At 44.2% G+C, this 72,089-nt stretch overlaps 3 protein-coding genes across 3 annotated transcripts in view; all 3 read right to left on the bottom strand.

Moving 5' to 3' along the window:
* Positions 1–36,101: 36,101 nt before the first annotated feature.
* LOC307170998 (trace amine-associated receptor 13c-like) lies at positions 36,102–37,133 on the bottom strand (the record flags this gene model as incomplete). The annotated part of the gene is made up of 1 exon (XM_079892334.1): positions 36,102–37,133. The coding sequence occupies exon 1, from the start codon at positions 37,101–37,103 to the stop codon at positions 36,102–36,104; it is 1,002 nt and encodes a 333-aa protein (XP_079748460.1). The 5' UTR covers positions 37,104–37,133.
* A 7,764-nt stretch (positions 37,134–44,897) lies between these two features.
* Positions 44,898–45,929, bottom strand: LOC307167533 (trace amine-associated receptor 13c-like; the record flags this gene model as incomplete). The annotated part of the gene is made up of 1 exon (XM_079886700.1): positions 44,898–45,929. The coding sequence occupies exon 1, from the start codon at positions 45,897–45,899 to the stop codon at positions 44,898–44,900; it is 1,002 nt and encodes a 333-aa protein (XP_079742826.1). The 5' UTR covers positions 45,900–45,929.
* A 25,921-nt stretch (positions 45,930–71,850) lies between these two features.
* LOC307166451 (uncharacterized protein) overlaps positions 71,851–72,089 on the bottom strand; it is a gene marked incomplete at both ends in the record, with an annotated part of 13,137 nt that continues 12,898 nt past the window's right edge. The window contains one exon of the mRNA XM_079884817.1: positions 71,851–72,045. Coding sequence (XP_079740943.1) covers positions 71,851–72,045 — 195 coding nt within the window. The remainder of the gene's footprint in view (positions 72,046–72,089) is intronic.

The raw sequence follows: 72,089 nt of genomic DNA, 5'->3' as shown, positions 1-72,089 counted from the left end.
AAGGCGCTGAGAAACGCGAAGAGAACGCTGAAGAGAATGCGGAAGCTGTGAATTATGTCCATTCCTCTCTCTGTCTGAAGGTGCTGAGAAACGCGAAGAGAACGCTGAAGAGAATGCGGAAGCTGTGGATTATGTCCATTCCTCTCTCTGTCTGAAGGTGCTGAGAAACGCGAAGAGAACGCTGAAGAAGAGAATGCGGAAGCTGTGGATTATGTTCATTCCTCTCTCTGTCTGAAGGTGCTGAGAAACGCGAAGAGAACGCTGAAGAGAATGCGGAAGCTGTGGATTATGTTCATTCCTCTCTCTGTCTGAAGGTGCTGAGAAACGCGAAGAGAACGCTGAAGAAGAGATGCGGAAGCTGTGGATTATGTTCATTCCTCTCTCTGTCTGAAGGCGCTGAGAAACGCGAAGAGAACGCTGAAGAGAATGCGGAAGCTGTGAATTATGTCCATTCCTCTCTCTGTCTGAAGGTGCTGAGAAACGCGAAGAGAACGCTGAAGAGAATGCGGAAGCTGTGGATTATGTCCATTCCTCTCTCTGTCTGAAGGTGCTGAGAAACGCGAAGAGAACGCTGAAGAGAATGCGGAAGCTGTGATTATGTTCATTCCTCTCTCTGTCTGAAGGTGCTGAGAAACGCGAAGAGAACGCTGAAGAGAATGCGGAAGCTGTGGATTATGTTCATTCCTCTCTCTGTCTGAAGGTGCTGAGAAACGCGAAGAGAACGCTGAAGAGAGAATGCGGAAGCTGTGGATTATGTTCATTCCTCTCTCTGTCTGAAGGTGCTGAGAAACGCGAAGAGAACGCTGAAGAGAATGCGGAAGCTGTGATTATGTCCATTCCTCTCTCTGTCTGAAGGTGCTGAGAAACGCGAAGAGAACGCTGAGAGAGAATGCGGAAGCTGTGGATTGTGTTCATTCCTCTCTCTGTCTGAAGGTGCTGAGAAACGCGAAGAGAACGCTGAAGAGAATGCGGAAGCTGTGATTATGTTCATTCCTCTCTCTGTCTGAAGGTGCTGAGAAACGCGAAGAGAACGCTGAAGAGAATGCGGAAGCTGTGAATTATGTTCATTCCTCTCTCTGTCTGAAGGTGCTGAGAAACGCGAAGAGAACGCTGAAGAGAATGCGGAAGCTGTGAATTATGTCCATTCCTCTCTCTGTCTGAAGGTGCTGAGAAACGCGAAGAGAACGCTGAAGAGAATGCGGAAGCTGTGATTATGTTCATTCCTCTCTCTGTCTGAAGGTGCTGAGAAACGCGAAGAGAACGCTGAAGAGAATGCGGAAGCTGTGAATTATGTCCATTCCTCTCTCTGTCTGAAGGTGCTGAGAAACGCGAAGAGAACGCTGAAGAGAATGCGGAAGCTGTGAATTATGTCCATTCCTCTCTCTGTCTGAAGGTGCTGAGAAACGCGAAGAGAACGCTGAAGAGAATGCGGAAGCTGTGAATTATGTTCATTCCTCTCTCTGTCTGAAGGTGCTGAGAAACGCGAAGAGAACGCTGAAGAGAATGCGGAAGCTGTGGATTATGTTCATTCCTCTGTCTGTCTGAAGGTGCTGAGAAACGCGAAGAGAACGCTGAAGAGAATGCGGAAGCTGTGAATTATGTCCATTCCTCTCTCTGTCTGAAGGTGCTGAGAAACGCGAAGAGAACGCTGAAGAGAATGCGGAAGCTGTGGATTATGTTCATTCCTCTCTCTGTCTGAAGGTGCTGAGAAACGCGAAGAGAACGCTGAGAAGAGAATGCGGAAGCTGTGAATTATGTTCATTCCTCTCTCTGTCTGAAGGTGCTGAGAAACGCGAAGAGAACGCTGAAGAGAATGCGGAAGCTGTGGATTATGTTCATTCCTCTCTCTGTCTGAAGGTGCTGAGAAACGCGAAGAGAACGCTGAAGAGAATGCGGAAGCTGTGAATTATGTTCATTCCTCTCTCTGTCTGAAGGTGCTGAGAAACGCGAAGAGAACGCTGAAGAGAATGCGGAAGCTGTGATTATGTTCATTCCTCTCTCTGTCCGAAGGTGCTGAGAAACGCGAAGAGAACGCTGAAGAGAATGCGGAAGCTGTGAATTATGTTCATTCCTCTCTCTGTCTGAAGGTGCTGAGAAACGCGAAGAGAACGCTGAAGAGAATGCGGAAGCTGTGGATTATGTCATTCCTCTCTCTGTCTGAAGGTGCTGAGAAACGCGAAGAGAACGCTGAAGAGAATGCGGAAGCTGTGAATTATGTCCATTCCTCTCTCTGTCTGAAGGCGCTGAGAAACGCGAAGAGAACGCTGAAGAGAATGCGGAAGCTGTGATTATGTCATTCCTCTCTCTGTCTGAAGGTGCTGAGAAACGCGAAGAGAACGCTGAAGAGAATGCGGAAGCTGTGAATTATGTCATTCCTCTCTCTGTCTGAAGGCGCTGAGAAACGCGAAGAGAACGCTGAAGAGAATGCGGAAGCTGTGAATTATGTTCATTCCTCTCTCTGTCTGAAGGCGCTGAGAAACGCGAAGAGAACGCTGAGAAGAGAATGCGGAGGCTGTGGATTATGTTCATTCCTCTCTCTGTCTGAAGGCGCTGAGAAACGCGAAGAGAACGCTGAAGAGAATGCGGAAGCTGTGGATTATGTCCATTCCTCTCTCTGTCTGAAGGTGCTGAGATACGCGAAGAGCTCGCTGAAGAGAATGCGGAAGCTGTGGATTATGTCCATTCCTCTCTCTGTCTGAAGGCGCTGAGAAACGCGAAGAGAACGCTGAAGAGAATGCGGAAGCTGTGGATTGTGTTCATTCCTCTCTCTGTCTGAAGGTGCTGAGAAACGCGAAGAGAACGCTGAAGAAGAGAATGCGGAAGCTGTGAATTATGTTCATTCCTCTCTCTGTCTGAAGGTGCTGAGAAACGCGAAGAGAACGCTGAAGAGAATGCGGAAGCTGTGGATTGTGTTCATTCCTCTCTCTGTCTGAAGGTGCTGAGAAACGCGAAGAGAACGCTGAAGAAGAGAATGCGGAAGCTGTGGATTATGTCCATTCCTCTCTCTGTCTGAAGGTGCTGAGATACGCGAAGAGCTCGCTGAAGAGAATGCGGAAGCTGTGGATTATGTCCATTCCTCTCTCTGTCTGAAGGCGCTGAGAAACGCGAAGAGAACGCTGAAGAGAATGCGGAAGCTGTGGATTGTGTTCATTCCTCTCTCTGTCTGAAGGTGCTGAGAAACGCGAAGAGAACGCTGAAGAAGAGAATGCGGAAGCTGTGAATTATGTTCATTCCTCTCTCTGTCTGAAGGTGCTGAGAAACGCGAAGAGAACGCTGAAGAGAATGCGGAAGCTGTGGATTGTGTTCATTCCTCTCTCTGTCTGAAGGCGCTGAGAAACGCGAGGAGAACGCTGAAGAAGAGAATGCGGAAGCTGTGAATTATGTTCATTCCTCTCTCTGTCTGAAGGTGCTGAGAAACGCGAAGAGAACGCTGAAGAGAATGCGGAAGCTGTGGATTGTGTTCATTCCTCTCTCTGTCTGAAGGTGCTGAGAAACGCGAAGAGAACGCTGAAGAGAATGCGGAAGCTGTGAATTATGTTCATTCCTCTCTCTGTCTGAAGGTGCTGAGAAACGCGAAGAGAACGCTGAAGAAGAGAATGCGGAAGCTGTGAATTATGTTCATTCCTCTCTCTGTCTGAAGGCGCTGAGAAACGCGAAGAGAACGCTGAAGAGAATGCGGAAGCTGTGAATTATGTTCATTCCTCTCTCTGTCTGAAGGTGCTGAGAAACGCGAAGAGAACGCTGAAGAGAATGCGGAAGCTGTGGATTATGTCCATTCCTCTCTCTGTCTGAAGGTGCTGAGAAACGCGAAGAGAACGCTGAAGAGAATGCGGAAGCTGTGGATTATGTTCATTCCTCTCTCTGTCTGAAGGTGCTGAGAAACGCGAAGAGAACGCTGAAGAGAATGCGGAAGCTGTGAATTATGTTCATTCCTCTCTCTGTCTGAAGGTGCTGAGAAACGCGAAGAGAACGCTGAAGAAGAGAATGCGGAAGCTGTGGATTATGTTCATTCCTCTCTCTGTCTGAAGGCGCTGAGAAACGCGAAGAGAACGCTGAAGAGAATGCGGAAGCTGTGAATTATGTTCATTCCTCTCTCTGTCTGAAGGTGCTGAGAAACGCGAAGAGAACGCTGAAGAGAATGCGGAAGCTGTGGATTATGTCCATTCCTCTCTCTGTCTGAAGGTGCTGAGAAACGCGAAGAGAACGCTGAAGAGAATGCGGAAGCTGTGGATTATGTTCATTCCTCTCTCTGTCTGAAGGTGCTGAGAAACGCGAAGAGAACGCTGAAGAAGAGAATGCGGAAGCTGTGAATTATGTTCATTCCTCTCTCTGTCTGAAGGCGCTGAGAAACGCGAAGAGAACGCTGAAGAGAATGCGGAAGCTGTGAATTATGTTCATTCCTCTCTCTGTCTGAAGGTGCTGAGAAACGCGAAGAGAACGCTGAAGAGAATGCGGAAGCTGTGGATTATGTTCATTCCTCTCTCTGTCTGAAGGTGCTGAGAAACGCGAAGAGAACGCTGAAGAGAATGCGGAAGCTGTGGATTGTGTTCATTCCTCTCTCTGTCTGAAGGTGCTGAGAAACGCGAAGAGAACGCTGAAGAGAATGCGGAAGCTGTGAATTATGTTCATTCCTCTCTCTGTCTGAAGGTGCTGAGAAACGCGAAGAGAACGCTGAAGAGAATGCGGAAGCTGTGGATTATGTCCATTCCTCTCTCTGTCTGAAGGTGCTGAGAAACGCGAAGAGAACGCTGAAGAGAATGCGGAAGCTGTGGATTATGTTCATTCCTCTCTCTGTCTGAAGGTGCTGAGAAACGCGAAGAGAACGCTGAAGAGAATGCGGAAGCTGTGAATTATGTCCATTCCTCTCTCTGTCTGAAGGTGCTGAGAAACGCGAAGAGAACGCTGAAGAGAATGCGGAAGCTGTGGATTGTGTTCATTCCTCTCTCTGTCTGAAGGTGCTGAGAAACGCGAAGAGAACGCTGAAGAGAATGCGGAAGCTGTGAATTATGTTCATTCCTATCTCTGTCTGAAGGTGCTGAGAAACGCGAAGAGAACGCTGAAGAGAATGCGGAAGCTGTGAATTATGTCCATTCCTCTCTCTGTCTGAAGGCGCTGAGAAACGCGAAGAGAACGCTGAAGAGAATGCGGAAGCTGTGAATTATGTTCATTCCTCTCTCTGTCTGAAGGCGCTGAGAAACGCGAAGAGAACGCTGAAGAAGAGAATGCGGAAGCTGTGAATTATGTTCATTCCTCTCTCTGTCTGAAGGCGCTGAGAAACGCGAAGAGAACGCTGAAGAGAATGCGGAAGCTGTGAATTATGTCCATTCCTCTCTCTGTCTGAAGGTGCTGAGAAACGCGAAGAGAACGCTGAAGAGAATGCGGAAGCTGTGGATTATGTCCATTCCTCTCTCTGTCTGAAGGTGCTGAGAAACGCGAAGAGAACGCTGAAGAAGAGAATGCGGAAGCTGTGAATTATGTTCATTCCTCTCTCTGTCTGAAGGTGCTGAGAAACGCGAAGAGAACGCTGAAGAAGAGAACGCTGAAGCTGTGAATTATGTTCATTCCTCTCTCTGTCTGAAGGCGCTGAGAAACGCGAAGAGAACGCTGAAGAGAATGCGGAAGCTGTGAATTATGTCCATTCCTCTCTCTGTCTGAAGGTGCTGAGAAACGCGAAGAGAACGCTGAAGAGAATGCGGAAGCTGTGGATTATGTTCATTCCTCTCTCTGTCTGAAGGTGCTGAGAAACGCGAAGAGAACGCTGAAGAAGAGAATGCGGAAGCTGTGAATTATGTTCATTCCTCTCTCTGTCTGAAGGTGCTGAGAAACGCGAAGAGAACGCTGAAGAAGAGAACGCTGAAGCTGTGAATTATGTTCATTCCTCTCTCTGTCTGAAGGCGCTGAGAAACGCGAAGAGAACGCTGAAGAGAATGCGGAAGCTGTGAATTATGTCCATTCCTCTCTCTGTCTGAAGGTGCTGAGAAACGCGAAGAGAACGCTGAAGAAGAGAACGTGGAAGCTGTGAATCATGTTCATTCCTCTCTCTGTCTGAAGGCGCTGAGAAACGCGAAGAGAACGCTGAAGAAGAGAACGCGGAAGCTGTGAATTATGTCCATTCCTCTCTCTGTCTGAAGGTGCTGAGAAACGCGAAGAGAACGCTGAAGAGAATGCGGAAGCTGTGGATTATGTCCATTCCTCTCTCTGTCTGAAGGCGCTGAGAAACGTGAAGAGAACGCTGAAGAGAATGCGGAAGCTGTGAATTATGTTCATTCCTCTCTCTGTCTGAAGGCGCTGAGAAACGCGAAGAGAACGCTGAAGAGAATGCGGAAGCTGTGAATTATGTCCATTCCTCTCTCTGTCTGAAGGTGCTGAGAAACGCGAAGAGAACGCTGAAGAAGAGAACGTGGAAGCTGTGAATCATGTTCATTCCTCTCTCTGTCTGAAGGCGCTGAGAAACGCGAAGAGAACGCTGAAGAAGAGAACGCGGAAGCTGTGAATTATGTCCATTCCTCTCTCTGTCTGAAGGTGCTGAGAAACGCGAAGAGAACGCTGAAGAGAATGCGGAAGCTGTGGATTATGTCCATTCCTCTCTCTGTCTGAAGGTGCTGAGAAACGCGAAGAGAACGCTGAAGAGAATGCGGAAGCTGTGGATTGTGTTCATTCCTCTCTCTGTCTGAAGGTGCTGAGAAACGCGAAGAGAACGCTGAAGAGAATGCGGAAGCTGTGGATTATGTCCATTCCTCTCTCTGTCTGAAGGTGCTGAGAAACGCGAAGAGAACGCTGAAGAGAATGCGGAAGCTGTGGATTATGTTCATTCCTCTCTCTGTCTGAAGGTGCTGAGAAACGCGAAGAGAACGCTGAAGAGAATGCGGAAGCTGTGAATTATGTCCATTCCTCTCTCTGTCTGAAGGCGCTGAGAAACGCGAAGAGAACGCTGAAGAAGAGAATGTGGAAGCTGTGAATCATGTTCATTCCTCTCTCTGTCTGAAGGTGCTGAGAAACGCGAAGAGAACGCTGAAGAGAATGCGGAAGCTGTGGATTATGTTCATTCCTCTCTCTGTCTGAAGGTGCTGAGAAACGCGAAGAGAACGCTGAAGAAGAGAACGTGGAAGCTGTGAATCATGTTCATTCCTCTCTCTGTCTGAAGGTGCTGAGAAACGCGAAGAGAACGCTGAAGAGAATGCGGAAGCTGTGGATTATGTTCATTCCTCTCTCTGTCTGAAGGTGCTGAGAAACGCGAAGAGAACGCTGAAGAAGAGAATGTGGAAGCTGTGGATTATGTTCATTCCTCTCTCTGTCTGAAGGTGCTGAGAAACGCGAAGAGAACGCTGAAGAGAATGCGGAAGCTGTGGATTATGTTCATTCCTCTCTCTGTCTGAAGGTGCTGAGAAACGCGAAGAGAACGCTGAAGAGAATGCGGAAGCTGTGAATTATGTTCATTCCTCTCTCTGTCCGAAGGTGCTGAGAAACGCGAAGAGAACGCTGAAGAAGAGAATGCGGAAGCTGTGGATTATGTTCATTCCTCTCTCTGTCTGAAGGTGCTGAGAAACGCGAAGAGAACGCTGAAGAAGAGAACGTGGAAGCTGTGAATCATGTTCATTCCTCTCTCTGTCTGAAGGTGCTGAGAAACGCGAAGAGAACGCTGAAGAGAATGCGGAAGCTGTGGATTATGTTCATTCCTCTCTCTGTCTGAAGGTGCTGAGAAACGCGAAGAGAACGCTGAAGAGAATGCGGAAGCTGTGAATTATGTTCATTCCTCTCTCTGTCCGAAGGTGCTGAGAAACGCGAAGAGAACGCTGAAGAAGAGAATGCGGAAGCTGTGAATTATGTCCATTCCTCTCTCTGTCTGAAGGCGCTGAGAAACGCGAAGAGAACGCTGAAGAAGAGAACGTGGAAGCTGTGAATCATGTTCATTCCTCTCTCTGTCTGAAGGTGCTGAGAAACGCGAAGAGAACGCTGAAGAGAATGCGGAAGCTGTGGATTATGTTCATTCCTCTCTCTGTCTGAAGGTGCTGAGAAACGCGAAGAGAACGCTGAAGAGAATGCGGAAGCTGTGGATTATGTTCATTCCTCTCTCTGTCTGAAGGTGCTGAGAAACGCGAAGAGAACGCTGAAGAGAATGCGGAAGCTGTGAATTATGTCCATTCCTCTCTCTGTCTGAAGGCGCTGAGAAACGCGAAGAGAACGCTGAAGAGAATGCGGAAGCTGTGAATTATGTTCATTCCTCTCTCTGTCTGAAGGCGCTGAGAAACGCGAAGAGAACGCTGAAGAAGAGAATGCGGAAGCTGTGGATTATGTTCATTCCTCTCTCTGTCTGAAGGTGCTGAGAAACGCGAAGAGAACGCTGAAGAAGAGAATGCGGAAGCTGTGGATTATGTCCATTCCTCTCTCTGTCTGAAGGTGCTGAGAAACGCGAAGAGAACGCTGAAGAGAATGCGGAAGCTGTGAATTATGTTCATTCCTCTCTCTGTCTGAAGGCGCTGAGAAACGCGAAGAGAACGCTGAAGAGAATGCGGAAGCTGTGGATTATGTTCATTCCTCTCTCTGTCTGAAGGTGCTGAGAAACGCGAAGAGAACGCTGAAGAGAATGCGGAAGCTGTGAATTATGTTCATTCCTCTCTCTGTCTGAAGGCGCTGAGAAACGCGAAGAGAACGCTGAAGAGAATGCGGAAGCTGTGAATTATGTTCATTCCTCTCTCTGTCTGAAGGCGCTGAGAAACGCGAAGAGAACGCTGAAGAAGAGAATGCGGAAGCTGTGGATTATGTTCATTCCTCTCTCTGTCTGAAGGCGCTGAGAAACGCGAAGAGAACGCTGAGGAGAATGCGGAAGCTGTGAATTATGTTCATTCCTCTCTCTGTCTGAAGGTGCTGAGAAACGCGAAGAGAACGCTGAAGAGAATGCGGAAGCTGTGAATTATGTTCATTCCTCTCTCTGTCTGAAGGTGCTGAGAAACGCGAAGAGAACGCTGAAGAAGAGAATGCGGAAGCTGTGAATTATGTCCATTCCTCTCTCTGTCTGAAGGTGCTGAGAAACGCGAAGAGAACGCTGAAGAGAATGCGGAAGCTGTGAATTATGTCCATTCCTCTCTCTGTCTGAAGGTGCTGAGAAACGCGAAGAGAACGCTGAAGAGAATGCGGAAGCTGTGAATTATGTTCATTCCTCTCTCTGTCTGAAGGTGCTGAGAAACGCGAAGAGAACGCTGAAGAGAATGCGGAAGCTGTGGATTATGTCCATTCCTCTCTCTGTCCGAAGGTGCTGAGAAACGCGAAGAGAACGCTGAAGAAGAGAATGCGGAAGCTGTGGATTATGTCCATTCCTCTCTCTGTCTGAAGGCGCTGAGAAACGCGAAGAGAACGCTGAAGAGAATGCGGAAGCTGTGGATTATGTCCATTCCTCTCTCTGTCTGAAGGTGCTGAGAAATGCGAAGAGAACGCTGAAGAGAATGCGGAAGCTGTGGATTATGTCCATTCCTCTCTCTGTCTGAAGGTGCTGAGATACACGAAGAGAACGCTGAAGAAGAGAATGCGGAAGCTGTGGATTGTGTTCATTCCTCTCTCTGTCTGAAGGCGCTGAGAAACGCGAAGAGAACGCTGAAGAAGAGAATGCGGAAGCTGTGGATTGTGTTCATTCCTCTCTCTGTCTGAAGGTGCTGAGAAACGCGAAGAGCTCGCTGAAGAAGAGAATGCGGAAGCTGTGGATTGTGTTCATTCCTCTCTCTGTCTGAAGGCGCTGAGAAACGCGAAGAGAACGCTGAAGAAGAGAATGCGGAAGCTGTGGATTATGTTCATTCCTCTCTCTGTCTGAAGGTGCTGAGAAACGCGAAGAGAACGCTGAAGAAGAGAATGCGGAAGCTGTGGATTATGTCCATTCCTCTCTCTGTCTGAAGGCGCTGAGAAACGCGAAGAGAACGCTGAAGAGAATGCGGAAGCTGTGGATTATGTCCATTCCTCTCTCTGTCTGAAGGTGCTGAGATACACGAAGAGAACGCTGAAGAAGAGAATGCGGAAGCTGTGGATTGTGTTCATTCCTCTCTCTGTCTGAAGGCGCTGAGAAACGCGAAGAGAACGCTGAAGAAGAGAATGCGGAAGCTGTGGATTATGTCCATTCCTCTCTCTGTCTGAAGGCGCTGAGAAACGCGAAGAGCTCGCTGAAGAAGAGAATGCGGAAGCTGTGGATTGTGTTCATTCCTCTCTCTGTCTGAAGGCGCTGAGAAACGCGAAGAGAACGCTGAAGAGAATGCGGAAGCTGTGGATTATGTCCATTCCTCTCTCTGTCTGAAGGTGCTGAGAAACGCGAAGAGCTCGCTGAAGAAGAGAATGCGGAAGCTGTGGATTGTGTTCATTCCTCTCTCTGTCTGAAGGTGCTGAGAAACGCGAAGAGAACGCTGAAGAAGAGAATGCGGAAGCTGTGGATTATGTCCATTCCTCTCTCTGTCTGAAGGCGCTGAGAAACGCGAAGAGAACGCTGAAGAGAATGCGGAAGCTGTGGATTATGTCCATTCCTCTCTCTGTCCGAAGGTGCTGAGAAACGCGAAGAGAACGCTGAAGAAGAGAATGCGGAAGCTGTGGATTATGTCCATTCCTCTCTCTGTCTGAAGGCGCTGAGAAACGCGAAGAGAACGCTGAAGAAGAGAACGCGGAAGCTGTGGATTATGTCCATTCCTCTCTCTGTCTGAAGGTGCTGAGAAACGCGAAGAGAACGCTGAAGAGAATGCGGAAGCTGTGAATTATGTTCATTCCTCTCTCTGTCTGAAGGTGCTGAGAAACGCGAAGAGAACGCTGAAGAAGAGAATGTGGAAGCTGTGGATTATGTTCATTCCTCTCTCTGTCTGAAGGTGCTGAGAAACGCGAAGAGAACGCTGAAGAGAATGCGGAAGCTGTGGATTATGTTCATTCCTCTCTCTGTCTGAAGGTGCTGAGAAACGCGAAGAGAACGCTGAAGAAGAGAATGCGGAAGCTGTGAATTATGTTCATTCCTCTCTCTGTCTGAAGGTGCTGAGAAACGCGAAGAGAACGCTGAAGAGAATGCGGAAGCTGTGAATTATGTCCATTCCTCTCTCTGTCTGAAGGCGCTGAGAAACGCGAAGAGAACGCTGAAGAAGAGAACGCGGAAGCTGTGGATTATGTCCATTCCTCTCTCTGTCTGAAGGCGCTGAGAAACGCGAAGAGAACGCTGAAGAGAATGCGGAAGCTGTGGATTATGTCCATTCCTCTCTCTGTCTGAAGGTGCTGAGAAACGCGAAGAGAACGCTGAAGAGAATGCGGAAGCTGTGGATTATGTTCATTCCTCTCTCTGTCTGAAGGTGCTGAGAAACGCGAAGAGAACGCTGAAGAGAATGCGGAAGCTGTGGATTATGTTCATTCCTCTCTCTGTCTGAAGGTGCTGAGAAACGCGAAGAGAACGCTGAAGAGAATGCGGAAGCTGTGAATTATGTCCATTCCTCTCTCTGTCTGAAGGTGCTGAGAAACGCGAAGAGCTCGCTGAAGAAGAGAATGCGGAAGCTGTGGATTGTGTTCATTCCTCTCTCTGTCTGAAGGCGCTGAGAAACGCGAAGAGAACGCTGAAGAGAATGCGGAAGCTGTGGATTATGTCCATTCCTCTCTCTGTCCGAAGGTGCTGAGAAACGCGAAGAGAACGCTGAAGAAGAGAATGCGGAAGCTGTGGATTATGTCCATTCCTCTCTCTGTCTGAAGGCGCTGAGAAACGCGAAGAGAACGCTGAAGAAGAGAACGCGGAAGCTGTGGATTATGTCCATTCCTCTCTCTGTCTGAAGGTGCTGAGAAACGCGAAGAGAACGCTGAAGAGAATGCGGAAGCTGTGAATTATGTTCATTCCTCTCTCTGTCTGAAGGTGCTGAGAAACGCGAAGAGAACGCTGAAGAAGAGAATGTGGAAGCTGTGGATTATGTTCATTCCTCTCTCTGTCTGAAGGTGCTGAGAAACGCGAAGAGAACGCTGAAGAGAATGCGGAAGCTGTGGATTATGTTCATTCCTCTCTCTGTCTGAAGGTGCTGAGAAACGCGAAGAGAACGCTGAAGAAGAGAATGCGGAAGCTGTGAATTATGTTCATTCCTCTCTCTGTCTGAAGGTGCTGAGAAACGCGAAGAGAACGCTGAAGAGAATGCGGAAGCTGTGAATTATGTCCATTCCTCTCTCTGTCTGAAGGCGCTGAGAAACGCGAAGAGAACGCTGAAGAAGAGAACGCGGAAGCTGTGGATTATGTCCATTCCTCTCTCTGTCTGAAGGTGCTGAGAAACGAGAAGAGAACGCTGAAGAGAATGCGGAAGCTGTGAATTATGTTCATTCCTCTCTCTGTCTGAAGGTGCTGAGAAACGAGAAGAGAACGCTGAAGAGAATGCGGAAGCTGTGAATTATGTTCATTCCTCTCTCTGTCTGAAGGTGCTGAGAAACGCGAAGAGAACGCTGAAGAGAATGCGGAAGCTGTGAATTATGTTCATTCCTCTCTCTGTCTGAAGGTGCTGAGAAACGAGAAGAGAACGCTGAAGAGAATGCGGAAGCTGTGAATTATGTTCATTCCTCTCTCTGTCTGAAGGCGCTGAGAAACGAGAAGAGAACGCTGAAGAGAATGCGGAAGCTGTGAATTATGTTCATTCCTCTCTCTGTCTGAAGGCGCTGAGAAACGAGAAGAGAACGCTGAAGAGAATGCGGAAGCTGTGAATTATGTTCATTCCTCTCTCTGTCTGAAGGTGCTGAGAAACGCGAAGAGAACGCTGAAGAGAATGCGGAAGCTGTGAATTATGTTCATTCCTCTCTCTGTCTGAAGGTGCTGAGAAACGCGAAGAGAACGCTGAAGAAGAGAATGTGGAAGCTGTGGATTATGTTCATTCCTCTCTCTGTCTGAAGGTGCTGAGAAACGCGAAGAGAACGCTGAAGAAGAGAATGCGGAAGCTGTGGATTATGTCCATTCCTCTCTCTGTCTGAAGGTGCTGAGAAACGCGAAGAGAACGCTGAAGAGAATGCGGAAGCTGTGAATTATGTTCATTCCTCTCTCTGTCTGAAGGTGCTGAGAAACGCGAAGAGAACGCTGAAGAAGAGAATGCGGAAGCTGTGGATTATGTCCATTCCTCTCTCTGTCTGAAGGTGCTGAGAAACGCGAAGAGAACGCTGAAGAGAATGCGGAAGCTGTGGATTATGTTCATTCCTCTCTCTGTCTGAAGGCGCTGAGAAACGCGAAGAGAACGCTGAAGAGAATGCGGAAGCTGTGAATTATGTTCATTCCTCTCTCTGTCTGAAGGTGCTGAGAAACGCGAAGAGAACGCTGAAGAGAATGCGGAAGCTGTGAATTATGTTCATTCCTCTCTCTGTCTGAAGGTGCTGAGAAACGCGAAGAGAACGCTGAAGAAGAGAATGTGGAAGCTGTGGATTATGTTCATTCCTCTCTCTGTCTGAAGGTGCTGAGAAACGCGAAGAGAACGCTGAAGAAGAGAATGCGGAAGCTGTGGATTATGTCCATTCCTCTCTCTGTCTGAAGGCGCTGAGAAACGCGAAGAGAACGCTGAAGAGAATGCGGAAGCTGTGAATTATGTTCATTCCTCTCTCTGTCTGAAGGCGCTGAGAAACGCGAAGAGAACGCTGAAGAAGAGAATGCGGAAGCTGTGGATTATGTCCATTCCTCTCTCTGTCTGAAGGTGCTGAGAAACGCGAAGAGAACGCTGAAGAGAATGCGGAAGCTGTGGATTATGTTCATTCCTCTCTCTGTCTGAAGGTGCTGAGAAACGCGAAGAGAACGCTGAAGAGAATGCGGAAGCTGTGAATTATGTTCATTCCTCTCTCTGTCTGAAGGTGCTGAGAAACGCGAAGAGAACGCTGAAGAGAATGCGGAAGCTGTGGATTATGTCCATTCCTCTCTCTGTCTGAAGGTGCTGAGAAACGCGAAGAGCTCGCTGAAGAAGAGAATGCGGAAGCTGTGGATTATGTTCATTCCTCTCTCTGTCTGAAGGCGCTGAGAAACGCGAAGAGAACGCTGAAGAGAATGCGGAAGCTGTGAATTATGTTCATTCCTCTCTCTGTCTGAAGGCGCTGAGAAACGCGAAGAGAACGCTGAAGAGAATGCGGAAGCTGTGAATTATGTTCATTCCTCTCTCTGTCTGAAGGCGCTGAGAAACGCGAAGAGAACGCTGAAGAGAATGCGGAAGCTGTGGATTATGTCCATTCCTCTCTCTGTCTGAAGGTGCTGAGAAATGCGAGGAGAACGCTGAAGAAGAGAATGCGGAAGCTGTGGATTATGTCCATTCCTCTCTCTGTCTGAAGGTGCTGAGATACATGAAGAGAACTTGAACTGAAGAGACTTTTAACATTGCTTTTATTATTTAATAAAGAGTATATTTATTTTGAATTCTGTGTCCGCCATGTCCTTCGTGTCCACGGCCGGCTCCTCAGGGGCGGCACGCAAGCGAAGGGGTGGGCGGCACGCAAGCGAAGGGGTGGGCGGCCCGCTGGCGCTCCACCCCGACCTGTGACATTAACATTGTGTGCCCAGTTTTTCTATAATTTAGAAAGGCTATTTCAATAGGTTACTTGTCATTTACTTCGTGTTATTTTAATGTGTTTGTAGATTTATTAACTGAAACATAACAGTGAAATAAATTAAAATAATTTACCGTAAAATTAAAACATTTTCAGGACTTGCAGTTACTAACCGATGTTAGTCGGTTTAAGCATTCTTTGTTATATTCAGAATTAAATAGGCTTACATGTTGTTATGATTATCAATTGAATTCTTTAATAAATAATCAACCACAATGCCTATTACTGCCGCAGCAAAAATAAACCAGTCGAATTTCAAAGTCGTTCGCGAAATGACTAGGCTATACCGGGTGGCGCACGTGACAGGGCGAAACAGCAGCAACTGTGGCATTTTAAAAGGTAAGTTTCCTATCTGTTTATTTAAAAAAAACAAAAAAAACGGCGCAAGATCTTGTAAAAAAAAATGTTTTTCATTATTTGAACAAAAATGAGACTGATTGAATATGTAAAAATATAAACAAACAAAGCAGAGAATAAAACAAACTTTTAGGGAAAAAATTTAGGTCTATTATGCTACAACAGAATTGGTTAACATTAACGAAAGCAAAATATGTAAAAATACATTTCAAACAAAATAAAACAAAACAAATTCGTGGCCGAGTGGTAGGCTATAACTTACGTTTCAATAATTCAGATGACACGGGTTCTAATCCCGAACAAACATGGGCTACTTTTTTATTATTAATGCAGAGAGATTTGATAGTTCTAAAATATTGCTACACCATATTTTTTTTTCTCCTATAGCCTATATTAAATATTTTATATTTATAAAATAAAATTACCATTCATTTCCATTTTACATTAGGGACAATTTTTATCCAACAGATTAAACTAAACAAACTCATTTCGAGACAGTAAATTGCCAATGTTAAAAAAATAAACAAATAAAAAAAGAATATAACAAACTTTTAAAACAGAGAAAATAGTAGACCTAGGCTATACAGACTATAGCTCTGTGGTCAATGCATTAACAATAGCCTCTCGGAGCTTCAAACGATCTGAGATCGAATCTCAGTGTAGCCGACAGTGTTTATGTTTTTCCGTTCTTGATGCTTAAATATGCATCTGTTTATTAAAGTCAATCATCTTGTTTAATTATCAATTGTACATTACAACATAAATTTGCTACATTCCAGTTGAGCCGCTGCAAAGACGACACATCTGATGAAGGAAGACTGTCAGCCGATTGCACCAGAAAATGAAGATGATGAAGCTCGTCTTGAATCTGCTAAATTATTTTTTTTGTGTGTGTGTGAATCATTCACGAGATTGAGATGACTGACAGTGATACCCGGCCATAGCAACGGAAGACATTTTTCAAAACAGATCGAACAAATCAGAAAAATACTTTACAGCAAAAATCACAACTTGTGCTTGCTGCGAACGCAAGTTATTTAAGGTGTCTCAACTGTACACAGTCTACCCTACAGTGTAAATTCGTTACAAGGTTTCATTTAATTAAATTAATGTGCAGCAATTTGTACAAATAGAGTCTATAGGCCTACTATACTGTTGTAGCCATTAAATAATCTCATTTAGTATCATATTTGTTAAAATATTATAATGTTATTTTTTTCCATCTATGTTGAATATGAAAAGTGAACAGCATGAGTAAGATAGGATGCATTATATCGAGAGATGATATGGAGTGGGTCAGACATGATTTTGACCACTTCATTAAGTTTTGTTTAGTAGAAAACCTTTCTTTAAAGTGAATTTCGTTTTCTATAAATTGTATCTTAATGTGGCAATACGAGGATGGGATGGCCGTGTTGAGGCCACGCCCTCCAATACAGGGCTACAATGAATCACGACTACGCCACCCCAGCATTAATCCAGCTGGGGAAATACCCATAAAAAGGGCACACAAGTTCGTTTCTCCCTCCCACAATTACAAGACACCAAGACGTGAATACGTACAGAAAAATAGAATTCTTTATTTGATGGTCATATATAATTTAAAAGACTACTAGAGTCCGTAAAACAATGGTACTGGATGGCAAGACCACTAGTTTGTATATGAGCATTGAAGTTCAGTCAATAACCGGACATGTAGATTCTCGTGACGGAGCTGGGGTGCACCATTAGCTGGACAGGCTGAGCAGTAGGCTCGAATCAGCCCGCAAAGAGTACACCGTGCCCAAAACTTCCAAAGCACACACACACTGGTGAAATCCACTACAAGAAAACCTATACCACACATTTAAGGAGGATTGCTGTACACCAGGCACCGGATGGCTAGCCTGCCCGCCTTTGGGTCACCCCTGCTCCTGGAAGAGAAAGAAGAAAGTAACTTAACAAAAGAACATAAAGATGGAAAACAGCATTAATTACTAATGTTACCAGCAATAGGCAATTAACGCCAGATAAACACACAAAAACAGTTGCTTACCAACAGTGAAGACAACGGGCACAAAAACAAAGAATCAATTATATCGGAATCTAAGCATGAGCCAAATATTAAAATGAGAAAAAGAAAACCAAAAACAAGCAGCTGTACTCAAGACAGTTGCACGCAAAACAGTTGTCCGAAACAGTATCAGTAAAACAGATAGAAACAAATCAAAATAAACAAAACAATTAATGAAAAGAAAACTAAAAGCAAAACAAATAGAAACAAAACAGCAGCGTTGAGGCTAGACAGCATCGCGATCAAACGCCATCTTTAACGGCCTAAAATACACAAGAAACAGAATTAAAACCACACTTTGCTTCAAAGTGGACAGAAATGGGTTTACATACCGATCAGCAGAACTTCCGTTCAAATATCCGGCAGACCATTCCCTCATCCTATTTACTACACAGAGGAATTCACGTGTCATACATTTGTAAAATACATACAGTCCCACGCCTGCATATACACAATACAATGGACCTACCGCGCCGAAGAGCAGCAGTCATTCACAGCACGCCGTGTTATACGTGCGATCGGATCTCTTTTCTACACTGGAACTACAGCAGCAATGCAGAGGGAGAAAAACCCTCAAGCAGTACGCTCCATACCTCCACACAGACATCAGCTGCGTGGAAAAGTCAGCTCACAGAGCAAGCGGGCACCAGCAACCATCACACCCAGAAAAACGAAAGGATGACGCCATGTCCTACCACTCTGGGAATGCCCTTTATATAGTCCAAATAAGGCCCGCTACATGATCATGGGGCGGAGTCATGCTTAAAGGGGCACTTCACCACAATCTACCACCACATTATGAATCGTCGCCCCGACGATTAGGCCCCAGACCCAAGAGACTCACCTCTGCTATGGGACCTAGCGAACACTAAAGGGGACCCTTATTACATGTCTTGCCATGACGGCTATACGACGAGGAACAAGTGATACACAAGTTCTCAGCTATGACAGCTACACAAGAAACACAAATGAGATACTTGTTACAAGTACTCTGCCATGACGGCTATACGACGAGGAACAAGTGATACACAAGTTCTCAGCTATGACAGCTACACAAGAAACACGAATGAGATACTTGTTACAAGTACTCTGCCATGACGGCTATACGACGAGGAACAAGTGATACACAAGTTCTCAGCTATGACAGCTACACAATAAGAAACACAAACGAGATACTTGTTACAAGTACTCTGCCATAATGGCTATATGACGAGGAACAAGTGATACACAAGTTCTCTGGGATGATGGCGACGACTACACAAGAAACGCTCAAACGATGTGCCGGTTTCTACAAGTTGAAGTGTACCTACAGGTAGCCCAGGTATCCTCGGGGGGGGGGGGGGGGGGGGGTCACTGCTAGGAACGGGCGAACTGGGCAGGGCTTGATCTTGACGCAACTTCAAATTGTCAGCTCTGAATTTAGCTACTAACTCTCTTGTTTCCTGCGGTTCATCTTCCATTGTTAATTCACACAATAGAAGGGAACTTACCACAAGTTTGAATAGAGAATCACGCATTACGATGGAATTCAGCTTCCTACAAAAAGCACACTCCCAGCCCAAATGAACACTGCTGTTTTGTTTCTAAAGAAGAAGGAAAATAATTAACAAACAACGAATCAACCACACCAATGCAAATACAAATATCCACGTCTTAGGTCAGTATGTGGAGAAGGAGAATCCTGCCGACTACGCCAGATGTGGCAATACGAGGATGGGATGGCCGTGTTGAGGCCACGCCCTCCAATACAGGGCTACAATGAATCACGACTACGCCACCCCAGCATTAATCCAGCTGGGGAAATACCCATAAAAAGGGCACACAAGTTCGTTTCTCCCTCCCACAATTACAAGACACCAAGACGTGAATACGTACAGAAAAATAGAATTCTTTATTTGATGGTCATATATAATTTAAAAGACTACTAGAGTCCGTAAAACAATGGTACTGGATGGCAAGACCACTAGTTTGTATATGAGCATTGAAGTTCAGTCAATAACCGGACATGTAGATTCTCGTGACGGAGCTGGGGTGCACCATTAGCTGGACAGGCTGAGCAGTAGGCTCGAATCAGCCCGCAAAGAGTACACCGTGCCCAAAACTTCCAAAGCACACACACACTGGTGAAATCCACTACAAGAAAACCTATACCACACATTTAAGGAGGATTGCTGTACACCAGGCACCGGATGGCTAGCCTGCCCGCCTTTGGGTCACCCCTGCTCCTGGAAGAGAAAGAAGAAAGTAACTTAACAAAAGAACATAAAGATGGAAAACAGCATTAATTACTAATGTTACCAGCAATAGGCAAATAACGCCAGATAAACACACAAAAACAGTTGCTTACCAACAGTGAAGACAACGGGCACAAAAACAAAGAATCAATTATATCGGAATCTAAGCATGAGCCAAATATTAAAATGAGAAAAAGAAAACCAAAAACAAGCAGCTGTACTCAAGACAGTTGCACGCAAAACAGTTGTCCGAAACAGTATCAGTAAAACAGATAGAAACAAATCAAAATAAACAAAACAATTAATGAAAAGAAAACTAAAAGCAAAACAAATAGAAACAAAACAGCAGCGTTGAGGCTAGACAGCATCGCGATCAAACGCCATCTTTAACGGCCGATCAGCAGAACTTCCGTTCAAATATCCGGCAGACCATTCCCTCATCCTATTTACGCACCGAAGAGCAGCAGTCATTCACAGCACGCCGTGTTATACGTGCGATCGGATCTCTTTTCTACACTGGAACTACAGCAGCAATGCAGAGGGAGAAAAACCCTCAAGCAGTACGCTCCACACCTCCACACAGACATCAGCTGCGTGGAAAAGTCAGCTCACAGAGCAAGCGGGCACCAGCAACCATGACACCCAGAAAAACGAAAGGATGACGCCATGTCCTACCACTCTGGGAATGCCCTTTATATAGTCCAAATAAGGCCCGCTACATAATCATGGGGCGGAGTCATGCTTAAAGGGGCACTTCACCACATTAATTTTAATCAATTTTTCATCAACCAATTGCCTGTATTTAATAAGTAAGAGAAGCAAATATAACAGACACTAATCATGGAGGCGCCCGCGCGGTCACTTGCATTGCACGTCAGCTGGAGCGCATCTCATCCTCCTAACTTAACGAAACTCAGCGTATGCCTCACACAGACATGAGAAATACATCAAATACACAAAGCTTGAAATGTCTTCAAACGAAATAATTCAAAACGAAAAGAAAAAGGCTACTCTCTGATTATGTCTTTATGTGCATTTCTCTCTAGGTGCGTTCACTACAAATATGGCGATCGTCAACTTCATCTTTGCAGTCAACACTGTCAGAAAACACTAGTTTATTGATAAAAATCAAGCACGCATCACCGGATTTACAAATACACATCTTACTTGTTGCACGCACACATATTATGTCGAAAAAACGAAATATTATGTTGAAATAACATTATTATTAATAATACATCTTTTATAATATTTGATTAAATGCTAATTGTTGCGCTTGTTCAATTTAATAAAATTAAAACTTTAATTGTGATAATTAAAATAATTTAAAATTAAATATTTAGTGGCCAAGTTTTGCTAATTTATTATATAGGCTATTATATGCCTATTGCCTATATTAAGTAGGCCATATTAAGACAAGGCATATATTAAGTTATTTTAGCTGTTATGAGAAAAATAAATCGAAATCTAACGAAATCTAAAAACTAAATCTAATAAATCTAAAAAAAAATTCTAACACCAATTCAACATGCCAGAATAAAACCTGATTTTTGAACAATGCGTAACGCCACTCGGCCTGGTGTGCCAAAACACTACATTTTAAACTTCAATGTTTAATTCAAAACAATCTCAAAACGCGTTGTGACATTTTTTTAAAGCAGTAGCCTAGCCTATATACATTAAGGGCATTGAAACCAGGATCTTAACTAAAATGCGTTCCGCGTAATCTCTCAAAAATTCTGCCACACTACTCCATGTAATTTTTTTTTTTTTAAGGACTGCTTTTGAAATCACTATAAATTACTATGCAATTGTATCGCTCACGAGAGCTCTTCATTTATCTAATTCCTCAATAGAATAGTAAAAATATTCAGCGTCATTGCTCCTAATATCGTCTCTATTTTTAACTTTTGATTCTATTTTTTCAGTTCTAAAATTGATTCTATCTTTGGTTCTATTCTGTTGTAGCCTAATAGGCCTATTTATATATATGAAAAATATGCCTATTAGGCTTAGGGTTTTATATTTAACCCACTTACATTTTAAAATACGGCAATTGCTGCTGTTTTGCGCCACCTGGCGGTCATTTCGGGAACGACTTTGAAATACGGCTGGTTTGAAATCACCGCGGCGGCTGGCGCGGCGGTAATAGGCATTCTGGTTGTCCACCATCTGTACATTCATTCTACCACCAAACATGTAAACTTGTATAATATTTCTAAAAACACCTCCAATAACATCTTACTGTTGACATTGACAGCGCGAGCTGTCTCGCCTATGTCTGTATGCTGCCGCAACGCGTTTTACATTAATACAAAATTAAGGATAATTTTTGGCTTCAATATCTCGCGGAAAAGGATTTTTCTCCTAGCGTAAGATACCTTACGCAGTACGAGTTACCTCTCGTAAGAGAACAAAGACAGAGAAAACACAAACCAGAAACATGACAAAACACACCGTTACAATAGCAGCCTATAAATCGTTAAAAAGGAGCACTTCAGTAACAACTACGCTAGAGAAAAATAAATTGATTTTACTTTAAATGTTTCCTTTCGTTATGATGTTATGAAATGAGACGGGAGTAAAAACATGAAGCCTATTGTTTTTTGTGCGTTTTGCTTTTCAAACGCACAAAGCCTTTTGAATATGAAACATGGTTACCATATTATACATATCTACGTTTGAGCAGATATCCACAAACACAGTAACACTAAACACGGGTCTAAACATTATAATATTCAGCATATATCTAGTTACAGTTCAACTGCAATGTGAAGTTTGTGCAACAATAACATTAACTAATATAAATTCAGAATAAATTTCTTACCTTACTTATCTTTCTTGTCTTCAAATTGCGTTCTTCTTCTTCTGAGGTAAATCCAATGTAAGCTCACGGTGTGTCTTTCAAACTCGACGAAAAGCAGAGACTTTGGTGAAGTTTGATGCTTTGTTTTTGAGGTAACGAGCGTGTTCGTGTGAGGTGTGGATGATTTGCATGCAGTGTTGTGTGTAACGCGTTACAAAGTAAGTACAAAGTAACGCGTTACAGTAACGTAACTACTTTTTCGGGTAAAAAGTAGTGTAACGCGCTACTACTAAAAATTTTGTAACGAAACGTAGTTCCTTTTTCAATTCGGTGCAACGTTACTTTTCCCATGGATATATTTGACAGCGACACTGCCTCAGCTGCGCGCTTTAGAGAACTGTTGAGAACTGAAGAGAACGATTTAGTTTCATATTTATGTTTAAATTAAATTAAAAAAAAATTTGCGCAATATAAGGAGACAAAGTGAGTGGGCAGACATGATTTTGACCACTTTATTAAGTTTGTTTTTGTAGAAAGCATTTCTTTAAAGTGAATTTCGTTTTGTATTAATTTTATCTTAATTTTAATCAATGTTTTACCAACCAATTGCCTGAATTTAATAAATAAGTAAATACAGCATGCAAAATAATCATGACATGGAGGCACCAGCGCGCGAACTGAAGCTCGTCTCCATACTGTAAATGAACCGAAACTCAGTTAAGCTACTTGTCTCACAGACCTGAGAAATATATAGAAAGCTTGAATGTGTACTTTTAAACAAAATATATTTTTTTCTCTCAAAATCTCTTTTTTTTCTCCTACTCCCTTGATAGAGTGAGTCGTATGTCTGAAAACTAAGCTTATGTCTTCTATATCATTTTGTCCTACGCTATCAAGACGCGATTCGCACTGGTGTTGGAGAGCAGGGAAGCTTTATTGGCTGTTGCCGAAATGTAAAGTTCGGTGGATAGAGGGAGCGGAGCGGAGAGAAGTGGCGCGGGCGCACGCGCTGCTCATCGCGGAGTGTCGCACTCTACCCCATGATGCAGAGCCAGCTGAGAATAAAAACAGAGAAGTTGCCGCACACAGCAGCGCCAATGAGAAGGACTTTTTTCTTTTGAAATTGATACTATTTTTTATAATAAAAGAGCACAAAAGAAATACCTGTTATGTCCTCCATAGTATAACTTTATGTCTACATGTAGGTTTACAGATATTGTCTACAGATATTGGGTTCTGCCCAAAGTCAAGCAACATAAAAGTAACGTAAAAGTAACGAGTAACGTAAAAAGTTACTTTCCAAAGGGGGTAACTAAGTAAAGTAACGGTTTACTTTTAAAAAAAGTATGTCCTCCATAGTATAACTTTATGGGCCCTATCTTGCACCCAGCGCAATTGACTTTGTACACCGACGTATGTTTCATTCCTACTTTGCACCCGCAAAGTGAACCGTGAACCGCTCCTCGCGTGCGTCTGGCAAATCTGCCGTTATAATAGGAATCCGCTTTAGAAAAAGCACGCCTCCTCTTAAAGGGAATGTGAGATGACGCTCTGATTGGTTTATTTCATGTTACGCCCAAACCACACCTATGAATAATGAAGCTACTTCAGACCAACCTCTTTTAGATTTGCGCCGGGCGCAAGAGTCATTTATCCCGCCGAGAAAATAGCAACAGCGCCGAGACCCGCCCACAAAGTTACTTGTGCTTTGCGCTTTGACACTTGCGTTTCAGATCGTAAAATAGGGCCCTATGTCTACATATGTAATAATAATAATAATAATAATTCATTATATTTATAGCGCTTTTCTCAGCACTCAAAGCGCTTTACATAGAAGGGGGAGGGGGGTCTCCTCAACCACCACCAATGTGCAGCATCCACCTGGATGATGCGACGGCAGCCATATTGCGCCAGAACGCCCACCACACACCAGCTTACTGGTGGAGATCAGTATATGGGGATGATTAGGAGGCCATGATGGACAGAGGCCACTGGGCAAATTTGGCCAGGATGCCGGGGTTACACCCCTACTCTTTCGAAAGGCATCCTGGGATTTTTAATGACCACAGAGAGTCAGGACCTCGGTTTAACGTCTCATCCAAAGGAAGGTGAGCACCCCCTGCTGGCCTCACTAACGCCTCTTCCAGCAGCAACCTGGTTTTCCCAGGAGGTCTCCCATCCAGGTACTGACCAGGCTCAGCCCTGCTTAGCTTCTGTGGGCAACCAGTCTTGGGCTACAGGGTGATATGGGTGCTGGCTGAAGGATGTAGGATACAGATATTGTCTACAGATATTGGGTTCTGCCCAAAGTCAAGCAACATAAAAGTAACGTAAAAGTAACGAGTAACGTAAAAAGTTACTTTCCAAAGGGGGTAACTAAGTAAAGTAACGGATTACTTTAAAAAAAAGTAACGAGTAACGAGCAAACACTACTTTTTAAAAGTAACTTCCCCAACACTGTTTGCATGTCAATCTCTTTTATGCGTGTGGGCGTGGTCAAATTATAAATAATGAGCAAGGTTTTGAGAAACTGGACATCTTGTTGGTTTTATACAAATTACTTAAACAGAGAATATTTGTTTTCAGTTTGAATCCGATCATTTAAAAGTACACACTTAAATGTTTATAAAGGTATATGGCTCATAAATGTGTGACAAGTATTCGCTGAGTTTTGTTTCAGTTTATAGACGTGCTCAAGAAAAAAAAGTTCACCGAGACGGAAAGGCAGAACGCACACCCTGTTTATTCTCTTTAATTTACAAAAGCACAATGTTTTGATTTGATTGTAAGTGGACACATACAATAGTAGAAATATCACAGATTCTTTTTTCATATTTCTTTTTTATATATGACCATAAATGACGGAGAAATTTAAGTCTATTGTGCTACTATGTGAAGAAAATCCAGAAAAATGCACCGCCACGTTTGTCAACCTCAGAGGGTTAAAAGCATCACCTCACATTTTGTATTGTGGGCTTTGGCATCCATCAGGTTGCAACAACCCCTTTTTTCTTTAGGTGTTACACTGAGGAGGTTCAACAGAAATTTGACCAGTACTGAAAAATTAAACCACTTCATTCAACAAATATTCCTTTTTATCTTTTTTATTCCATAAGTGCATACTATATAATTCCTCCAACAATAAACAAATATACTGAAGCAAAGTCTTTAACTCTGAGGTGGTGTGACAAAATAATAAATGAAACTTAACGTCAATGTCCAGTCTTTAGATGAGCAGAGATGATGATGATGATGATGATGATGATGGGATGAGATGAGTTTAAATCCACAAGGTTATTTGAGAGCGATGCAATGATACACTCCAATAATCCAAAAATGAAGGTGAGGTGAAGTTAGTCAATGGCTACAGTATGGTAACCCACAGATCCCTAACTCTCGTTTCACAGAGATCTATAGCGGATCCTCCAAACATAGTTCAATAGAGCACAACAAGAGTTGTATTGGTCCAATGATGATAATGACTGATAATGGAAAAAAGTCCTTTCTACCAAAGAAAGTAAAACATAACATCAGACATTATTCATTTCAAATACATCAATATACAGTCAAACAATACTCACATTTGAGCATAAACTCTACGAGTTCTCAGAAAAGGACTTCCAACAGCTAGCAGGTAGCATAAAAGTTAACCATGAGGTTTCCTTCTACCAAACTGAACTGACTTGTTCATGGGTTTTACAGGTTTATATTTGGTAGCCCTCTTGCACTAGTGCCCCCTAGCGGCTTGTAGTGGTATTAAGTTAAACCCAGATACTAATTTTCATTCAATAGCCATAGGAAAACAATAAAAAACACAAGTAACATTTTATACTGTTACATACCCCTCCCCGTGACCTTAAATTTTCCCATGGAAAATTTTTAAATTCTGGGTATGGTAAGTATCTATCTGAGTCGGATCAGACAACATAGCCACCTTGTAATTAACAGGTCCTAGCTTTTTTTCCACTCTTGCTGGGCCCTTCCATTTAGGAGAAATTTTTGCCATAAAGGCATCATCTGCTCGAGAAAGGGGATGAGTTTTTACCCATACTAAATCTCCCTCATCGAAATTCTGAGTCCTTCTTCTTAAGTCATAATACCTTCTTTGTCTAGCTTGAGCCTTCTCCACATTCTCTCTTACTGATTCATACAAATTTTTTTGGCGTTCAAGAGTACTGTACGATAGTTGATCAGGGTCTGGAGGAATCTGTAAAGCTCGCTGCAGAGGACCTTTCAACTGTCTGCCTAAAGCTATCTCTGCAGGGGAATAATCTGTGCTTTCGTGCCATGCAGTATTTAGAGCAAATCTGAACTCATAAATCCAATGATCCCAGGTACGGTGGTTTTGCTCAACATATGTGGCAATCATCGTTTTTAGGTTCCGGTTGACTCTTTCTGTGAGGTTGGACTGAGGATGATATGCTGTTGTGAGTTTTTGAGTTACATGCCATTGTTTACATACTTGGTCAAGAATGTTGGAGGTGAATTGCGTACCTCTGTCAGACACAATAAAAGCTGGTGTTCCCCATCTCGTGAAGATTTCCTCTCTTAAGACTCGCACAATGGTAGCAGACTTGGCAGCCCTCATGGGAAATACTTCTACCCATTTTGAGAAGTAGTCCACTATAACCAGCAGATATTCGTTCTGTCGGGTGCTTCGGGGAAATGGTCCCATGATGTCCATTCCCAGCATATAGCCGGGCTCGACTAGAGGTACACTTTGAAGGCTCCCCGCTGGTTTTAAGTTAGTCGGCTTGTATTGCTGACATTTCTGACAATTCCTACAGTGTTGCCATACATCTGTGCGAATTGAGGGCCAATAGGCGAACTCTAAAAGTCTCATCAGTGTCTTAAATTTACCCAAATGTCCACTTAGGGGATTGTCATGTGCATATGTTAAAATTGCTTCCTTCAACTTTGCAGGAATGACAACTTGGAATCTCTGGCCTTCTTTGGAGTCTGGTACACTCCTAAATAAAACTGCATTCTTGAAAACATAGTGCGTTCTCTTCAAGTCAGTGGAGTTCTGGTTCTCTGCTTTAACCATCAATTCTTGGCACTCTGGGTCTAGTTTCTGTTCTGCTGCAATTTGTGACAAATCCACTGGCAGATCACACGTGACAGGATTAAAACCGCCCTTAGCTGGTGTATGTAACACCACCGCTGGTGTCTCAACTGCATACCTTCTGGACAATACGTCAGGTACTACATTACATTGTCCTCTTCTGTATCGTACAGCAAAATGATACCCCTGCAGCCTTATAGTCCATCATTCCAGTCTAGATGTTGGTTTTGGATGCTGGAATAGCCATACTAGGGAAGCGTGATCTGTGATCACTTCGAACGCTCTACCCTCTAGGTAATGGTGCCACTTCTCTACTGCCCATACAACTGCAAGACACTCTTTTTCTGATGTTGAATAAGATTTCTCAGCACCTCTGAGCAAACGTGACGCGTAGGCAATTACCTTCTCCTGGCCATCCACCTCTTGTGTTAACACAGCTCCTAGACCCACATCGCTTGCGTCAGTCTGTACTCTAAAAGAAGATTCAAAGTTAGGTGTGTTTAAAACAGGAGCCTTAGTAAGTTCATCTTTAATCAGCTCAAACGAACGTTGGCACTCTTCAGTCCAATTCCACTTCGCATCTTTCTTCTTCAGTGCGTGCAATGGTGCTGTTTTACTAGAAAAATCAGGGATAAAGCGATGGTACCAAGCTGCTAGACCCAGAAATCGCTGAACCTCCTTTAAGTTCTTAGGAGTAGGAAATGTCTTGATCGCATCCACTTTGTCTTCATTCATCTTAACTCCATCTGCTGTGATAGTGTGTCCTAGGTAGTCAAGTGAAGAACAGATGAACTTACATTTCTTGAGGTTAAGCGTGAGCCCGGCGTTGTGTAAACTCTGGAACACTTGCTTGAGATGATGCAGGTGAGACTGAATGTCTGGTGAGTATATAATGATGTCGTCGATATAGACCATGCAACATTTGTTCTTATGCTCCCTCAAGACCTGTTCCATCAGCCGTTGGAATGACGCTGCAGCATTTTTGAGGCCAAAAGGAAGACATAAAAATTCATATAGGCCTGAAGCTGTAATGAAAGCCGTCTTTTGTACACTTGCAGGATCCATTTCGACTTGCCAGTAACCACTCTTTAAATCCAACGTGGTAAACACTTTGGCTCCTTGGAGCGAATCCAGAATGTCTATGATTTGAGGCATCGGGTATGCATCAAGATGTGTCTTTGCATTCAGACCTCGGTAATCAATGCATAACCTAGATCCCTTATCTTTTTTGTCTACGACTACCACTGGTGAGGCCCATGGAGATGTAGAAGGTTTGATGATTTTTAATTGAAGCAACTCCTTAATTTGCTCTTCAATAAAATCATTTTTGATTCTCGAAACTCTATATGGTCTCTTTCTTATAGGAAGTTCATCAATAGTTTTAATCTCATGCTTGATCAGGCTTGTACGTCCAATATTTGTGGTACATACTGAAGGCCACTCCAACAAAAGAGCTTTCAATTGATTCTTTACCTTGACTGCAGCCTGAGAGTTTTCTATGACTTGGTCGATTAACTTCGACTTCTCATCGCACATCAACTCGACTTCTCCTTGGGCAGCATAAAATCGTACAGCAGGGTGCTCGTGCGTTTTATTAAAACTCATGGGATGACTAGAGTTAGTATCAGGCAGAGATATACGTGAGGCATTAAAATCAATGGTGACCTTGGCTTCTTTAAGGAAATTCAAACCTAAGATGATAGGTACTGCCAAATCCTCATCTTTCATCACATAGAATGTGACCTCATGTTTTGATCCGTACATCTCACATTCCCATAGTATTCTACCTTGAGCTTTTTGACTCTGGCCATTAGCAAGCATGAATGTCTGATCGCTTCTGGTCAAAAGCTCATCCTTTCTCTTTAGTCTCTGCCATACTTTCTGTTGCATCAAAGAAAAAGTGCTTCCCGTATCAATGACCGCATTGAAGAATGAGTGATTTAAAACCAAGGGTGCCTGCAGTACATTATTACACTGAGAGCCAGCAGCAGGATCAAGCAGCATCAGGCGATTAGACTGATTTTTCTCACCAGCAGAACTCTTCTTCTGTTCCTCACCTTTCTCTTGATTCCACCTTCTTTTATTCTCAGTCCAGTCCCTTTCTATTTGGGTACCGAGACGAACCAGCTCATCAATAGTTTTCACCGTTCCCCTCAACAGTGATGCTAACCGCGGATTGCAGTTTCTTAACGTTGCCTGCACTAGTTCAGCTTCAGGCAGCAAAGGGTTAATTTTTAGTGACATCGCTCTATAGTTGAAAGCAAAGTCTCTCACCGATTCGTTGACCCTCTGTCGGTAATTTGCCAATTTCTGTGCAGCAACTTTCTTGTGGTCTTCGTTCAAAAATGAAAACAGGAATTTTTCTTTGAATGAATCCCAATCTCTAATATACTGTTTCTCTGCTCTCCACCAGCTCTTAGCGGTTCCCTTAAGACTTACGGATAGTGCTGCCAACACCTCTTCGTGGGACATGGGTCTCAATTCATTATACTCTTCAAAGCGATCTATAAATTCAATGGGGTCTTCTGAAATCAGATTACTAAAGGTAGGTAAATCCATTTTAACAGAAGGCGGATGAGATGCTGAAGAAAGATGTGTTACTTGCCTCGTTGTATCTTGTGGTATTGAGGTAATCTTAGAGGTTGTGTGAGATTTTCTGTGAGATGCATCTGTGCTGAAATGAACAGGAGTTGACATGACCGGTTGAATAGCCTTGAACTGTTGCTCCAGCTGTTTATCACGTCGTTTCAAACAATCCACCATGCCCTTCGCTAAATCATCAATTTTGGCATAGCATTGTTGGTGAACTCGATCTATCTCTCTTTTTAGACGATAATTCATTCTGTCTTCATATGCTCTCAGTTTCGTGCTCAATGTCTCTGAGGTAACGAAGTCACTGACTCTGTGTTCCAGATCCACAAGGTGCTCTTCAATACTACTCATTCGTTGGACATTTTCATCACTGCCGAATTGTAACTTATCTTCTTGAAAATCATGAGGTGGGGGAGGCAAGGGTAAGTTGTCAGTTTCTCCATCTTGTTCAACTCTATGGTCTGGTGACTCAACTCTACCTTCCCTTTCTTCCTCTGAATCTAAGTACAATTCACTAAAAGTATCTATTAAAGTTGTCACAGGATCCCTACGATGAATGAAAGCTTCATCAGAATAATCAGAGATATGCTCTCTTTCTTCCATAGCAGATGATTGTTAGGAATATTTGTTTATGAAGGGTTTTCAGTACCGTCAAAATTTATTTTTAAATACTAGGAATCCCACAAAAGCTCAAGCGGGTCCCTGTTCGGGCGCCATTCTGCAACAACCCCTTTTTTCTTTAGGTGTTACACTGAGGAGGTTCAACAGAAATTTGACCAGTACTGAAAAATTAAACCACTTCATTCAACAAATATTCCTTTTTATCTTTTTTATTCCATAAGTGCATACTATATAATTCCTCCAACAATAAACAAATATACTGAAGCAAAGTCTTTAACTCTGAGGTGGTGTGACAAAATAATAAATGAAACTTAACGTCAATGTCCAGTCTTTAGATGAGCAGAGATGATGATGATGATGATGATGATGATGATGATGATGATGATGATGATGATGGGATGAGATGAGTTTAAATCCACAAGGTTATTTGAGAGCGATGCAATGATACACTCCAATAATCCAAAAATGAAGGTGAGGTGAAGTTAGTCAATGGCTACAGTATGGTAACCCACAGATCCCTAACTCTCGTTTCACAGAGATCTATAGCGGATCCTCCAAACATAGTTCAATAGAGCACAACAAGTGTTGTATTGGTCCAATGATGATAATGACTGATAATGGAAAAAAGTCCTTTATTTGAGCATAAACTCTACGAGTTCTCAGAAAAGGACTTCCAACAGCTAGCAGGTAGCATAAAAGTTAACCATGAGGTTTCCTTCTACCAAACTGAACTGACTTGTTCATGGGTTTTACAGGTTTATATTTGGTAGCCCTCTTGCACTAGTGCCCTCTAGCGGCTTGTAGTGGTATTAAGTTAAACCCAGATACTAATTTTCATTCAATAGCCATAGGAAAACAATAAAAAACACAAGTAACGTTTTATACTGTTACAAGGTACAAGCAATGTCTCATTTTCTGAAGAGGTTGAAGATACTCAGGGCCTCTGACACCTTCTCCAGGTATAGCACTCTGGAACTCTTTTTGGAGAAACATTGTATAGGCAAATATTTGTCTTTTATACATATTCAGACCTTTTGGAAAAAAGAAATAAGTAGAGAGCACATTGCACACTGAAGGCTTCAGATCATCATCATCTACAAATATGTTTAACTGCAATTTATCAAGACCAATGCCAACCTTTGAGGAGCCATCAATGCCTGCACACAGCAATTTCTACACCTTATTCATCCAACTTGTTGGCCTGCTTTGATTTCCCACACATTGCTTTTCCTGCTGTCTACCAAAGTAAATTGTTTCAACAAGTCAGTAGTTCATTCAAGGACATTAAATAGCAGGGCTGTATGCCTAGTCCAGGCCCTGGTCATTTCTAGGCTTGACTACTGCAATGCTCTTCTGGCTGGACTTCCATCATGTGCAACTAAAACTCTACAGATGATTCAGTCTTCAACAAACCCAAAAGAGCCCACGTCACTCCTCTGTTCATCTCTCTGCACTGGCTACCTCTCGCTGCTCGCATCAAGTTCAAGGCGTTGACGCTTACTTACAGATCTATCACAGGCTCAGCTCCCTCCTACTTTCACTCGCTCCTACGAGTCTACATCCCTACCAGAAGCCTCACTCTCTCTCACACACACACACACACACATACACACACACACACACACACACACACACACACACACACTCACTCACTCGCTCCTACGAGTCTACACCCCTACCAGAAGCCTCACTCTCTCTCTCACACACACACACACACACACACACACACACACACACACACACACACACACACACTCACTCACTCGCTCCTACGAGTCTACACCCCTACCAGAAGCCTCACTCTCTCTCTCACACACACACACACACACACACACACACACACACACACACACACACACACACACACACACACACTCACTCACTCGCTCCTACGAGTCTACACCCCTACCAGAAGCCTCACTCTCTCTCACACACACACACACACACACACACACACACACACACACACACACACACACTCACTCACTCACTCGCTCCTACGAGCCTACACCCCTACCAGAAGCCTCACTCTCTCTCACACACACACACACACACACACACACACACACACACACACACACACACACACACACACTCACTCACTCACTCGCTCCTACGAGTCTACACCCCTACCAGAAGCCTCACTCTCTCTCACACACACACACACACACACACACACACACACACACACACACACACTCACTCACTCACTCGCTCCTACGAGTCTACACCCCTACCAGAAGCCTCACTCTCTCTCACACACACACACACACACACACACACACACACACACACTCACTCACTCACTCGCTCCTACGAGCCTACACCCCTACCAGAAGCCTCACTCTCTCTCACACACACACACACACACACACACACACACACACACACACACACACACACACACACACACTCACTCACTCACTCGCTCCTACGAGTCTACACCCCTACCAGAAGCCTCACTCTCTCTCACACACACACACACACACACACACACACACACACACACACACACACTCACTCACTCACTCGCTCCTACGAGCCTACACCCCTACCAGAAGCCTACAATCGGTCAACGAGCGACGTCTCGTGGTTCCATCACAGAGAGCCACAAAATCACTTTCCAGAACATTCTCATTCTCAGTTCCGTGCTGGTGGAACGCTCTCCCCACCCTCATCCGGAATGCAGAATCCCTGGCAACATTCAAAAGACAGCTGAAATCTCATCTCTTCCGTGAGCACTTGACCTAAAAAAAAAGGGGTTCCTTCCTTTAAATCCTCGCTTATCTGGCTTATGCTACTCTGAACAATGCCTGAACTTCGTATCTTGAGCACTTCTTGCGTTGTTTCTTGCCTCTTCACGATGACTTGCTTAATTAAGTCCTAATTTGTAAGTTGCTTAAAAGCGTCTGCTAAATGGCTAAATGTAAATATCAAACACACCAACAATTACAGTCAAGATTTTGTCTTTGCCTGACCCATCTTCCATCTGTAACTACCTGAATTTGAATCTAGCTGTATTTTTTTCATCCAGCTCGACAACTTTACTCAGTTTTAAAGTTTTATTGCATTGGTAACCACCCACATAGCAACATTTTGACGTCCCAGATCCAGCCCACATCTGGCATGTGGAATGATGCGTAGGATTTGCGTCAGAAGTGGCGTACGGATGAAACATAGGACGTGTGTACGCACAGAAATATTTGGATTTTTAAAACCGTGCGCACGCACATCCTACGCAGTTTTCCCTTAATAAATCACAATCAATTCTAAATGTAGCGCAGCTTTTGCGGCTTCATGTCACGCCCATAGTTGCCCATAAATAGACCGTGAAACGCCCACAAGTTAATATTCATCGATTGCGAAATCATGGCAAACACAGAGGAAAACCAAGAAACGTAACTTCACTCACACGCAAGCGTGAAGCGCAAGATCAGCCATTGTGCCTCTTTACGCATTGTGATGGCATCATGGCATTTTATTACCATCCATTTGATAGCATCTGACAAGCTACAGATGTGTTCTGAGGATGAATTGCATAACATGCTAATATTATTGCAGAACATATTTATATATTTTTCCCAATATGTGTTAATTTGCATTTCTGTTGTAATCTTCGTTTGATTGTGTTTGTTTTACACTGCAGATCGATCAAACGGGTGTTTGTGTAGGCTGTTAATTGTAAGACTTGCTTTGTGAAGTCTTCATGTTATTTATGAGAGGCAGTATTGCCATTTCTTTTACACACCGATCTACAGGTTCACACACTTTCATGTGTTTCTTCATCTGCTGACGGTGTCGCCATTTCTCATTTCACCCGTTTTTGTGCGTACGCCTGGGTCAGAGTTTTTGTGAAGGACCGCACATTTTCCCGTCAAGTTTGCTTTTTATAAATACCAATTATTGCGTAGAGAGCGGCGTACGCCTTCTTTTGTGCGTACGCAACGTTTATAAATGAGGCCCCTGGCCCTCATGCAGCGTGGAATGATGGCCCTTTGGCGGCTCACTCCTGTTTGTCCCGTTTGACTCTTTTTCTGTTCTCTTCTTTCCTTCAGTGATTCTGCTTCTGTTAAAATGGCGTCGTGTTAGTGGCCGCACACCGATTTCCCACTATATGATATTTCAGCAAAGCAACCTTTCTTGTCAAACTCTTGACTGATTTTGTCTCTCAATTTTTGTCATTGTGTCATTTTGTCTCTCAATTTTTGTATTCAATTTATATTAAGGTTGGTAAAGCACAAACACATTGTAGCTTATGTCATAGACTGAGAGAAGATTTATTTCCTCTGTTGTAATAATGAGTGAAATGACAGATCTGATGTTATATTTCACTCCTACATTGGTAGTTGCCAATCTTCTATAGTTTTATCTTTAGATTTTTCTATGAATGCTTACTATAGAAATATGCACCATATTCAACATATTAACATTGCAAAATTTGGTAACACTTTATTTTACAGTGTCCTTGTTATATATCCGAAAAATGTATTTACCATAGTAATAACAGTAAATTATTGTTAAAATAATTATTAAAATAAATTATTTTAAAATAAATTATTGTTTATAGTTACAGTGAAAAAAAAGTTTCCTCAAGGTCAGACATTTCTGATATTACTACCTTTGTGGGGACGTTTGGGTTTCCCAGAACACACACACACACACACACACACACAAACTGTGATTTCTAATCCAGGAACCATGTTTGAGAACTTTGGGAGCCTTGGTGGAAGAGTGGGGTAACATTTGCTAAGGGCTGTCCGGTCCCTGTACGACCAGAGCAGGAGCTTGGTTCGCATTGCCGGCAGTAAGTCAGACTTGTTCCCATTGCATGTTGGACTCCGGCAGGGCTGCCCTTTGTCGCCGGTTCTGTTCAAATTTTTTTTGCGGATGATGTTGTCGTGCTGGCCCCATCAGACCAGGACCTTCAGCATGCACTGGGACGGTTTGCAGCCGAGTGTGAAGCGGCTGGGATGAGAATCAGCACCTCCAAATCCGAGGCCATGGTCCTCAGTCGGAAAAGGGTGGCTTGCCCACTTCAGGTTGGTGGAGAGTTCCTGCCTCAAGTGGAGGAGTTCAAGTATCTTGGGGTCTTGTTCACGAGTGAGGGAAGGATGGAACGGGAGATGGCTACACCACATATGACTGCTTATTTTGATATTGTTCAGGGACTCACTGTTCCATTTCTTTTCATCAAATGTCTGCGGAACTGTTTTAGTTTATGTTGTTGAATCATTTTATGTTCATAGCAATTTTTATACATTAAGACATTTTCTGGAAATAAAAGCAGTTGAAAGTTAGACATCACTTTTTTGACCGAGTTTAGTTCTGTATGACTGTCCCTTTTTTGTCATTATGTTTTTGATAACACAGATGCAACATGACTGATGAAAGTGATTAAGCATAAAGCACATAATATCTACATTTACCATTTAGTTTATTTAATGAGCTAATTTAATACAATTTATGAACTAATTTCAGTTTAATTAATTGTTCAAATTGAACATCAAAAGCAGAAAACATACTCTCTGAAATAAAACAAAGATACATGTAAATTACAAATATAAATCCTACAAAGATAATCCTATCCTTTATGAGTGACAGCTTTACCAGTTTTATTACAATTGATGCTCTGTAATTGAATTGGCTCTATCACTCTCTCTCCTCTCCACTATAGCTGGTGTGTGGTGAGCGCACTGGGGCTGTTGTACTGTGGCTGCTGTCACATCATCCAAGTGGTTGAGGAGAGATCCCCTGATATGATTGTAAAGTGCTTTGGGTGTACAGTAGTACATATGTAAGCGCTATATAAATGCCTCATTCTATTCTATTCTATTCTGTAAAAATATTGATCAGAGAGGATGCTGGCTGAAATATTTTCAGAGTTAAGATGAGTTTAACTGTCTTTTTAAACCAGGGATAAAATATAGCATAGATCAGAGGATTCAGAGATGGGTTTATGTACCACAGCCATTTTACAATAGTTATGACTATTTCAGAGTTTACCAACATATAACAGGTATAGTATGGAACATAGCCAAACACATAAACTACCACAATGATTCCTAATATCAGAGTAGCTTTACTCTCAGATTTCCTCTTCAATGAACCTTCTGTTACACATTTACCACCCTTCAGAGAGTTTATAACTTTCACATGCTGAAGTACTACATAGAAAATCCTCATATATAAAGTTAGGCATATGGTAAATGGAAAAATAAAAGTAATAAACGCATCAGCGATAAACACGAGATATCCCGCTCTAAAACTACAATGTCCATAACATATGGCAGGTATGGAAAAAATGTTTAAATATTTATACACAATTACAATTGAAAGACCATAAGAAAATGAAAAAGCCCAGCTCAGACAGATGCCTATTAAAGTTTTAGTTCTGGTTATTTTCTGTGGGTAGTGTAAAGGGTAACACACAGCCACATAACGATCGACAGCAATTAAAACTAAACTAGTGAAAGATGTTGTGGTGAGCAATATAAAGAATATAATATAAAGTCTACAGAAAGTTTCTCCAAAGTACCAACATCTAGCCTCAATCTGTGTGATGGCCTGTATGGGTATCACAATAAGTCCAATAAGCATGTCGGTCACAGCCAGAGAGAGAATAATCAGGTTTGTTGGAGTGTGAAGCTTCTTGAAGTGAGAGATAGAGATGATCACCACCAGGTTCAGAAACACAGTCCATACTGACAGCAATGAAAAAAACACATACATAATAATGTATTCATGTCTAGAGTATTCAAAGGTCTTGATACAAGATGAGTTGATGTCAGGAAAGCAGTAAAGAGTCTCATGATCCTCTGTCTCATAGGCCATGAGTGAGTCTCCTCATGTTAGGAGTTTGTTCTGCTCTCTTTCTTGTCATATAATTTATACAGTGTCTGGATCAGACGGCCCACCCATCTACTGCCCACTGATGATGTAACATTCAAGCGTTTTTTTATTATTTATTAATCATTTCTTATTTTAAATGTTTTTCTTGTTGAACATTAGCTATGAAATGCAATTAATTTCTTCAGTCCAGATTAGAAATATCTTACACTGTTTAAAACGTAATGGATTTTTTTTTTGCTTCATTTCTTATCAGTAATCAGTCACTGTAGATCACGCTTCCTTTGAGCGGCTCCTGGAACTCATCTGAGGGGTCCCTTGGTGAGGTTAAGATGATTTCTGTGAATTAGGAATGGGGTCCAGAAATAGAGGGGTTATGTCATCCATTGGAACTCAAGAATGCTTGAGCTGTCCATAATCCTCACAGTTTATCCTGTAAATTAACTATTGCAATGTAATAAGTGGGCAATAACTGTCCCATATACAGAACACATTATCAAAAATGCTGAAATAATTTTTTTTACTTTACAGTGAAAAAGCTATTGAATTGAATATATGTGTTATAAAAGATTTCAGTTCCCAATGACATCCATTATATGGACAAAAATATATATGTTTTTTCTGCTCGTGCCATCTAAGGTTCATTGTGTCAACTTTGACCATTGGGTGGCGCATATCCCTTTTGTTGTTACACAGCAGAAAAAAAGGAAGGAAACAGTAGGAAGCAGCACTAGTAGAATGCATGAAGTGAAGTTGTGACTTAGGATTGGTCACTTTTCTATTTCTTTGGTCAAACATGTAATTGCAAGTGTCTCATTTACTCCTGATAATAAGTCATCTGAGGTTATTCATATCTCTTAAACGTTTAAAATGGAGTTTAGGGAGATGTAACCACAATCATTAGATTTGAATAGCTCTTAAAGCCTTATCTCTTGTCAAAAGGCTCAATGCGACCATAGACTTTGATGAACATTGCTGGCAGCAGCAACGTCTGTGTCCGTACTGTTCTTATCAATGACAGCGTAACCTCGTATCTCCCTGCTCCCAAGTCATAAATCTCGTATCTCCGATTAAACATGATTTGGGGGAAATGTTGTGTTAATGTTGGTATACAACAGTATATGAAAGCAATATAAGATATAATACCGACTTTAACAAAACAATATTTAATAACTCAAAAAAATATGCCGTTTTTTAAAATTTCCTATTAAATAATTTCCTAAATAATGGTTTTGGAGATAAGAAGATTCCGCCCGACAACGACGATATGCAGCCTAATAATCATTTAACTGATTTGAATAATAGGAATGTATAATGCTCTATGTGTATGCCAGGTTAAAGAGATGTGTTTTTAGTCTAGATTTAAACTGACAGAGTGTTTCAGCTTCCGGGACAATGTTAGGAAGACCGTTCCAGAGTTTAGGTGCTAAATAAAAAAAGGATCTACCGTTTTTGATATTCTAGGTATTATCAACTAGCCATAACTTTGAGATTACAATAGAGGTGAAGGACTATAATGTTAAGTTAACCCCCTGAGGTCGGCGGTATCGCCGGCGATACCAGCTCGCTTTTTTTTATCAGTGTAAAAGAAACTCATAAATACTCTGTTGACTTTGATTTTCCATAGGAGTTTCATACATCAATCGATTCTGTTAAATGTGTATTATTTTTGTGTATACTCACAATAAAAACAAAGTGTTGTGCTTTTTGCCAAATAAAGAAAAATAAACACGCCCTCACGCGTCACAGCCCGCCAGAATGGGAGGTGGCTTAGCGTATATAAGGAAGGCTCGGTGTCACGGTTAAATATAATACAAAAAAGTGCGAGGACTCAAGTGCAGGAAAATGATGGTTTATTTACAATAAAGAAAAACAAACACAAAACAAAACCCACGAGGGGGAAAACATAACTAGTAAATACGAAACAAAACCAGAACATGAAACTCACTGAAGGATCACGGGGAACAGGAAACATTAGACAACGAACCGACACAGACTGCAAACAAGAGGGAACTAATAAAGGGAAACTAATCAGGAGGGAACAGGTGGATGAACTCAAACAATAATCAGATAACAAGGGGGAGGGATCAGACAATAACACGAGCAGATGGCCCAAAATAACAAAACACCCATGTGCAGAACAAGACAGGACAGGCATGTGCCATTACCCCCTCCCTACGGAGCGGCTACCAGACGCTCCATAAGACCCGGACGGGACGGGAGGGACAGACCAGGGCGGGACGGGAGGGACAGACCAGGGCGGGGCGGGAGGGACAGACCAGGGCGGGGCGGGAGGGACAGACCAGGGCGGGGCGGGAGGGACAGACCAGGGCGGGGCGGGAGGGACAGTCGGGATGGGAGGGACAGACCAGGGCGGGGCAGAGGAAAAGGACAGTTCGGGAGACCAGGGCGGACCACAGAGTTCGGGAGGCCAGGGCGAAAATGTCAGTCCATCTGGCGGCCAGGGCGGAGAAGATCGTGCAGGCAGCCAGGGCTGAGACGACCCGTCGGGCGGCCATGGCGGAGACGACCCCTCGGGCGGCCATGGCGGAGACGACCCCTCGGGCGGCCATGGCGGAGACGACCCCTCGGACGGCCATGGCGGAGACGACCCCTCGGGCGGCCAGGGAACAGGCACCGGCTCAGGAACAGGAACTGGTGGCACCGGCTCAGGAACAGGAACTGGCACCACCGGAACTGGCACCACCGGAACTGGCACTGGAACTGGCACCAACGGCTCAGGCACTGGAACTGGCACCAACGGCTCAGGCACTGGAACTAAATAATAAATGAAACTTAACGTCAATGTCCAGTCTTTAGATGAGCAGAGATGATGATGATGATGATGATGATGATGATGATGATGGGATGAGATGAGTTTAAATCCACAAGGTTATTTGAGAGCGATGCAATGATACACTCCAATAATCCAAAAATGAAGGTGAGGTGAAGTTAGTCAATGGCTACAGTATGGTAACCCACAGATCCCTAACTCTCGTTTCACAGAGATCTATAGCGGATCCTCCAAACATAGTTCAATAGAGCACAACAAGTGTTGTATTGGTCCAATGATGATAATGACTGATAATGGAAAAAAGTCCTTTATTTGAGCATAAACTCTACGAGTTCTCAGAAAAGGACTTCCAACAGCTAGCAGGTAGCATAAAAGTTAACCATGAGGTTTCCTTCTACCAAACTGAACTGACTTGTTCATGGGTTTTACAGGTTTATATTTGGTAGCCCTCTTGCACTAGTGCCCCCTAGCGGCTTGTAGTGGTATTAAGTTAAACCCAGATACTAATTTTCATTCAATAGCCATAGGAAAACAATAAAAAACACAAGTAACGTTTTATACTGTTACAAGGTACAAGCAATGTCTCATTTTCTGAAGAGGTTGAAGATACTCAGGGCCTCTGACACCTTCTCCAGGTATAGCACTCTGGAACTCTTTTTGGAGAAACATTGTATAGGCAAATATTTGTCTTTTATACATATTCAGACCTTTTGGAAAAAAGAAATAAGTAGAGAGCACATTGCACACTGAAGGCTTCAGATCATCATCATCTACAAATATGTTTAACTGCAATTTATCAAGACCAATGCCAACCTTTGAGGAGCCATCAATGCCTGCACACAGCAATTTCTACACCTTATTCATCCAACTTGTTGGCCTGCTTTGATTTCCCACACATTGCTTTTCCTGCTGTCTACCAAAGTAAATTGTTTCAACAAGTCAGTAGTTCATTCAAGGACATTAAATAGCAGGGCTGTATGGCTAGTCCAGGCCCTGGTCATTTCTAGGCTTGACTACTGCAATGCTCTTCTGGCTGGACTTCCATCATGTGCAACTAAAACTCTACAGATGATTCAGTCTTCAACAAGCCCAAAAGAGCCCACGTCACTCCTCTGTTCATCTCTCTGCACTGGCTACCTCTCGCTGCTCGCATCAAGTTCAAGGCGTTGACGCTTACTTACAGATCTATCACAGGCTCAGCTCCCTCCTACTTTCACTCACTCCTACGAGTCTACATCCCTACCAGAAGCCTCACTCTCTCTCACACACACACACACACACATACACACACACACACACACACACACACACACACACACACTCACTCACTCGCTCCTACGAGTCTACACCCCTACCAGAAGCCTCACTCTCTCTCTCACACACACACACACACACACACACACACACACACACACACACACACACACTCACTCACTCGCTCCTACGAGTCTACACCCCTACCAGAAGCCTCACTCTCTCTCTCACACACACACACACACACACACACACACACACACACACACACACACACTCACTCACTCGCTCCTACGAGTCTACACCCCTACCAGAAGCCTCACTCTCTCTCACACACACACACACACACACACACACACACACACACACACACACACTCACTCACTCACTCGCTCCTACGAGCCTACACCCCTACCAGAAGCCTACAATCGGTCAACGAGCGACGTCTCGTGGTTCCATCACAGAGAGCCACAAAATCACTTTCCAGAACATTCTCATTCTCAGTTCCGTGCTGGTGGAACGCTCTCCCCACCCTCATCCGGAATGCAGAATCCCTGGCAACATTCAAAAGACAGCTGAAATCTCATCTCTTCCGTGAGCACTTGACCTAAAAAAAAAGGGGTTCCTTCCTTTAAATCCTCGCTTATCTGGCTTATGCTACTCTGAACAATGCCTGAACTTCGTATCTTGAGCACTTCTTGCGTTGTTTCTTGCCTCTTCACGATGACTTGCTTAATTAAGTCCTAATTTGTAAGTTGCTTAAAAGCGTCTGCTAAATGGCTAAATGTAAATATCAAACACACCAACAATTACAGTCAAGATTTTGTCTTTGCCTGACCCATCTTCCATCTGTAACTACCTGAATTTGAATCTAGCTGTATTTTTTTCATCCAGCTCGACAACTTTACTCAGTTTTAAAGTTTTATTGCATTGGTAACCACCCACATAGCAACATTTTGACGTCCCAGATCCAGCCCACATCTGGCATGTGGAATGATGCGTAGGATTTGCGTCAGAAGTGGCGTACGGATGAAACATAGGACGTGTGTACGCACAGAAATATTTGGATTTTTAAAACCGTGCGCACGCACATCCTACGCAGTTTTCCCTTAATAAATCACAATCAATTCTAAATGTAGCGCAGCTTTTGCGGCTTCATGTCACGCCCATAGTTGCCCATAAATAGACCGTGAAACGCCCACAAGTTAATATTCATCGATTGCGAAATCATGGCAAACACAGAGGAAAACCAAGAAACGTAACTTCACTCACACGCAAGCGTGAAGCGCAAGATCAGCCATTGTGCCTCTTTACGCATTGTGATGGCATCATGGCATTTTATTACCATCCATTTGATAGCATCTGACAAGCTACAGATGTGTTCTGAGGATGAATTGCATAACATGCTAATATTATTGCAGAACATATTTATATATTTTTCCCAATATGTGTTAATTTGCATTTCTGTTGTAATCTTCGTTTGATTGTGTTTGTTTTACACTGCAGATCGATCAAACGGGTGTTTGTGTAGGCTGTTAATTGTAAGACTTGCTTTGTGAAGTCTTCATGTTATTTATGAGAGGCAGTATTGCCATTTCTTTTACACACCGATCTACAGGTTCACACACTTTCATGTGTTTCTTCATCTGCCGACGGTGTCGCCATTTCTCATTTCACCCGTTTTTGTGCGTACGCCTGGGTCAGAGTTTTTGTGAAGGACCGCACATTTTCCCCGTCAAGTTTGCTTTTTATAAATACCAATTATTGCGTAGAGAGCGGCGTACGCCTTCTTTTGTGCGTACGCAACGTTTATAAATGAGGCCCCTGGCCCTCATGCAGCGTGGAATGATGGCCCTTTGGCGGCTCACTCCTGTTTGTCCCGTTTGACTCTTTTTCTGTTCTCTTCTTTCCTTCAGTGATTCTGCTTCTGTTAAAATGGCGTCGTGTTAGTGGCCGCACACCGATTTCCCACTATATGATATTTCAGCAAAGCAACCTTTCTTGTCAAACTCTTGACTGATTTTGTCTCTCAATTTTTGTCATTGTGTCATTTTGTCTCTCAATTTTTGTATTCAATTTATATTAAGGTTGGTAAAGCACAAACACATTGTAGCTTATGTCATAGACTGAGAGAAGATTTATTTCCTCTGTTGTAATAATGAGTGAAATGACAGATCTGATGTTATATTTCACTCCTACATTGGTAGTTGCCAATCTTCTATAGTTTTATCTTTAGATTTTTCTATGAATGCTTACTATAGAAATATGCACCATATTCAACATATTAACATTGCAAAATTTGGTAACACTTTATTTTACAGTGTCCTTGTTATATATCCGAAAAATGTATTTACCATAGTAATAACAGTAAATTATTGTTAAAATAATTATTAAAATAAATTATTTTAAAATAAATTATTGTTTATAGTTACAGTGAAAAAAAAGTTTCCTCAAGGTCAGACATTTCTGATATTACTACCTTTGTGGGGACGTTTGGGTTTCCCAGAACACACACACACACACACACACACACACACACAAACTGTGATTTCTAATCCAGGAACCATGTTTGAGAACTTTGGGAGCCTTGGTGGAAGAGTGGGGTAACATTTGCTAAGTGCTGTCCGGTCCCTGTACGACCAGAGCAGGAGCTTGGTTCGCATTGCCGGCAGTAAGTCAGACTTGTTCCCATTGCATGTTGGACTCCGGCAGGGCTGCCCTTTGTCGCCGGTTCTGTTCAAATTTTTTTTGCGGATGATGTTGTCGTGCTGGCCCCATCAGACCAGGACCTTCAGCATGCACTGGGACGGTTTGCAGCCGAGTGTGAAGCGGCTGGGATGAGAATCAGCACCTCCAAATCCGAGGCCATGGTCCTCAGTCGGAAAAGGGTGGCTTGCCCACTTCAGGTTGGTGGAGAGTTCCTGCCTCAAGTGGAGGAGTTCAAGTATCTTGGGGTCTTGTTCACGAGTGAGGGAAGGATGGAACGGGAGATGGCTACACCACATATGACTGCTTATTTTGATATTGTTCAGGGACTCACTGTTCCATTTCTTTTCATCAAATGTCTGCGGAACTGTTTTAGTTTATGTTGTTGAATCATTTTATGTTCATAGCAATTTTTATACATTAAGACATTTTCTGGAAATAAAAGCAGTTGAAAGTTAGACATCACTTTTTTGACCGAGTTTAGTTCTGTATGACTGTCCCTTTTTTGTCATTATGTTTTTGATAACACAGATGCAACATGACTGATGAAAGTGATTAAGCATAAAGCACATAATATCTACATTTACCATTTAGTTTATTTAATGAGCTAATTTAATACAATTTATGAACTAATTTCAGTTTAATTAATTGTTCAAATTGAACATCAAAAGCAGAAAACATACTCTCTGAAATAAAACAAAGATACATGTAAATTACAAATATAAATCCTACAAAGATAATCCTATCCTTTATGAGTGACAGCTTTACCAGTTTTATTACAATTGATGCTCTGTAATTGAATTGGCTCTATCACTCTCTCTCCTCTCCACTATAGCTGGTGTGTGGTGAGTGCACTGGGGCTGTTGTACTGTGGCTGCTGTCACATCATCCAAGTGGTTGAGGAGAGATCCCCTGATATGATTGTAAAGTGCTTTGGGTGTACAGTAGTACATATGTAGGCGCTATATAAATGCCTCATTCTATTCTATTCTATTCTATTCTATTCTATTCTATTCTATTCTATTCTATTCTGTAAAAATATCGATCAGAGAGGATGCTGGCTGAAATATTTTCAGAGTTAAGATGAGTTTAACTGTCTTTTTAAACCAGGGATAAAATATAGCATAGATCAGAGGATTCAGAGATGGGTTTATGTACCACAGCCATTTTACAATAGTTATGACTATTTCAGAGTTTACCAACATATAACAGGTATAGTATGGAACATAGCCAAACACATAAACTACCACAATGATTCCTAATATCAGAGTAGCTTTACTCTCAGATTTCCTCTTCAATGAACCTTCTGTTACACATTTACCACCCTTCAGAGAGTTTATAACTTTCACATGCTGAAGTACTACATAGAAAATCCTCATATATAAAGTTAGGCATATGGTAAATGGAAAAATAAAAGTAATAAACGCATCAGCGATAAACACGAGATATCCCGCTCTAAAACTACAATGTCCATAACATATGGCAGGTATGGAAAAAATGTTTAAATATTTATACACAATTACAATTGAAAGACCATAAGAAAATGAAAAAGCCCAGCTCAGACAGATGCCTATTAAAGTTTTAGTTCTGGTTATTTTCTGTGGGTAGTGTAAAGGGTAACACACAGCCACATAACGATCGACAGCAATTAAAACTAAACTAGTGAAAGATGTTGTGGTGAGCAATATAAAGAATATAATATAAAGTCTACAGAAAGTTTCTCCAAAGTACCAACATCTAGCCTCAATCTGTGTGATGGCCTGTATGGGTATCACAATAAGTCCAATAAGCATGTCGGTCACAGCCAGAGAGAGAATAATCAGGTTTGTTGGAGTGTGAAGCTTCTTGAAGTGAGAGATAGAGATGATCACCACCAGGTTCAGAAACACAGTCCATACTGACAGCAATGAAAAAAACACATACATAATAATGTATTCATGTCTAGAGTATTCAAAGGTCTTGATACAAGATGAGTTGATGTCAGGAAAGCAGTAAAGAGTCTCATGATCCTCTGTCTCATAGGCCATGAGTGAGTCTCCTCATGTTAGGAGTTTGTTCTGCTCTCTTTCTTGTCATATAATTTATACAGTGTCTGGATCAGACGGCCCACCCATCTACTGCCCACTGATGATGTAACATTCAAGCGTTTTTTTATTATTTATTAATCATTTCTTATTTTAAATGTTTTTCTTGTTGAACATTAGCTATGAAATGCAATTAATTTCTTCAGTCCAGATTAGAAATATCTTACACTGTTTAAAACGTAATGGATTTTTTTTTTGCTTCATTTCTTATCAGTAATCAGTCCCTGTAGATCACGCTTGCTTTGAGCGGCTCCTGGAACTCGTCTGAGGGGTCCCTTGGTGAGGTTAAGATGATTTCTGTGAATTAGGAATGGGGTCCAGAAATAGAGGGGTTATGTCATCCATTGGAACTCAAGAATGCTTGAGCTGTCCATAATCCTCACAGTTTATCCTGTAAATTAACTATTGCAATGTAATAAGTGGGCAATAACTGTCCCATATACAGAACACATTATCAAAAATGCTGAAATAATTTTTTTTACTTTACAGTGAAAAAGCTATTGAATTGAATATATGTGTTATAAAAGATTTCAGTTCCCAATGACATCCATTATATGGACAAAAATATATATGTTTTTTCTGCTCGTGCCATCTAAGGTTCATTGTGTCAACTTTGACCATTGGGTGGCGCATATCCCTTTTGTTGTTACACAGCAGAAAAAAAGGAAGGAAACAGTAGGAAGCAGCACTAGTAGAATGCATGAAGTGAAGTTTTGACTTAGGATTGGTCACTTTTCTATTTCTTTGGTCAAACATGTAATTGCAAGTGTCTCATTTACTCCTGATAATAAGTCATCTGAGGTTATTCATATCTCTTAAACGTTTAAAATGGAGTTTAGGGAGATGTAACCACAATCATTAGATTTGAATAGCTCTTAAAGCCTTATCTCTTGTCAAAAGGCTCAATGCGACCATAGACTTTGATGAACATTGCTGGCAGCAGCAACGTCTGTGTCCGTACTGTTCTTATCAATGACAGCGTAACCTCGTATCTCCCTGCTCCCAAGTCATAAATCTCGTATCTCCGATTAAACATGATTTGGGGGAAATGTTGTGTTAATGTTGGTATACAACAGTATATGAAAGCAATATAAGATATAATACCGACTTTAACAAAACAATATTTAATAACTCAAAAAAATATGCCGTTTTTTAAAATTTCCTATTAAATAATTTCCTAAATAATGGTTTTGGAGATAAGAAGATTCCGCCCGACAACGACGATATGCAGCCTAATAATCATTTAACTGATTTGAATAATAGGAATGTATAATGCTCTATGTGTATGCCAGGTTAAAGAGATGTGTTTTTAGTCTAGATTTAAACTGACAGAGTGTTTCAGCTTCCGGGACAATGTTAGGAAGACCGTTCCAGAGTTTAGGTGCTAAATAAAAAAAGGATCTACCGTTTTTGATATTCTAGGTATTATCAACTAGCCATAACTTTGAGATTACAATAGAGGTGAAGGACTATAATGTTAAGTTAACCCCCTGAGGTCGGCGGTATCGCCGGCGATACCAGCTCGCTTTTTTTTATCAGTGTAAAAGAAACTCATAAATACTCTGTTGACTTTGATTTTCCATAGGAGTTTCATACATCAATCGATTCTGTTAAATGTGTATTATTTTTGTGTATACTCACAATAAAAACAAAGTGTTGTGCTTTTTGCCAAATAAAGAAAAATAAACACGCCCTCACGCGTCACAGCCCGCCAGAATGGGAGGTGGCTTAGCGTATATAAGGAAGGCTCGGTGTCACGGTTAAATATAATACAAAAAAGTGCGAGGACTCAAGTGCAGGAAAATGATGGTTTATTTACAATAAAGAAAAACAAACACAAAACAAAACCCACGAGGGGGAAAACATAACTAGTAAATACGAAACAAAACCAGAACATGAAACTCACTGAAGGATCACGGGGAACAGGAAACATTAGACAACGAACCGACACAGACTGCAAACAAGAGGGAACTAATAAAGGGAAACTAATCAGGAGGGAACAGGTGGATGAACTCAAACAATAATCAGATAACAAGGGGGAGGGATCAGACAATAACACGAGCAGATGGCCCAAAATAACAAAACACCCATGTGCAGAACAAGACAGGACAGGCATGTGCCATTACCCCCTCCCTACGGAGCGGCTACCAGACGCTCCATAAGACCCGGACGGGACGGGAGGGACAGACCAGGGCGGGACGGGAGGGACAGACCAGGGCGGGGCGGGAGGGACAGACCAGGGCAGGGCGGGGCGGGAGGGACAGACCAGGGCGGGACGGGAGGGACAGACCAGGGCGGGGCGGGAGGGACAGACCAGGGCGGGGCGGGAGGGACAGTCGGGATGGGAGGGACAGACCAGGGCGGGGCAGAGGAAAAGGACAGTTCGGGAGACCAGGGCGGACCACAGAGTTCGGGAGGCCAGGGCGAAAATGTCAGTCCATCTGGCGGCCAGGGCGGAGAAGATCGTGCAGGCAGCCAGGGCTGAGACGACCCGTCGGGCGGCCATGGCGGAGACGACCCCTCGGGCGGCCATGGCGGAGACGACCCCTCGGGCGGCCATGGCGGAGACGACCCCTCGGACGGCCATGGCGGAGACGACCCCTCGGGCGGCCATGGCGGAGACGACCCCTCGGACGGCCATGGCGGAGACGACCCCTCGGGCGGCCAGGGAACAGGCACCGGCTCAGGAACAGGAACTGGTGGCACCGGCTCAGGAACAGGAACTGGCACCACCGGAACTGGCACCACCGGAACTGGCACTGGAACTGGCACCAACGGCTCAGGCACTGGAACTGGCACCACCGGCTCAGGCACAGGAACTGGCACCACCGGAACTGGCACTGGAACTGGCACCAACGGCTCAGGCACTGGAACCACCGACTCAGGCACTGGAACTGACACCACCGGCTCAGGCTCAGGAACAGGCACCACCGGCTCAGGCTCAGGAACAGGCACCACCGGCTCAGGCTCAGGAACAGACACCACCGGCTCAGGCTCAGGAACAGACACCACCGGCTCAGGCTCAGGAACAGACACCACCAGCTCAGGAACTGGAACAGACGATACCGGCTCAGGAACTGGAAAAGACGACACTGGCTCAGGAACTGGAACAGACGACACCGGCTCAGGAACTGGAACAGACGACACCAGCTCAGGAACTGGAACAGACGACACCGGCTCAGGAACTGGAACAGACGACACCGGCTCAGGAACAGACACCAACGGCTCAGGAACTGGAACAGACACCACCGGCTCGGGTTCAGGAACAGACACAGACAACGGCTCAGGAACAGACACAGACACCGGCTCAGGAACAGACACCACCGGCTCAGGAACAGACACCACCGGCTCAGGAACAGGAACAGACACCACCGGCTCAGGCTCAGGAACAGGCACCACCGGCTCAGGCTCAGGAACAGACACCACCGGCTCAGGCTCAGGAACAGACACCACCGGCTCAGGCTCAGGAACAGACACCACCGGCTCGGCGGCGGCCATCTTATCCGAAGACACAGGCTCGGCAGGCGTGACGTGAACAGTCTCTGGATCGGCCGGCAGGGCGAGCAGCTCGGGCGGGGCGGACAGAGCAGGACGCCTGAGCGACGCGTCAGGGATGGCAGTCACCTCCGGAATGGTCTCTGGGTCAGGAGCCACCGGACAAGTCGTTGTGGAGGGGTTTCTCCTCCTCCTCCGTCTCGGGACCACCGGACTCGGGGCCACCGGACTCGGGACCACCGGACTCGGGACCACCGGAACTGGGACCACCGGAACTGGGACCACCGGGACAGTCACGGAGGGAGTCTTCCTTCTTCTCCGTTTCGGGACCACCGGAACTGGGACCACTGGACTCGGGACCATCGGACTCGGGATCACCGGAACTGGGACCACCTTCCTGGCAATTCTCTCCTGATGGCGAATAAGACCCTTCACCATCACCTCAAAATTGACCCCATCAAAAGCCCTTCGGATCAGCCAGTCCATCGGTTCATCAAGCGCATAATTAAATAAATCCTTTCGAGCCTCCTCGCTAAGGTTCAGCCCCTCAGCAGCGCTGCTGAACCTTTGGCTGAACTCTCTCACCTCCGTCCCCTGCTGACGGAGGGAGGCTAGCTCCTTGAATTGGATAATCCGCTCCCATTGTGGACAGGAGACTGGTTGCGCCCCTCTTCTCTGCTGAGTCCTCATATGGGTCGGTTCGTTCTGTCACGGTTAAATATAATACAAAAAAGTGCGAGGACTCAAGTGCAGGAAAATGATGGTTTATTTACAATAAAGAAAATCAAACACAAAACAAAACCCACGAGGGGGAAAACATAACTAGTAAATACGAAACAAAACCAGAACATGAAACTCACTGAAGGATCACGGGGAACAGGAAACATTAGACAACGAACCGACACAGACTGCAAACAAGAGGGAACTAATAAAGGGAAACTAATCAGGAGGGAACAGGTGGATGAACTCAAACAATAATCAGATAACACGGGGGAGGGATCAGACAATAACACGAGCACATGGCCCAAAATAACAAAACACCCATGTGCAGAACAAGACAGGACAGGCATGTGACACTCGGAGGCTAAATCTCTGGTTTCCGTCGACTGAAGCGACATGAGCTCGTGGCGCGAGCACGGCAGGTTACGCAATACTCGTTCCCTCTTCTAGAGAGAACCGAGGTTACGTTCAGTAACCAGTAACGTTCTCTTACGAGTGGTTCTCTCATATTGCGTAAGTAAGCTTACGCTACGGGAACTCTTTGTCCACGCCGTGCACGCCTAGCATCCACACATAACCACCGGGGAAGCCCAAGGAGCACTGAAAGGTGGGAAAAAGGGTGGCCAGCAGAGCGGGCCCACACATGTTCATAAGCACACATAAGGGGAGTAAGGCGGCACTGCCGGTCTACACATCTACAGACACAACCCTTGCTGGTGCAGCTCAACCAGGAGAGCTAAATCGAGTAACTGGCCTGCGCGCAGAAGTCTGAGCAGGGCAAAAACACGACTTAGACTGATAGAAGTTTCGCCTGCAGGGCGGGAACTTCCAGGTTATAGAACCTGACAAATGTAGACGGGGAGGCCCAGCCCGCCGCACAAATGTCGTGAATGGAAATTCCACTACACCATGCCCACGATGAGGCCATGCCTCTGGTGGAGTGAGCCCGGATGCCCAAAGGGCACTGCAGGTTTTTGGACGCATAAGCTGCTGCAATAGCATCCACTATCCATCTGGACAGACTGTGTTTCGAGGCGGCGAGACCCTTGGTGCGCCCTCCAAATGAAACAAAAAGCTGCTCCGAACGCCGGAAGGCGGCAGAGCGCGTGACATAACACCTTAAAGCCCTAACGGGGCAAAGGAGGTTACTACCAGCCTCACTGCCAGAAGTCGGCAGGGCTGAGAGGGAAATGACCTGTGCTCTGAAAGGAGTGCCCAATACCTTGGGGACGTAACCGTGCTTCGGTTTGAGAATGACTAAGGAGTCATTAGGTCCAAACTCAAGACACGCTGCGCTAACTGATAGCGCATGTAAGTCACCCACGCGTTTCACTGAAGCCAGAGCGTGCCGAATCGGCGAACGCTGCAATAGCCGCAACATAGACCTTGAGCGTGGAGGGGGACCTGCCCGCGTCCAGCAGCTCCTGAAGGAAGCACAAAACCCGCGGGACCCCACATGACTGAGGGTTTAGATTTTTTCCCGTGCACCATTTGTTAAACACAGTCCATTTAGACGCGTAGAGCCGCCTCGTGGAGGGGGCTCTGGACTGCGCTATCGTGTTAACGACCCCTTCTGGCAAATCATCGAGTAACCATTGATTTCCCACGCATGCAGAGACCAGCGCTCCGGATGGGGATGCAGAATTGAACCTCGGGCTTGGGAGAGATGGTCTCTACTCACCGGGATTGGCCATGGGGCTGTGTCTGCCAGCCGCATCAGCTCCGGGAACCAAGACTGATTCTCCCAGTGCGGGGCTATGAGGAGCACTGCGCGGCGGGTCTCCCTGATCCTCGCTATCACCTGTGGTAGCATCGAGACCGGGGGAAAAGCGTACAACGGGGCGCTGGGCCAGACTCGGGCCAGCGCGTCCTCTTTTTTCGAGAAGAACCTCTGGCACTGAGCGTTGTCGCTCGTGGCGAAGAGGTCGACTTCTGCTCTGCCAAAACGGCGCCACAGCAGCTGGACTGATTGGCGGTGTAGAACCCATTCCCTGGGGGGAACGTTGTCCCTGGACAGTCTGTCCGGGCCGTCGTTCAGGCGGCCAGGCACATGCGTGGCTCTCAGCGAGCGCAGTGGACCCTGCGCCCATACCAGGAGGCGTTCTGCCAGAGCGCAGATGATTCTGGACCTGATTCCGCCCTGATGGATCACGTAAGCCACCACTGACATGTTGTCCATACGGATTAGCACGTGGTGTCCTTGCAGGTATGGGAGAAAATGTTTCAATGCATTCTCGACCGCCAGCCTCTCCAGACAGTTTATGTGAAGGCTTTTCTCCTGATCTGACCAAAGGCCATAGGCCGGTCTGACCTCGTAAAGCGCCCCCCAACCCAGGTTGGAGGTGTCCGTCGAGATCGCTTTCGGTGTGAAATGACTTCCATCGTAACTTCCTCGTTGGTACCACTCGGCTGCCAGCCAGCCTGACTCGCGAGCAGCCGGCAATCCAGGCTCCGCGGGGCACTCTCGATCTCAGCCAGCGCTGGAGCGGGCGCATTCGCAGTAAGCCCAGCTGCAGAACTGCTGCAGCTGATGCCATGTGGCCCAACAACTTCTGAAATGTTTTCAGGGGGAAACACCTGCCTTTCTGAAAGGACGCAGAGAGGTGTCGAACACGGCGCGCGCCATATAATCTGAATCTGAAAGTATGCGTCTTTCAGATCGAGAGAAATAAACCAGTCCCTCGGGCGAATTTGCGCGAGGATTTGTCTGCTCGTGAGCATTTTGAACGGCCGTCTCATGAGAGCTTTGTTCAAATATCTCAGATCTAAAATAGGTCTGAGCGCTCCGTCCTTCTTGGGAACGAGGAAATAACGGATGTAAAGGCCTGCCTCAGTCAAGGAAGGGTGAACTCGTTCTATCGCCCTTTTGCGTAACATTTTCGATATCTCTGTATGCAGCAGATGGGCTGCTTCTGCATTCACTTTCGTTTCGGTCCGAGCCCGAAAGCGCGGAGGACGGCGAGCGAACTGCAGTGAATAGCCCCGTATTACAGTATCCAGCACCCATTTCGACACACCCGGAATAGCCTCCCATGCTCTTGCACTCATGGCTAGGGGTTGAATAGCCTCTCGGTCCCGTCCGCTGAACTGCGCGGGACAGGGGACTTGTGGCGGCGTAAGCGCGGTGCGCGCGCTGTCGATGCTGGGGAACGGGGGCTCGCTGATAGCGACAACCGGCTGAACAGCGCTCGAAAACATGGTCCCTCGGGACTGAGCGCGTTTTGTCATGAGTAGCCCATGGCGTGAAGGCGGCGTGGGCGTGAAAGTGTTTACTAGCGAGTGTGAGCGCTCGTAAGCAGGCACGGGACTTTTTTTCACAATATGGCCGGTGGCAGGGGGTCTTATGAGATCTAATCCCCGAATATGTGAGACAGAGCGGGCAATGTTTAGGCGTGGGCACTGGGAAGTGGGCACATTTCCTACATCTGACACTCGAGCGGCGTGTGTGCGCTTTATGTGAGTGTGCTCTGTGGGATACACAGGGGAGATCGTGCTTGTGTGTAGAAATGAACACTGGGGCGTGGGCATGTTTACTACACTCATAACACTGTCGGCGTGAGACGTATAACCAGACTTTATGCTCCTTTTGAGATTTCTCTGGGTCGCCGTAAAAACGGCGTTTGAGTGCAGGTGAGCGAGTTGAATTACTGGCTCGTTGGCTGCGGTGTACACTACTGCAGTAGCCTTTTCCAAGGGGACTGGCAGAGGAAAACAAGTGCGCTTTGACGGTGGTCCGGCCGCAGCGGGACTCAGCCGTCTTTTCCTCCCTGCGCGTGCTAGGAGGACTTCGCAGGCTCGGGTTTCAACGAGACCTTAGGCCGGGGGGAAGCGTCCTGTGCTGGCTGGATGAGTGCGACCTGGGGCGGCCACGCTGACGCTGCTGCGAAGGCGGAGGACGAGAAGAGCGCTGAGTAGAGCTGCGTGCAGGAGGCTGTGTGTGAGCCAGTGTCCCTGTACCCCCTGGGTCGTCAGACTGGAAGCAAGTCTTGCGGGCTGAGTTCATGAAAGATGTCCGTGAAGAAATGGCAGAGCTGTCTAAAACCCTTCTGGAGGAATTTCGCCGTAGACGACCAGAGCATCCAGTCTTGCCTCGAGAACGGTCATATTCAGATGGAGAAAGAGACTTAAGACGACGGCCAGATCGGTCCATCGGTTCCAAGTTCCAGTGGGACGCACAGGGGCGCCCCATCTGTAATAACTGTGGAGAGCCTGGACATTACAGTCGTCAGTGCGGCCCTCGCCGTAACTCGCAAGGGTTTTTTTAGGACGACCGGCCACTGTGGGTCAAGTGGTCATGACCCCCTGGATTGACCCCTCTTTAAATTCTATCCCCAGAGGTAGTTTGGTGGGACACTGCCCCCTTGTGGAGATCAAGGTGAATGGTGTGAAAGGTCGGTGCCTGGTAGATACTGGATCGCAGGTCACTTTGCTCGCTGAGAGCTTGTCCAAAGAACTGTTCAGTGCCCCTTGTGTGCCGGAAGCGGAAGCCACCTGGCTCACTTTGCGGGGAGCAAATGGCTTGGACATCCCATACATCGGATATAGAGTGACCGACTTTGAGATCCACGGGACGGTGGTGCCTCAGAAGGGGATTGTAGTCGTTCGTGACTCTTACTTGGGGGCACATCGAGCCCTGCTGGGGGATGAACGTGATCATGGAGTGTTGGGAAGAACTGTTCCGTGTGGGACCACCCCGTACCACTCCTTTGGCTGAGAAGCGGGAGTGGGAGCGCATCGTCACGGATTGCCGGCGAGTACAAGCGGCGAGTTCTCAGAGGGACCGGGAAGATACTGGCCGGGTGGCCTGTCGATATGCCCTCTCTCTCCCGGCCCGAAGCGAGGCCGTTGTCTGGGTCCGTCTCCCTGCTCGGACGTATGGTCCAGAAGATTGGGTGTTGGTAGAGCCCCCACTGGCAGTGTCAGAGCGTAAAGGCGGAAAGAGGATTGGCCATGGCCTGCCGGGGCCGAGATTCAGTACGGGTGAGGAATGTGAGTTCGTATCCCGTTTTCTGTACCGTCATCAACGGTTGGAATTACTTTGGTGGGTCCCCATCAAGTGAGGGAGGAACAAGAGGTCCGCTTCTGTCAAGTGAGCACAACAGTGGTCGAAGTGGCCCTGACATCGGGTGAGCCATGGCCCGAATCCTCCGAACACGGAATGCCAGCACATCTTCGGGGGGAGTCGTTGCAAGGGGAAGGGTTGGAGAAAGAGCAGACGCACCAACTCCAGAAGTTCTTGGCCAAGTGGCAGCATGTCTTTTCAACACATGAAGAGGATTATGGATGTACGGATGAGGTGAAGCATGTGATACCTACCGGAGATGCAGCACCTAGTCGAGAGCGGTACCGTCCAGTCCCACCTACCTTATATTCTGAGATCTGTACTTTGTTGAGAGGGATGCTGGAACAAGGGGTAATCCAGGAGAGCAGCAGTCCATGGGCAGCCCCGATTGTGCTGGTACGTAAGAAAACTGGTGCTTGGAGGTTCTGTGTAGACTACCGAAAGCTGAACCAAGTTACCAAGAAGGATGCATTTCCCTTACCTAGGATTGAGGATTCTTTTACCAGCTTAACCCTCTGGGGTCTGAGGGGTTTTCTGGGCCCTGGAGGTGTTCTGACATGCTCTGACATTTGTGCTTTTTTCAATTATTTATAAACATGTTAATGGCAAAGGTGTAAATTCACTCTATGAATGCTGCTTCTCCATGTTTCAGCAATTGAATATAAAGAACACTTGTCAATGACTACCATTAAATGTCTTGTTACCAACATTCTTCAAAATATATATATTTTTTGTGTGTTCAACAGAAGAAAGCCATAGGCTACAGGTTTGGAACCAAGTGAAAGTGAGTAAATGATTACAGGATTTTTTATTTATTTTTTAAGTGAACTACCCCTATTCACTCGGACGCGCACGAGAGACTCGTTGTGGGTCGTTGTGGGAGAGACTCAAATGGGTCGTTCCGGTGAAATTAGAAAAAAAATATGCACACAAAGTGTCCCTGCCTGATATACAACCACTGAAAAACATAATCAGTTTTGAGAAAAAAAAAAACAAACTATGTGAGCGCGGTTTCGAACCCAGAACCTTTGACACGCTAGGCAGAAGTTCTACCCCTGGACCATGAATGTGTGGGGGTGTCAAAAGCTAGCCAAAACTAGGGAAAATATAGTCTGAAAATTCAGAAATTAAATATATATAAAGTTCTATATTATCAGAAAAGGAATTATATAACAGTAAACTACTTACTCTGAACTTGTATCCTCTGCTGGATCAATTCGCTCTTGAAAATGCTGCCGTTCGTCGTCTGAGTTACAATCAGAATCATCTGAAGGGCGTCTTTACCGTAGAAACGAGCCATCCTCTCTAAACGCGATGAACTATCAGTGAATCTGATCTGATGAAACTTTGTGTTTTCAAGGCATTGATCGGGGGGCGTGTGCGAAGCATAGCTCACCTAAACTATTTACCATGTGAATAGCGCCAGGGGTGGGGCGGCCTCAGCTTATTAGAGATAATGAGGGAGAAGGAAAAAAACGGCACCTCTCCTTGCTTTTAAACGGATTACATGAGTTGAAAACATTGGGTTAGGAATGTCAGCAAAAAAAACATTTGTTTTTTATATTAATTACTTCACTTAAAAGAAGAGAATTCAAGCTTCATAAAGACATATCTCACGTGTCTGTGTGTTACGATCTGCATTTGTTTCTCCTTTGTTTTGTCCCTCCCTTGTTTGTCTTGGTGTTTTTCTGGGCATGTGCGCGCGCTCTTTATTTCTTTGAGCGTGCGCGCGCGCTCTTTCTGTCTCCAGGTGGACGCACCTGTTCGGGATTTGCCTGATGGAAGTGACTTGTATAAAACGCCAATGAGGAGGAGAAAGGAGAGCGTCTTCAGATCTTGTGGGCTAACCAGCAAACAATTTGTCTTTTAGTAGCTGTATGTTTTGTTAACTGTTGTCCGTACTGTTTGATCCATTTACCGGATGAAATGTTCGTGGTTGTAACGTCCGTTGTGAGTGAGTAAATAAATCATTGCAATGATTCAGCCGTTCCTTCGTTCTTCTTTATGTTACGAATTCTCTCTTCTCTCAGAGCCAATATATTTGTGAGAGGTCGTAACATAAATTGGGGGCTCGTCCGGGAGTTTGAAGAGAGATCGCGTTGTATGATGAGGGTAAGTTGCTCCGGTTATTTAGAGTGATCCAGCTGGCCGTGCTTAGCGCCGGACTTTCCATCGGATTACTGTTTATTATGTTGAGTTTTTTATTTTAGTTTGTTATTTTTGGAGGTATTCCGGGGGAGAGATTTTATCTCTTAACTGGTAACCCTCTGAAGATTAGAGAGGTTGTAGTTAGTTGTGTGGCTAGGTAGAGAGGTCCGGAGTATGCTTGCTTGATTCATATTGTTTGATAATGGCAACGTTTGATTTGAACTAATTTATTAAACAACCGAGGGTTGAAATGTTGGATAACTGTCGGAAAGAGGATTTGTATATTATTGCTCAACAGTATGAGATATCTGTTTCTAGAGTGTTACTTAAAAAAAGAGTTGAAAACTTCTTTGCTGGTTGGTCTTATCGTAAAAGGGGTGTTACCTGGTGACGCTGAAGTAACGCAGCAGGGTGAACCATCAGTCCTTGTTGCAGGAGAAGCTCTTGCTCCTGTCACTCCATTGAATATCGGTATGGTAGGTCCACCGTTGTCTATGCCAAAATTTGAACCGTTGTCAATTTCTACTGATATGTCATCAATGTCTCAGGCTCGTGTGAAAGTGCGTGTTGCTCGATTGCAGTTGGAGGCTCAAGATAGAGCTCAGGCGCGAAAAGACGAATTAGAACATCAATTGGAGAGGTATCGTATCGAGGCAGATACTAAAATTCGTTTGCGAGAGTTAGAATTGAGACAGCAAAAGGAACCGGTGTTAGGAAATCGATCGCCTGTAGACTCCAGTACTGCCAACTCTGTAGCAGTTGGAAATGACTCTGGTAATTCTGTGCCTGTCCCGGTGTTAGATTCTTCGTCGGCAGTTGCGTTTAGTGTGACGAAAAATATTGCATTAGTGCCGCTTTTTAGAGAAAAAGAGGTGGAAGCATACTTTCAGGCTTTTGAGCGGATAGCTATGGCTTTGAAATGGCCTAAAGAATCCTGGTCGTTGATGCTGCAGTGTAAGCTCACGGGGAAAGCACAGGAGGTGTGCGCGTCATTATCTTTAGAAGAGAGCGTTCAGTATGATGCTGTAAAAAATGCCATCTTGCGTGCGTACGAATTAGTGCCCGAGCACTATAGGCAACGTTTCCGTATAACTAAAAAATCTGCTTCTCAAACGTACGTTGAATTCACTCGGGAAAAGAGCACATTATTTGACCGGTGGATTAAAGCCTCTAAGGTTACTGATTATGAATCTCTGCGCGAGCTTGTGCTTATTGAAGAGTTCAAAAATTCAGTTCCAGAACGTACAGCTCTTTATTTGAATGAACAAAAGGTAACTACAGTCCAACAGGCAGCTATTCTGGCTGATGAGTATGCTTTAATGCATAAAACAATTTTTGTTAGATCTCCATCAGAATCAGGATCTAGTTTTCAAAAAGAAAATGAAGTTTGTCATACTGACTCTAAAATGAAGCCTTTAGGGGTGAGATTTAGGAAGGAGTGTAGCTACTGCCGTAAAATAGGGCATTTTATTTCTGAATGTTACAGCCTTAAGAAGAAACAAACGCGACCTGAGGCGGTAAGTCAGTCTCGGGGAGTGGTGTTACTTAAAACTGTTTCTCTATCTTCTCCTGTTCTGGGAGACAGTGCTGAAGACTGTTTTAAACCTTTTGTGTTTGAGGGTTCTGTGTCGTTGACTGGAAGAGTTGAAGATCAGCGCGGGGTGAAAATTTTACGTGACACAGGGGGGATCGCAGTCTTTTGTGTTAACAGATGTGTTACCTTTCTGTACGGAGACTGCATGTGAAACAAGCACTATTGTACAAGGAATTGAAATGGGTTATGTGCCAGTTCCCCTTCATAGAGTATGGCTAACATCTGATCTGGTGTCAGGGTTTTTTGATGTAGCGGTTCGTTCTTCTTTCCCTGTAAAGGCAGTTGATTTTATTATGGGGAATGATATTGCCGGCGGTAAGGTTATGCCTGTGTTGTAAGTTACTAACATACCCCAGGTTGAAATGCATCCTGATCAGCTTGCTCAAAAATTTCCTGACGTGTTTGCAGCCAGTGCAGTATCAACAAGAGCACGGGTAAAGGCAGCTTGTCAGCCTGAAGTTGATTTGTGCGATACTGTGCTGACTGATGTTTTTGTAGACGGTGAGTTGCGTAACGAACAAATAGGTGAAACCGAGTGAAACCTTAACACTGTAGCTGTGCCAGAAATGGCTGCATTTTTGCCTGTTTCTCGTGAAGCACTGATGGAAACTCAAAAAGGTGATTCTACTCTTGAGAAATGTCGTGAGAGTGCTAATGCAGGGACGAAATCCGAGAAGCATCAATATTATTGGGATAAAGACGTGTTGATGCGTAAATGGAATGCACGCTCAGTTACGGAGGAAGGTAATGAGTGGGGCTCTGTAAATCAAATCGTTGTTCCTCTTAGATTTCGTCAACATGTTTTGGCTGTGGCACACGATCATCCCTGGGCAGGTCATCTTGGTGTGACTAAAACATATGATCGTATTCTTCAGCATTTTTTCTGGCCCGGTTTAAAAACTGAGGTTTCTCGATATTGTAAAACCTGTCACACGTGTCAGATGGCTGGTAAGCCTAATCAAGTCGTTGCGCCAGCTCCGCTTCACCCAATTCCAGCAGTGGGTGAACCCTTCGAAAGAGTTATTGTAGACTGTGTCGGGCCACTTCCGCGTACTAAAACGGGGTACCAGTATCTTTTGACTATTATGTGTGTAGCCACAAGGTTCCTTGAGGCGATTCCGTTGCGCAAGATAACGGCAGCTACGGTGACGAAAGCGCTTGCCAAGTTTTTTACAACATTTGGACTGCCAAAGGTAGTTCAAACTGATCAGGGCTCTAATTTTTTGTCGAGAGTTTTTCGAAAAACGTTGAAAGCTTTGAATATTTCTCATATTGTATCCAGTGCGTTTCATCCAGAGAGTCAGGGGGCCCTGGAACGGTGGCATCAGACTTTAAAGTCTTCCTTGCGTAAATATTGTCTTGAAACTGAGAATGACTGGGATGATGGCGTCCCGATGGTGCTGTTTGCTGTTCGTGAGGTGAGACAGGAGTCTCTTGGATTCAGCCCAGCTGAATTGGTTTTTGGCCATTGTGTGCATGGACCTTTAAAGGTTTTAAAAGAACAGTTTCTTTCGGTGACGCAAGCGAAAAAAATCAATGTTCTTGATTTCGTTACGCGATTTCGTGAGCGGTTATATGACGCTTGTGTCGCTGCAAAACATGCACTGGGTCGATCGCAGGAAAAAATGAAGCGGCGATATGATCAGAGCGCAACTGTGCATAATTTTTTGCCGCGGGTCGAAGATTGTATTGACAATATAGGAACTGCACAATATATTACAAAGTTAGATCTTTTAAAAGGATATTGGCAAGTCTTGTTGACTCCGCGTGCGTCTGATATTGCTGCATTTGTGACACCAGATTGTTTTGCTCAATATACGCGAATGGCGTTCGGTTTGCGTAACGCGCCTGTGACGTTTCAGCGTCTTATGGAGTTAGTTTTAAGAGATGTTGACAAGTGTAATGTGTACTTAGATGATGTGGTGATTTATTCTGCCACTTGGGATGAGCATATGACAACATTACAGACCGTTTTTAGTCGTCTTTCTAGTGCTTCTCTCACACTTAATTTGAGAAAGTGTGAGTTCGCGAAGGCAACTGTTACTTACCTAGGGAAGCAAGTTGGTCGAGGAAAGGTTCGACCCATTGACGCTAAGATCTCTGCTATTCTGTCATATCCTGTTCCTATGACCCGGCGAGAATTGCGGCGATTCTTAGGAATGGCCAGTTATTATAGGTGCTTCTGTAAAAATTTCTCTATGATTGTGGCACCTTTGACTGCTCTATGCAGCCCTAAGAAACAGGTTCTGTGGTCTGACGCATGCCAACATGCTTTTATGTGTGCTAAGTCTCTTCTTTGTAGTGCTCCAGTTCTGTCAACTCCTGATCTGTCCCGGCCGTTTACACTGGAGGTGGATGCGAGTGCGACGGGAACCGGAGCTGTCCTTCTGCAAGAGGGTGCTGATGGGTTTTCTCATCCTGTGTCTTACTTCTCTACTAAGTTCACTCGATCTCAGTTGAACTATTCGACCATAGAGAAAGAGACCTTAGCGATGTTAACGGCGCTACAACACTTTGACGTCTACCTTGGGGCTGTTTCTTTACCTGTGGTAGTTTACACTGACCACAATCCGTTAGTGTTCCTGTCACGTATGTATAACCACAACCAGCGCTTAATGCGTTGGGCCTTACTGGCCCAAAAATACAATTTAGAGATTAAGCATAAAAAGGGTAGTGACAACATCGTTGCAGATGCTCTTTCGCAAGGATAGAGTCTCATGTGTTGTTTTTGTTTGTCTTTGTCTGTTTGACCCCTCTATAAAAAAAGAGAAAAACGTATGTTTTTTTTTTCTTTTTAGGTGGGGGAGTGTTACGATCTGCGTTTGTTTCTCCTTTGTTTTGTCCCTCCCTTGTTTGTCTTGGTGTTTTTCTGGGCATGTGCGCGCGCTCTTTATTTCTTTGAGTGTGTGTGCGCGCTCTTTCTGTCTCCAGGTGGACGCACCTGTTCGGGATTTGCCTGATGGAAGTGACTTGTATAAAACGCCAACGAGGAGGAGAAAGGAGAGCGTCTTCAGATCTTGTGGGCTAACCAGCAAACAATTTGTCTTTTAGTAGCTGTATGTTTGTTAACTGTTGTCCGTACTGTTTGATCCATTTACCGGATGAAATGTTCGTGGTTGTAACGTCCGTTGTGAGTGAGTAAATAAATCATTGCAATGATTCAGCCGTTCCTTCGTTCTTCTTTATGTTACGAATTCTCTCTTCTCTCAGAGCCAATATATTTGTGAGAGGTCGTAACACTGTGTCAGAAGTATTTTCTGAGTTACAGTTCATTTTCGGACGCGTTTCAGAATGGAATTCACTGACAGAGAGGAGGGCAGAACTGTTGTAAAAAAATGTTTATTTTTCTTTATTTGGCGAAAAGTACAACACTTTGTTTTTATTATGAGTATACACAAAAATAATACACACTTAACAGGATCGATTGATGTATAACACAAGCATATAAAATAAAAATTAATATTAGTATTTTGATTTTTTTTATACTGATGAGGAAAAAAACGAGCCTATCGCGCCGGCGCAATTGCCGACCTCAGGGGGTTAACCCATGCTGCCTGGTATTCCACACTTGATCTTGCGAGCGGATATTGGCAGGTACAGGTAGAGGAAGGGGACCGAGAGAAGACCGCATTCACCACGCCCTTCGGATTGTTTGAATGGGCAATTGGTGGACTCCACTCTGGTCTACCTGGACGATGTGATTGTGTATTCATCTGATTTTGATTCCCATTTGTTACATCTCGAACAGGTATTCCGAGCTATGGAGAAGTACGGATTGAAGCTCCAGCCTGGGAAATGTCAGCCCTTTCGTAAGGAAGTGAGGTTTTTGGGCCACCGGGTAGGGGCTGCAGGAGTGGCAGTAGACCCCGATAAAGTTTCCGCCGTGCAGAGCTGGGATCCTCCTAAGACGGTGAGGCAAGTGAGGTCCTTTCTGGGATTTGTGGGATATAATCGACGCTTTATCCAGGGTTTCTCTAAGATTGCTAAACCCTTGAATCAACTGCTTGCGGGGTCAAGTCGTCCTCATGGCCGTGGGTCCCCACTAGTAGACTGGAGCCCAGAATGTGAAGTGGCTTTTCAGAGGTTGAAAAAGGAGTTGTTGCAGGCCCCTATCTTAGCCTACGCAGACTTTGCTCAGCCATTCATCCTGTATACGGATGCCAGTAACCTCGGGTTGGGGGCGGTGTTGGCTCAGCGGCAGCAAGGAGCGGAAAGAGTGATTGCATATGCCAGCCGAAGTCTCCATCCAGCCGAGCGGAATGACGCCAACTACAGTTCCTTTAAAGCCCATGTTGCAGGTTTTTTTTACATTTATTTTATTAATATAACCTTGTATGAAAATACCATATGAAAAGTAAATGCAGGATTAAAAATTGTTTTGCAAGACATAAGGGCACAAATTTAATAGAAAACGTGACCGTTTCCTTGACCGTGTTGAAAAAGCGCTTTTTTTCACCATCGCGTCAGACGTCACATGAGGTAGTCGTTTGGCTCTGCGTTCGCGCTCAGTGCAGAGATAGGTTGGTATTCAGTTGGAGCGGTCATGATTCAGTGTGTTTTCTGTGCTTATTGTATTTCAATTTATCATCGTCGTAGTAAATGATTGTGAATTATGGCCTGTCAGGACATCGAGTCCACGGGTTTCCGAATAAGAAAAAGGACGGTGCAATCTTCCGTGCCAGTGTGCGTTTTGTGCCGGGTAAGAGACAGGACTTCACTTCTGCTTCTGCTTTGAAAAACGCGGTAGTGTGTAGCTTCACTATAGACTGAATGATTATAATCCCGGCGATATGTGCACACTGTCCCGGCTCCTTCATCGGGTCGCCCGGTGACGGTCCGCCGTCAGCATGTGGTTCGGCCGCCAGCGGGAAACATGACGCTCACGGATCCGTCAGAGATCACTGTACATCTGTTTTACAAAATGTGCCTTATCTTGATTCAATTCATTAACATATCCTACATAAACTTGTAATGTAATGCATTTATGTGTTTGTTATTAATCTGCAGCCGACACTATTGTTTTTATTATTATAAATATAATAGGCCCTATATTATGTTCTATAATTCATTTTCAATCTGTACAAACCGACTTTAATGTTTGTGTTGGCTGTTTCTACATATAAAGTTTTTATACAGTAAGACAGTTGTGATTGTGATCATTTTTTTTATTCATCGTCACCAAATGGGTCAATTCAAAGCCTTTATAAAGTCCCTCTTCCTCTGGAAACTGTCTCCTAATGGCTGACACACACAACACATGCAGGTATGGGTCTAAGTACTAGCTTTGCTATTGCCTGATACATGATGATAATAATCTGTACAGTATTGTGATCTGAGCATAGTGTTATACATATCGTCGGCTAACGTGAATACATCTATAAGCTAACACTGTTCTCTCGCCCTGTTCTCCTCACACCACAACTCACCGTTGTTCTGTCTAACCCTGGCCTGTCCTGCTCACTTGGCTTCATATCAGGCTCATAATTATATGATATCATCATATATATCAATTATATATGAATTATATATATATCATACGAGTAAACATTTAGGCTACAATTCGCCCAGCTTTCCGAGCTGTCATTGCGATCCATTGCTTTCCTATTCGCTAGTTGATTTACTTTGACCGCTCTACCTCATGTTACGTCACTTCAGGTTCGGCGGTTTAAGCGATTTTCAAATGCGGAAGTAAAAATTTCTCACAAAAACGACTCCAGAAGCCTAAATAGCGTTTTATAAGTATATGTTTATATTTAAATCTAGTTCCTACATTATTTTTCTATACATTGGCTTACTGGGTACTCTAACCTGCAACATGGGCTTTAAGATTGAGCTGCTGGCCGTGAAATGGGCAATGTGTGAGAAATTCAAAGACTATTTGTGGGGAGCTAAGGTCCTGGTGGTCACTGATAACAGCCCGCTGGTGCATCTTCAGACAGCAAAGGGTCGCGGGGGCAGCAGTCTAAGCAGAGATGCCCAGACTTCCCTCTCCCCGGACACTTCCTCCAGCTCTTCCGGGGGGACACCGAGGCGTTCCCAGGCCAGCCGGGAGACATAGTCTCTCCAGCGTGACCTAGGTCTTCCCCGGGGTCTCCTCCCAGTGGGACGCGCCCGGAACACCTTCCCGGGAAGGCGTCCAGGAGGCATCCGAAACAGATGCCCGAGCCACCTCAGCTGACCCCTCTCGATGTGGAGGAGCAGCGGCTCTACTCTGAGCTCCTCCCGATCGCCCAGCCACCCTGCGGAGAAAGCTCATTTCGGCCGCCTGTATCCGGGATCTTGTCCTTTCGGTCATGACCCAAAGCTCATGACCATAGGTGAGAGTAGGAACGTAGATTGACCGGTACAGCGACCGCATTACTGCAGAAGCTGCACCGATCCGTCTGTCAATCTCCCGTTCCATCCTTCCCTCACTCGTGAACAAAACCCCAAGATACTTAAACTCCTCCACTTGAGGCAGGAACTCTCCACCAACCTGAAGTGAGCAAGCCACCCTTTTCCGACTGAGGACCATGGCCTCGAATTTGGAGGTGCTGATTCTCATCCCAGCCGCTTCACACTCGGCTGCAAACCGTCCCAGTGCATGCTGAAGGTCCTGGTCTGATGAGGAAAACACGACAACATCATCCGCAAAGAGCAGAGTTGAAATCGTGTTGTCACCAAACCTGACACCCTCCGGCCCCTGGCTGCGCCTAGAAATTCTGTCCATAAAAATTATGAACAGAACCGGCGACAAAGGGCAGCCCTGCCGGAGTCCAACATGCACCGGGAAGAAGTCTGACTTACTGCCGGCAATGCGAACCAAGCTCCTGCTCCAGTCGTACAGGGACCGGACAGCACTTAGCAAAGGTCAACAGCTCCCCACCTCTACTGTAAACAGCGTTGGTAGGGCACTGCTTCCCTCTCCTGAGGCGCCGGACGGTTTGCCAGAATCTCTTCGAGGCCAGCCGATAGTCTTTCTCCATGGCCTCACCGAACTCCTCCCAGGCCCGAGTATTTGCCTCCACAACCACCCGGGCTGCAGTTCGCTTGGCCTGCCGGTACCCATCAGCTGCCTCAGGAGTCCCGCAAGCCAACCAGGCCCGATAGGACTCCTTCTTCAGCTTGACGGCATCCCTTACTTCCGGTGTCCACCACCGGGTTCGGGGATTGCCGCCTCGACAGGCACCAGAGACCTTACGGCCACAGCTCCGAGCGGCCGCTTCGACAATGGAGGTGGAGAACATGGTCCACTCGGACTCAATATCTCCAGCCTCCCTCGGAGGCTCTGCCGGAGGTGGGAGTTGAAGATCTCTCTGACAGGGGATTCGGCCAAACGTTCCCAGCAGACCCTCACAGTACGCTTGGGTCTGCCGAGTCTGTCCAGCTTCCTCCCCCGCCATCGGATCCAACTCACCACCAGGTGGTGATCAGTTGACAGCTCCGCCCCTCTCTTCACCCGAGTGTCCAAGACATACGGCCACAGGTCAGATGAAACGACTACAAAGTCGATCATCGACCTCCGGCCTAGGGTGTCCTGGTGCAGCGTGTACTGATGGACACCCTTATGCTTGAACATGGTGTTCGTTATGGACAAACTGTAACTAGCACAGAAGTCCAATAACTGACTGAATTCTAAATCACATTAAGCTAATAAAATTGATTTCTTTTGTGAATTTATGTTGTGTTTTAGTGTATTATGTGTCAAAACATAATGTGTTTTAATATGCATAAGATAATATGCAAAAATTTGGGAATACGCCCAAATTTGTACGTCGTTGTTTGTATAAGTTGTTTATAAGTAAATAAATTACGTTTTTGTGCTGTCCACTGTCAGTATTATACGTTTCTGTGTGTATAAAACATAAATAAATGTACGTATGGTAGAACTACACTTTACGTAAAAATACACTCGTATTCTCATGAGATCACGTTGCAAGTTAAGATCAAAGTCCATTTGTGCCCACAGTACATTGTTTGCAAAGGCTTGAACTTTCATGTTCATATTCATGTCATTTCACAGTTATGCCACATTGTTCATCAGTGTTTCAAAGCACCAAGTCACCACTTTAGTTGAGGGGCCACACACATGATGAAGTCATAGATAAATAATGCTTAGTTAATGATGACTACTGTATTTGAATGCCAACAGAATTCGTATGTTATGTGCTGTGATTGGCCAATTTTGGGGTCTGTCCATTTACCTGCAGGCTAAGAAGAAGACATGAACATGCTGGATAACTCAGATCATAATTCAGAAAAAAAGTTCTCACATTAATTGATATACTGTTCTAGCCTGTATGCATGCATTAGATAATGTGGATTTTTGTACATTCCTTTAATAATTCGAAGAGTAGTCTTGCGTGCATGAATTAGGCTAATGCTTTTTTATGCATGAATTCATGATGATTCATGTACCATAACCATAGCTTTATCCACAATGGGTGGTAAAGACCAATTTTTTTGTGAACAAAGAAAACATCATGATCATGCGTAATAAATCATAATTCATGATGATGTACTCATCTTAGTTAATGTTTTAATTAAGGTGTTGTTCATCCATGAAGTCATGAATGAAAAATGTTGAACTCGTGTTAGTTCCTGATGATTCATGAGATATTAATGCATGAATGAATGCATATTTCATGCATGAATTTATACATGAATTCATGATAATTCATGTACCCTTACCGTAAAGTGTTAGCCTTATAATTGTGTTTTTTCCTTGAAGACTGTTAGTGTGATTGCCTGTCGCTATTTTTCTTTCACCTTGTAATTTCTTGGGCCTAATTTGTTTGTTTATTTTCTTTTATTTTTATTTTATCTGTACCAATTTGGGCTAGGGCAACGTGCAATACTTCACACTTTTGTACAATTATACTGTAGTCTAATCAGATGGTGATGACCTTTATACTTGTTTGACCCACTTTAGTGTGTTGGCTGCAGTGTGGATCTATTAATGTAGCTTTTTAATCAATACAAACTGGGTTTATGCATGTTGTGGTCTTTTTAATAGACATTTATTAGTATTAAGTGTGGAGTTCAGTGGGTCTTAACAGTATAAGCCATGAAGTTTGTATATTGTTGATTTTCTTATAGTATCTGTGACTATTACAGCAAATTGTAACTTAAGAGTGGGTTGTTGTGGGTCTAAGTGGGCCTTGCCCAGTTTGATAGTGTTTATTTCTACTTTTTATTTTTTCTTTGTGAATAAATTACGAAAATGAGTTTCCAGCCTCTGGTCTGTTAATTCTGGACATATATTGAACCTACTGAAATTAGGGTGAGAAGATAGAAAAATATTTTTTATCTATACGACATCCCCTTGCAACATCTGGAAGCATCTATTTCAGTAGCTTAGTCGATATAGGGTCTAACATACGTGTTGTTGATTTAAATGATTTAACGAGTTTAGACAATTCTTCCTCTCCTATTGCAACGAATAAATAAATAAAAATGTACGTTTGAGCTCATGCGCATATGTCATTAAAATAAATGTTTCATTTAGAATTGTTGCATGAAGTCTCCCTTTTTAGTTGCAGGGTTGTAACAATATATATTTAATTTCTTCTCGTGCCATCTAAGGTTCATTGTGTCAACTTTGACCATTAGCTGGCGCTTATCCCTTTTTTTGTTACACAGCAGAAAAAATTAGGAAGCAGTAGGAAGCAGTGCTGGTAGAATGCATGAAGTTAAGTCGCCACTTAGGATTGGTCACTTGTCTGTTTCTTTGAATCTGTTGATTTGTCAAACATGCAATTGCAAGTTTCTCATTTACTCCTGATAATAAGTCATCTGAGGTTATTCATTACAGCCACAGTAAACTCTGAAGACCAATTATAGCCATTATGGTTTGCTGTTGAGTAAATGTGCACCTGAGGGTGCTGTTAACACCTGTGCTGAATGCAGAGATGATCTATTCATTAGAGGTGTGAAAGCAACACATCTAAACACAGTGAAGGCACTGATGCAATAGCTGCTGCTCATTATTCAGGGGTCAGTTACATCATATTTTGTTTTGATGTATGTAAGTAAATGAAGTAGAACTTTTATTCGACAAGTAGATTTACAAAGAAATCCTCTCGGTGCAGGTGCCACCAGTACAGAGAAACACATTACCTATATTACCCCCACCCACAAAAAAAAAATCAAAGAGAGCTAATGATCTTCTCAGTCAGACATTGTTACTAATAGCTCTTGTGGCAGCCTGATACAGTTCTCTCAGAAAGTGTTGTTTAAACTACTGCAACTATCACAGTATTAACAACAATTACATTTACCTTCCGGTAGCTCAAACAGTAGAGCATTGGTGCTTGCAACGCCAAGGTCATGGGTTCGATTCCCAGGGAAAGCAAGAGCTGATAAGAATGTAAATGTGTACCTTGAAATGTAATGTAAGTCGCTTTGGATAAAAGCGTCTGCCAAATGCATAAATGTAAATGTAAAACTTTAATATGTGTAATGATGCTTTATATCATTTTAAAAACAGAAACACAAGCTAAAACACTTCGTTCTGAAACAGTATCAGTTATCATTTTTAAAATGACAGTATAGAAGATTTGGCCCATAGCGGCTTTTATGATACTGTTATGGTACTTGCGACGTGAATGTAGACCACCCGTTGCAGTGTTGTCTGTCCGAACTAATATGTGCTTGTCCTGAAGCAACTGTCAACACCAGCGCAGAGCCAGCAGAACTGCTGGCAACACGAGGCAGTTGATATTAAAGCCCTGCACAGGCCTCAAATCTAGGCCCTAGCCCGGCCCGGCACTATGTTGCAGCCATTAAAATAGGTCAGTTTTGTTTTCAATGGCAAAGTAGTTATGTTTATTTTCATTTCTTTATTAAGTTAATTTAGACAAATGTTCGGAGCAATTTTTTAAAAAAGTTTTATTTCATTAAGAAAAAAAAAAAACGTAATGAGGACCAAGCAGCCGACAGCGAGTTAAACATTTTTGATCAATTTAGCCTCTCAAATCAACACTTTACTTGGCTATAATAAAATCCATAGATATAAAACACTTCAAGCATATCACACAGACAGTTAGTTTAAATTAAGTTTTATGTAAAAAAGTTCGGGAGGAGCATGTTCAGGTAATCATCCAATCAGCACAAGAAGAAGCCAGTATAAATAAAGTAGAGGTCGACCGATTCATCGGTCGGCCGATTAATCGGCCGATTTTTTGCATTTTTAACATAATCGGCATCGGCCAGTGTATCAAGCCGATTATTAGGCGGGCGCATCTGTGGGCAGCCTAGTGTTGTTGTTGTGGAACACGCGTTCGACGCACGCTGCGCCTAGAGTCATTCTCCAGCAGAGTGAGCAGACCTCATCCAGTGCTTAAGGAAGGAGCTAAATTCCTTGGAGAAAACTCCTTTATATTTAATTAAAAACTTTTGATATGTTACTGCCAACTTAGAGAAAAAACATGAATAGGCGACATGACGTTCGGCTAATTTGAAATTGATAGCGTATTTGAGGTTGCATTAGCACAGCAGAAGGGTTGCTATCATGTCACAATAAGTAAGCAAGAATTTACAGACAGTGAATCTGAGACTTTTATTTGTTCTGTTTGTGTGTCTTATATTTGAGAGGGTTGTCACTCAATGCAGAGAAATAAGTAATAAAAAAAGAGACCAACTATATGCTAGTGAAGGACTGGCTTTGCTTTGCTAGCGTCGTTGTCGCTAGGGTTGGGTAGCTACAGACAGACCCGGTGCTAATACGGCACTGGTGCCTTAACGACCGTTATTTACCGGACCGAATATCAACGCGCATTTATGTGCTTCATTTCAGTGCTACATTATGTCTGTGCTTCTCTTGGATGCTCTGAAAACGGACGTTAGAATAACAGAAACATCGCTTCGCTGCACTTGACACTAGTCAGCAGTTAACGTTAACTTTAGCATTCCGTTAGCTATAGCTGGATTAAACACGGTTAAAATGCTGGCCAAACAGTAGTGTAATGTGTGACTGTATTTCACTGTATACTAGGGGTGGAACGGTACATGTATTCGTATTGATCCGAAAAGGTACAGGCGTCACGGTTCGGTGTATAAATTTCCACGGAGAATTCACGCTATAAAAATAAATAAAACTCGCGTGCAAAGTAATGCGGAACTACTGTTAGATACGCGGGTTCTTTAGGGACACCTAATCTGTAGCTCCGCTTTAGCTCCGGCTGCGATGTAAAGATTGCAATGCTGGAATATGTTGTGTGTGTGGGAGAGAGAGAGAGAGAGAAAGGCGTGGGCGCGATCGCGATCGAAAAGTCGCGTGTGTTTAAAGTCGCAAAGTGTTAACTTATATTTGTGTGCAAATGCGCGTGTGTGTGTGTGTGTGAGGCGCGGGCGCGATCGAACAGTGGAAACATACAAACATACTCCGTCATTTTGTTTATCAGGACATCATTCAAACTGCAAAGTGTTTAAGTTACTGTTAATTAAAATGTTAAGGAAAACAAATATATTAATCTGAAATGTAGCAAATTAATTTCAATTCATTCAGATACAATTACCAAACATATCTCAAGGTCTTTTTGTCTTTTGTACAAGTGCAGATTGGTAAAGTGTTCAATAAATGTTTTTGTTGAGAAATTTTGTCTATCTTAAGTAATTATTTGTGTTACATTTTATCTTTCAAATAGAGGTTAAAAACAAGCACATAATCAGCCAAATATCGGCCAAAATAAATCGGTAACATTTATCGGCCATCGGCCGACCCGGATTTCAAAAGATCGGCATCGGCATCGGCCTGAAAAAAACCATATCGGTCGACCTCTAAAATAAAGCCTTCCCTTACCTCCTGTCTCATGACAAATTTCTCAGCATTTGACTCCGCCCTTGTGCCGTCATGTCTGAGTTAGAGCTCTTCCCCTCTGACGATGATTCTCTCGTCACGGACGAGACTCCATCGCAATCCGCGGATCCAAGGATCGTTCCATCTCCAGCCTCCTCAAACCGGGGACGCCAGCTTCCTCGATCCCCTCCACGCACGCCACGACGCCGAGGACTCCCCTCACCACCGCCGGCGAGGAATCCACCATCTTCCTCCGCGTCTTCACACTCTCCGGCCCACCCAAACATCCCTCCTATAGGGAAGTGGACTGTTAAAGGGCTGAGACAAGCCCTAATT

The sequence above is a fragment of the Squalius cephalus genome (genome assembly GCF_949319135.1).
Source record: "Squalius cephalus genome assembly, chromosome: 1".
Taxonomy (NCBI): domain Eukaryota; kingdom Metazoa; phylum Chordata; class Actinopteri; order Cypriniformes; family Leuciscidae; genus Squalius; species Squalius cephalus.
Note: the sequence above shows the minus strand (reverse complement) of the source record. Positions and strands in the feature narration are given on the sequence as shown.